General features: G+C 38.8%; 3 protein-coding genes across 6 annotated transcripts in view; all 3 read left to right on the plus strand.

Annotated features, from left to right (window-relative positions):
- Positions 1-3,206: 3,206 nt before the first annotated feature.
- On the plus strand, positions 3,207-16,577 carry LOC121896772 (NACHT, LRR and PYD domains-containing protein 12-like). The gene is made up of 11 exons (XM_042410783.1): positions 3,207-3,289; positions 4,503-4,738; positions 4,873-6,664; positions 8,413-8,577; positions 10,278-10,451; positions 11,112-11,285; positions 11,968-12,141; positions 12,828-13,001; positions 13,674-13,844; positions 15,185-15,358; positions 16,383-16,577. Exons 1-11 carry the CDS (start codon positions 3,222-3,224, stop codon positions 16,399-16,401), a joined length of 3,321 nt encoding a protein of 1,106 aa, XP_042266717.1. The 5' UTR covers positions 3,207-3,221; the 3' UTR covers positions 16,402-16,577.
- Positions 16,578-21,575: 4,998 nt separating this feature from the next.
- On the plus strand, positions 21,576-28,172 carry LOC121896776 (protein NLRC3-like). The gene is made up of 4 exons (XM_042410788.1): positions 21,576-21,726; positions 24,579-24,698; positions 25,897-26,132; positions 26,267-28,172. Exons 1-4 carry the CDS (start codon positions 21,599-21,601, stop codon positions 28,060-28,062), a joined length of 2,280 nt encoding a protein of 759 aa, XP_042266722.1. The 5' UTR covers positions 21,576-21,598; the 3' UTR covers positions 28,063-28,172.
- Positions 28,173-49,632: 21,460 nt separating this feature from the next.
- LOC121896768 (NACHT, LRR and PYD domains-containing protein 12-like) overlaps positions 49,633-72,089 on the plus strand; it is a 57,872-nt gene continuing 35,415 nt past the window's right edge. For 2 of the 4 annotated variants that reach the window (XM_042410770.1, XM_042410771.1), the window contains exons 1-5: positions 49,633-50,049; positions 52,995-53,230; positions 53,368-55,153; positions 59,832-60,005; positions 66,709-66,882. In XM_042410770.1, coding sequence (XP_042266704.1) covers positions 49,922-50,049; positions 52,995-53,230; positions 53,368-55,153; positions 59,832-60,005; positions 66,709-66,882 — 2,498 coding nt within the window. In that variant the 5' untranslated portion in view covers positions 49,633-49,921. Of the gene's footprint in view, positions 50,050-52,994; positions 53,231-53,367; positions 55,154-59,831; positions 60,006-60,772; positions 60,986-66,708; positions 66,883-72,089 lie in introns of those variants that run through there. The other 2 variants (XM_042410772.1, XM_042410773.1) reach the window with 2 other exon arrangements.

The following is a 72,089-nucleotide window of genomic DNA, read 5'->3' on the forward strand; positions in this document are numbered from 1 at the left end:
TCTGAGCTCCACAGATAAGTTCTCTTCCTGTGGGAAACACTGACTTTGTCGTCGGTCCTGAACACAGACTCACGTCTTCTTTCTCTCTCAGACATCACTGAGCTGTTTGGAAGCACAGAAGCTCCTTTTTAAAGCCTTCAGACCTGAGAGCTGCTCGGAGGCTCAGCTGTACGTTTCTTCTTCCTGTGAATGCAATAAACTGTGTTGTGTGGAGTCAATGTGTCCGAAACATCACGTCTGTCGGTTTGCTACATGCGTGTGAAATGTGTAGTTGATTTACATCACAGATGATTGTCTGCGGTCGGCTCTTTAACCAAATCTCATCTGTTAGTTTGAAACGTCACATTTTACAGGAAGGACTGACGAGAATGACGTGTTCCTGCTGAAGCCTTCAATAAACGGAGCAGAACCAATACTTACTAGACTAATAATGTCTCACAAAGCAGACGAGAAGAGTCCATGTGAATGACACCCCCACTTTAATACAAGACACACCCACTTTACTACAAGACACACCCACTTTACTACATGACACCCCCCCTTAATACAAGACACACCCACTTTACTGCATGACACCCCCCCTTTAATACAAGACACACCCACTTTACTGCATGACACCCCCACTTTACTACAAGACAAACCTACTTTACTAAAGACATGCCCACTTTACTAAAAGACACGCCCACTTTACTACACAACATGCCCGCTTTACTGCAAGATATGTCCACTTCACTCCACCACACGCCCACTTTACTACACACACACCCACTTTCTTACTCAAAACACCCACTTCCATACGCCCACTTTTCTACACCACATCCCTACTTTACTACATGACACACCCACTTTACCGGGTGTGGCTCAGGAGGTAGAGCAGGTCATCTACTAATCAGAAGATCGGTGGTTCAATCCCCCAATCCTCCAGTCCACAGACGGAGGTGCCAGTGGACAAGATACTGAACCCCAAATTGCTCCTGATGGCTGCACCATCAGTGTGTGAATGTTGACATGTAGTGTGAAGTGCTTTGAGTGGTCGGAAGACTAGCCACACCCCCTGACCCCTAACCATCTCACTGCTCATGCCTACACTTAATCAAGTGGGTGTGTCGTGTAGTGAAGTGGGTGTGTTGTGTAGTTACTCTGAGTCTGCAGATAGACCTACTTGAAGCAGACAGTTACCATTGAAACCTGCTGCTTAGAAAACGTCAATGAGCTTAATGTTATAAGCGTAAAAGAAAACGTGGGTGTTATTCTACTTTTTTTATTGTCATAAAATCATGTGCAGATCCAAACCAACGTTTTAGATGTTTAGATCTTTTAAAACATCTCACAAATATATCGTTTAATTTTTAAAAAGTCTCAGAAACAGCTGGTCTCTGTAGTTTTTAACAAACAAACAGGAGGAAGTTCCTCATTTGTTTGGGACTATTTTCAGTGGCGGATAAATCCACATTTGGTGCTGTAGTGAGTATTTATGGCAGTTCAATTAATTTGCCACTAGAGGGCAGAAGAACTAAATCTGTTTCCTTCACACTTTGTCACATTTTGCTTTTGCTCAACATGCCACCTCATCCAAGCATAAAAACTTCTATTTTAATACTTTGACTTTTTATGAATGTCCAGTGTTTCCAGTCCTGTTTTTTTTAATGTACAAATTGAAAAAGCATTTAAAAATGCTGGATGGAAACACACCGGTTAACTTGCTGGTGGCACATGAGGAAAGTCTTGATCCAATGTACAGTTTAATTCTGCACCTTAATTGCTTCAGGCAGTATATTATAGTATATTACTATCATAGTATTGTGGTGTGGTAGTGTATATATTCATCACATAGTATCATGTAGTTATTGTTATTTCTTTATTCTTTATATTGTTTATTTTATATTTTTAGTATATTTAGTTATTATATATAATGAATCCTTTAATTGTTTCATTTGTTTTTTACCTGCTTCATTGTTTTATGATATTAATCCTGAAGGGAACATGAACGTGTCAAACTAATTTCACAGCAATCCATCCAATAGTTGCTGAGATATTTCAGTTTGAACCAAAGTGTCGGACAGACGGAGTCGTGCTGCTGGCAGCTAAACATGCAGGAGGGTGTGTTGGTGTGTCAGTAATTTATGATAGTTTGATCTTTGATAGTATGATGATTTGATCTTTGATAACTTATCAGACACCACACACAGCTTTATAAAACTGAACAGGATTTTATAACTCAGTATCAATCATTTTATCATTTTATCTACGATACCTTTTAATACCTGTGAGATTACAAAAGATTGACGGCATCTTGTTAGAAAGTTATCTACCCGGAACATTCACCGGTACATATTTGATTATGACATTGTGTGAAATTATCAGACAGTTGAGTCAGATTTAAAGTTACCTGCCAACCGAAAGCTGCTGTGAGCTGCTCTGCTACTGTGGTTAACAGTCAACTAACATAAATCTTATCAGAAACATCTTCAATAAAATTCTAAGCTCACACTTTGAGCTGTGAGTTAATTAAAGTTCAGAGTAATTTTATATCTTTGTTATTGACTGCTGACCTGCAGTTCAATTCAACACATCACTTCTCTCTCACCACACACACACACACTTCTCTGATAAAGAAGAAAGGAGGAGTAAACAGGTAGGGAGTAAAGGTGAAAGTATTCAGTCAGACTCCATTTTAAAGTCAACAGAGCAGAAGGAGGAAAACAGTCTGAGGCAGGGTGAGTGTTAATATCAGGGCTGCTAATAATGATTACTGTCATTATTGATCAATCTGATGATTATTTTACTGATTAATTGTTTAGTTGATTAAACTGTGTCAGAAAAATATGAAATCACAGTGTTGACGTCTTCAAACGTTGTTTCCTTTGTTCTTTTCCTGGTTTCTGCGTCCTCACAGTGATGTAACGTGACACACTGCTGCAGTTAAAATAGAGAGAAGTCACAGTTAAGAACCACACAGATGTTTATCTGAAGTCTGTTTGTTGGATTGAAAGCAGAGTCAAAGTTTATCTTTGTGATGGCTGGAAAACACACATGGTTGTAGTTAAAGTCATGTAAACTAATAAGAAGCTACTAAGTTGAGAGGAAGGACTGGGTTTATTCTACTGTGTATGTGTGTGTGTGTCTCCAGTGTTACTGGTTTACCTCTCAGACTCCAGAAGATGAAGGATTTGGAGGAAGAGGAGGACGGAGCAGAGTCTCTGATATCCAGCTGTCTGTCTATGAAGAGTGACCGATCTAAAGACGATCCTCTAAACTTCAGTAATGAACCTGGACCCTCAGACACAAAGTAAGAGACTGTTTCTACTGTAAACTGAGCTGAAGATGATTCAGTGAGACGGTTTCATTAAGGTTGTAGTGTAGATATGAAGGAAACACAGTGGAAAGAAATAATGAACTACCTTCCATTCAGCTGTAATCTAGAACAGATCTTCATGTACATGTTAACCAGAGACAGAGACAGGGCTGCTATTGCTATTTGATTTTCCAGTCTAACAATCTAAAGTAGTAGCAGGTAACCCAGGGTGATATTTACTAAGGATTTAGTAACAAGTCACATTGTGTCTCCTTATTTACTAAAGGACTGCACCGGGGTTTTGTGCAGGTAAAATGGAAGAAAATGGAGTGTTTGGTCTCCTGCAATACAGAATGTGTCTTAACGTGTTCCTGTTCAAAGACACAAAATATGGGAGGCAGTAATGGAAATGTATACAAACAGCCTGCTGCAGCTGATTGATCACTGCAGACTGACCACTGCAGCAGAGGAAACTGAGTCTGACATTTAACGTTTGGGAAAAGTCAAATGTGTAAAACTGTTGTATCACACTGACACAGAGGGAGAGAGATTATAGCAGAAACAGTGAGAGAGAGAAACACAAATGAAAAGATGCATTGTGAAGATATTTAGTAGAGCTCTCTGTTCAGCACCACAACACAAGACAAAAGAGCAGCAGTCTGTTATTTTTCACAAGTGGACTTTTCTGTTTTGCTCAGTTGCCTCCTGCTTATTTTTCCTGACTTTTAAAGTCTCATAGTAGCTTAAAGGAGCCCTGTGGAGTTTTCTTGTTAACAGACAAAAGTCGTGTTTACATTGACTTACTGACCAAAACACATTGTGTGAATCCTTGTGGTCTAACAAATGTGTTGAATCCATTTCCCTCCTCATGAAACATTTGCAAAGTCGATTTTTGAAGCTAGCATTTTAAATCCTGCATTGTTTACATCCATGTTTACTAGTTTGCACTCTTCTTCTTCTTCTCTGCCTTTGCTGGCACATTGTTGTGTCTGTCTAATTACTTCTGAACCCTTGTAATTATAGTATATACTATTTTATTTAAATTGAATTTGCTGAAGCTCAGAGCCTGAAGAACAAAAAACTGTGTAACTGTCCAAATACTGACAGTCTGGACTGTTTATGGAGGGAAAGAGCTGCATCAACTTGTGAGCTGTCGGTTGGCCGCCACTAATGTCATGTGTCATAAAGAATGTGTTCATGTCCACAGAGAGAGGAAGAGGAGAGGTGTTTCTGTGGAGGAGCAGCTGTCCTGCTGTTCTTTGTGTCAGGGCGTCCTGAAGGATCCAGTCTCTACCAGCTGTGGACACTGGTTCTGCAGACAGTGCATCATCTCATACTGGGACCAGTCTGCTTCATCAGGAGACTCCTCTTGTCCGCAGTGTGCAGAAAGATCCAGAACAAGACCTGGACTGCAGACAGACAGTCAGACCAGCACTGTACAAAGTAAGACTGAAGATCTGTCTGCTGATGTCATCATCTCTGAAAACAGGACAGGAGTCTACCTCCTCTATCCTACTGAAAATTAACACAGTCAGACATATTTCTTTCTAATTATACCTTTTATTCTTCTCTTTCAGCAGAAAGTGGTCTGCAGGAGGTTTTAGATGAACATAAGATCAATCTGAGGAGGAGATGTGAATGTGTGACTGAAGGAACTGATGAAGCAGGAAGTGAAACCCTCCTCAACAGGATCTACACTGAGCTCTACATCACAGAGGGACAGAGTGAAGACGTTAATACCCAACATGAGGTGAGGCAGCTTGAAGCAGCTTCCAAGATGGAGACCCTCCATGACACTCCAATCAGGTGTCACGACATCTTTAAAGTCTCACCTGACCAACAGAAACACATCAGAGTCGTTCTGACCAACGGCGTCGCTGGCGTTGGAAAAACCTTCTCAGTGCAGAAGTTCACTCTGGACTGGGCAGAGGGCTCGGAAAACCAAGATGTCAGTCTGGTGATTCTGCTTTCGTTCAGGGAGCTGAACTTGATCAAAGATGAGCAGTACAGTCTCCTCATGCTGATCCATGTTTTCCATCCAACATTACAGAAGGTCACAGCAGAGAAGCTCGCTGTCTGGAAAGTTTTGTTCATCTTTGACGGCCTGGATGAAAGCAGACTTTCACTGGATTTCAACAACAGGAAGGTCGTGTCTGATGTCACACAGAAGTCATCAGTCAACGTGCTGTTGACAAACCTCATCGAGGGGAAGCTGCTTTCCTCAGCTCTCGTCTGGATAACTTCCCGACCTGCAGCAGCCAATCAGATCCCTCCTACATGTGTTGACAGGGTAACAGAAGTACGAGGCTTCACTGACGCCCAGAAGGAGGAGTACTTCAGGAGGAGATTCAGTAATAAAAAGCTGTCCAGCAGAATCATCTCACACATCAAGACATCCAGGAGCCTCCACATCATGTGTCTCATCCCAGTCTTCTGCTGGATCACTGCTACAGTTCTGGAGCACATGTTGACTACAGGCCAGAGAGGAGAGCTGCCCAAGACCCTGACTGACATGTACTCACACTTCCTGCTGGTTCAGACAAAGAGGAAGAAGCACAAGTATGATGAAGGACATGAGACGAGTCCACAGGAGCTGACGGAGGCTGACAGGGAACTTCTTCTGAAGCTGGGGAGGCTGGCGTTTGAACAACTGGAGAAAGGAAACATCATGTTCTACCAAGAAGACCTGAAGAAGTGTGGTCTTGATGTCACAGAAGCCTCAGTGTTATCAGGAGTTTGTACAGAGATCTTCAAAAGAAAGAGTGTGATCTTCCAGAAAACAGTCTACTGCTTTGTTCATCTGAGTGCTCAGGAGTTTCTGGCTGCAATCTACATGTACCACTGTTACACCAGCAGGAAAACAGAGGTACTGGAGGACTTCATGGGAAAAAAATACAGGTACTCATTTCTGGATGACTTCCTGAGGAGAGTCATGGAGAAATCTCTAAACAGTAAAAATGGCCACCTGGATCTGTTTGTGGGCTTCCTTCATGGCCTCTCCCTGGAGTCCAACCAGAGTCTCTTAGGAGGCCTGCTGGGTCAGACAGAGAACAGTCCAGAAATCATCCAGAGAGCCATCAACAACCTGAAGGAGATGAACAGTGAGGATATCTCTCCTGACAGAAGCATCAACATCTTCCACTGTCTGATGGAGATGAACGACCGCTCAGTACATCAGGAGATCCAAGAGTTCCTGAAGTCAGATAACAGATCAGAGAAGAAACTCTCTGTGATCCACTGCTCAGCTCTGGCCTACATGCTGCAGATGTCAGAGGAGGTTCTGGATGAGTTGGACCTGGACAAGTATAAAACATCAAAGGAGGGAAAACAGAGACTGATCCCAGCTGTGAGGAACTGCAGAAAGGCTCGGTAAGTCCAGATGTTATTAGTAGGTTTGTTCTTCAAATATAAATAATATTACATTCTTATTATTGTTAAATTAGTGCTGTGTTTGTTTATAGCTGAAATAATATGTCAGTTATATTTAGTCTCAGATGTTCTTGAGCTGTTTCAAATGTTATGATTGCAAATGATGTTGATTTTTCAGTGGGTTGTGTTTATAGCTATTAAGTTAATGAACACAGTTATTCTATTTATTTCTAGTTATTATTGGATTTGACATTTTTTTCTATTTATCTTCCTTTGGGTGACAGAGGCATCATTCAAACCTGGTAAAACAAATAAAGGTCTTTAGAGGTTGTGGTTGAGGTTTTACTACAGCAGCATTTTATCACAACATATATCAGTATTTTACAGTTATCACTGAATGCAGTAAAGTTTTTATTACATGACTAGATTCTGCAAATAATATATAATCAGATATACAGATAATACCTGATTTTACACATGCTTTAGAGTTTAAAATAAGATTTGTATCTTTTCTTTTTCATTTTCTGTATTTATTCTATTTTGTAACAACCCTGTAAACAGTTTTACAGCACTTAAAAACTTGTTTTTGAAACCTGTTGTTTAGATGAAGGATTAGAATAATATTAATTAAGAGTAATTGTTAAATATTATTTAAATTGAGTATGTTGCTGTGACATAGTGTTGACATAGTTAGTAGCACAAGTAGCGAATAGTCATCGGCAAACTGATTCAGTAATGTCAGTTATACAACAATAGCTAAACATTAGCCTCTGTAAACTACTGGTCATATGAGACAATACCCCTGAGTGTGTTGGACCGAGCAATGGTGCCTTTTATTTCTCATGAATTCAACTTTTTATTTTAAAGAGGGAAATTTGTGTTATCAGTGTATATCAGGTTTTACAGCTGTTTTGCTAAGGCTCCTGTAATAGTTAGAATTTTATCATTAAAGAAGCTCATGAAGTCGTTACTACTGAGAACTATAGGAATACATGGATCAATAGAGTTATGACTCTTTGTCAGCCTGGCCAAAGTGCTGGAAAGGAACCTAGGGCTGTTTTTGTTGTCCTCAATTAATGATGATCAATAGACGGCTAGACTAAGTGACATTCTTCTAGTTTGGTGGGGCACCATATCCTTCAAGTTTTCACGATGTTTGCTTTAATTTGCAGGTTTGGGAGTTATACCATGGAGCTAACCTCTTATGTTTTATTATCTTCCTTTTTAAAGGGGTGATGGAGTCGAGTGTTATTCGCAATGAGCCTGCTGCACTATCAACAAGATTATCAATTTGGGAGGGACTAAAATTAGCATAAGAGTCCTCTGTAGTATTGAGACATGGCATTGAATTCAAAACTGATGGAATTGCGTCCTTAAATTTAGCTACAGCACTATCAGATAGACATTTTTGTCTAATGGCGTGTAGTCCAGTAATAGGAATTCAAAAGTTATTGCATAACAGTCTGATAAAATAGGATTTTGTGGAAAAACTATTAAATGTTCAATTTCAATTTCCTGTTGCTCTCTCTCCTCTTGTTTTCTGTTATCTCTCAACTGTTGCTTTGCATTAAAGGAATGAAATGCCAAAGAAAATAAAGAATTTAAAAAGATGAGCTGAACCACTGATGTGAAGAGCAAATATTAATTAAAATAGGGAATGTCAAACTGTTCCATCATCAAATGCATGAAGTAAATATAAAGTGTCCTCTTTCATGATAACATATGTTGTAATTTATGTGTCATTACAGACTTTCTGACTGTGGACTCTCAGAGACTCTCTGTGAAGTTGTGGCCTCGGCTCTGAAGTCCAACCCCTCCCATTTGAGAGAGCTGGATCTGAATACAAACAATTCAGGAATTAAGCTTCTGTCTGCTGGACTGGAGAGTCCAAACTGTAGACTGAAGTCTCTGAGGTCAGTTCACTGACTGTAGCTTTGATAGTTTTTTTTCTATAAATTCAATTAAAATCCTTCACTGAAGTTTCAAATGTTTGGTTCATACATTTTTAGGATTTGTCTGAGCACAAATTTGTAGACTTTAAATGTTTTCAGGAATTCAAAGTCAGATGACCCTGATGTCCAGATGACCTGAGGCCACGAGCGGAAACGTGGTCTAACACTAACGCCAAGGCTACACAGCCTACCTCTACCTGAGCAGTGTGTGTGTGTGTCACTGAACTACTGCATCTCGCAGGTCTGCAGTGACCACACAGAGAGTTTGGCTTTGATAATGGCCATCAATAATAGCATGTTTCATTTCATTTCATTAAAAATTTCATTTATGTTTAGTTTAATCAGAAAAAGATTAAGAAACATGTGCACAATGGTTAAAAATATACAAATAATATGTGAGGTGAAAGCAGCTTTATTTCTGACAGGGGTGGTGGGGTGTGGTTGGGGATACTTCTGTGTCAGCCACATACACTCCTCACATAGGATGGGTTTTAAAAAAAAAAAGATCATAATAATAATTCCGTCAGTTAAACCCCACTGTCACCACTCCAAGTGAAGAAAGTTCCCCAGACGAGCCAAACACACTCTGACAAACAAACCTCCAAACTGTCAGGAAGGAAACTGACAATAAATAAGTAAAGTAACAACACCAAACCGAAGCCCCGGTTAGAACTAATATCACAGAACGCGACAGGAGTCGAGTCCATGAGGATGTGGTTAAGACAGTGAGTGGGTTTATTTACATTCTGAGAGAAGCCAGTTGAGTCTAATAATGAGATAAACACAGTGCTAAGACTATCATTATCGATGTGCACATGAATATTAAAATCACTTACTACATTTACTTTATCTGTACTAAGGACTAAGTTTGATAAAAACTGAGAATTCAGATGAGAATTCAGAGTATGGGCCAGGAGGATGGTACAGTATAACAAATAGAATTGGCTGTGAAGTTTTCCAGGTTGGCTGAGAGAGACTAAGAACAAGGCTTTCGAATGAGTAATTAAACATAGGTCTAGGGTTGATAATTAGGCTTAAGTTGAAGATGGCTGCAACGCCACCTCCTCGGCCTGTGTCTCAAGGAATGTGAGTATTAATATGATCGGGAGAAGTGGATTCATTAAGGCTGACATATCCTTCATGACAGAGCCAGGTTTCAGTAAGACAAAATAGGTCAATAGAATAATCTGTGATTAGATCATTTACTAATACAACTTTAGACGACAGAGATCTAATGAGTCCACATTTAATTCTCCTATTTTATTGTACTTGTGCAGTGTTGGTGTTAATTCTTATTAGATTTTTATTAATGAATCCTCTTCTGTTACTTTTGATTTAATTGATTTAAGTGGCCGGGGGACAGACACAGTTTCTGTGTGATTTTGGGTGGGTAACTGCTCTAATGGAAGTGCAGAGAAGCATGTAGGACTGCAGCTCTGCCTCCTGGTCTCACGTCATGTTGTGGTGACATTTGGATGATGTCTGTAGAAGGCTGATATTATGATGATCCACAATAACGCAATGACAAAGTCACTCTGCTCATTTTAGAGAAAAGTTCATTGATGAGGACATGAGTAATGTTGAACTACACATTTAAAATCTGAACATATATGAATGGATTATAAATGAATTTTAATCTACATCATTTATTCTTTATTCAGATTGATGCACTGCAGTTTGTCAGAGATCAGCTGTGCTTCTCTGGTCTCAGCTCTGAAGTCCAACTCCTCCCATCTGAGAGAGCTGGATTTGAGGGGAAATGAGTTTCAGGATTCAGGATTGAAACTGCTGTGTGATTTTCTGGAGAGTCCACACTGTAGACTGGAGACTTTGAGGTCAGTTCACTGACAGTCTGTTACTATTGTTGATTTTAATTTACGTACATACATAACTTACATCCATGAAGTTAATTTCTTTCCATTTTTTCATTTTTTTACTGTACAGATTTTAGTCTGTAGTTCTAAAAGATGACTGATTGTTAAAGAAACTGTAGAAAATGTCCACTGTTAGTTGTTAAAGTCAATCAATGTTTATAATTTTTGGTACAGAGTCACATCTGTATACAGAAGATCCTCTCAACTAATATCTGTTTTAAATTGATCAAGTTTACTTGATGAAGGAGAAATATTTCTTTATTCTTTAATGTGTTTTAATGAATAATTTCTAATCATTGATATTGATCCTTCAGAACACACACACACGCAAACACACAAACACAGAGGGACACCTATATCAATGCAGGTGTTTGAATTATTTTTTTATTAATCAATGTTGACAGGAATATGTGTCTGAATGATGTGGTGACATTTGGAAGGTGGCTGTAGAAGGCTGAAATTATGATGATCTGCAATAACACAGTACAAAGTCATTCGGTTCATTTTAGAGGAAAGCTCAATGATGAGGACATAGTAATGTTGGACTACACATTTAAAATCTGAACACATCTGATTGGATGATAAATGTATTTTAATCTATATCATTTATTCTTTATTCAGATTGGAAGACTGCAGGTTGTCAAAGATCAGCTGTGCTTCTCTGGCCTCAGCTCTGAAGTCTAACCCCTCTCATCTGAGAGAGCTGAATCTGGGGGGAAATGAGTTGCAGGATTCAGGATTGAAACTGCTATGTGATTTTCTGGAGAGTCCAAACTGTAGCCTGGAGACTCTGAGGTCAGTTCACTGACAGTCTGTTACTATTGTTGATTTTAATTTACGTACATACATAACTTACATCCATGAAGTTCATTTCTTTCCATATTTTCAGTTTTTTACTGTACAGATTTTAGTCTGTAGTTCTAAAAGGTGACTGATTCTTAAAGAAACTGTAGAAAATGTCCACTGTTAGTTGTTAAAGTAAATTAATGTTTATAATTCTTGGTAAAGACTCACATCTGTATACAGAAGATCCTCTCAACTAATGTATGTTTTAAATTGATCAAGTTTACTTGGTGAAGGAGAAATATTTCTTTATTCTTTAATGTGTTTTAATTAATAATTTCTAATCATTGATATTGATCATTCAGAACACATACACACACACACACACACACACACACACACACATACACACAAACAGAGGGACACAGAGATCAATGCAGGTGTTTAAAGTACATTTTACGAATCAGTGTTGACATGAATATGTGTCTGAATGTTGTGGTGATGTTTGGATGATGTCTGTAGAAGGCTGACATGATGATGAACCACAATAACACAATGACAAAGTCATTCTGTTCGTTTTAGAGGAAAGCTCAATGATGAGGACATAGTAATGTTGAACTACACATTTAAAACCTGAACACATCTAATTGGATGATAAATGTATTTTAATCTACATAATTTATTCTTTATTCAGATTGGAAGACTGCAGGTTGTCAGAGATCAGCTGTGCTTCTCTGGCCTCAGCTCTGAAGTCCAACCCCTCCCGTATGAGAGAGCTGAATCTGGGGGGAAACGAGTTGCAAGATTCAGGATTGAAACTGCTATGTGATTTTCTGGAGAGTCCACACTGTAGACTGGAGACTCTGAGGTCAGTTCACTGACAGTCTGTTACTATTGTTGATTTTAATTTACGTACATACATAACTTACATCCATGAAGTTCATTTCTTTCCATATTTTCATTTTTTTACTGTACAGATTTTAGTCTGTAGTTCTAAAAGATGACTGATTGTTAAAGAAACTGTAGAAAATGTCCACTGTTAGTAGTTAAAATCAATTAATGTTTATAATTCTTGGTAAAGAGTCACATCTGTATACAGAAGATCCTCTCAACTAATGTATGTTTTAAATTGATCAAGTTTACTTGGTGAAGGAGAAATATTTCTTTATTATATTCTTTAATGTGTTTTAATGAATGATGTATGAACATTGATATTGATACTTCTGAACACACACACACACACACACACACACACACACACACACACACACAGACCCGGAAGGACGCAGAGATCAATGCAGGTGTTTAAAGTCTTTTTTATGAATCACTGTTGACATGAATATGTGTCTGAATGTTGTGGTGATGTTTGGATGATGTCTGTAGAAGGCCGACATGATGATGATCCACAATAACACAATGACAAAGTCATTCTGTTTGTTTTAGAGGAAAGCTCAATGATGAGGACATAGTAATGTTGAACTACACATTTAAAACCTGAACACATCTGATTGGATTATAATGTATTTTAATCTACATAATTTATTCTTTATTCAGATTGGAAGACTGCAGGTTGTCAGAGATCAGCTGTGCTTCTCTGGCCTCAGCTCTGAAGTCCAACCCCTCCCATATGAGAGAGCTGAATCTGGGGGGAAACGAGTTGCAGGATTCAGGATTGAAACTGCTATGTGATTTTCTGGAGAGTCCAAACTGTAGCCTGGAGACTCTGAGGTCAGTTCACTGACAGTCTGTTACTATTGTTGATTTTAATTTACGTACATACATAACTTACATCCATGAAGTTCATTTCTTTCCATATTTTCATTTTTTTACTGTACAGATTTTAGTCTGTAGTTCTAAAAGGTGACTGATTCTTAAAGAAACTGTAGAAAATGTCCACTGTTAGTTGTTAAAGTAAATTAATGTTTATAATTCTTGGTAAAGAGTCACATCTGTATACAGAAGATCCTCTCAACTAATGTATGTTTTAAATTGATCAAGTTTACTTGGTGAAGGAGCAATATTTCTTTATTATATTTTTTAATGTGTTTTAATGAATAATGTATGAACATTGATATTGATACTTCTGAACACACACACACACACACACACACACACACACACACACACCCAGAAGGACGCAGAGATCAATGCAGGTGTCTTTTTTATGAATCACTGTTGACATGAATATGTGTCTGAATGTTGTGGTGACATTTGGATGATGTCTGTAGAAGGCTGACATTATGATGTTCTAAAATAAAACAATGACAAAGTCACTCTGTTCATTTTAGAGAAAAGCTCAATGATCAGGACATAGTAATACTGAACTACACATTTAAAACCTGAACACATCTGATTGGATTATAAATGTATTTTAATCTTCATTATTTATTCTTTATTCAGATTGACTGGCTGCAGTTTGTCAGGGAACAGCTGCGCTTCTCTGGTCTCAGCTCTGAAGTCCAACCCCTCCCATCTGAGACGGCTGCATCTGGACTTCAACGAGCTTCAGAAATCAGGATTGCTGCTGTGTGGTTTTCTGGAGAGTCCACACTGTAAACTGGAGACTTTGGGGTGAGACACCAATTTTTTTATTCTGTGCTGAGATTAATATGATGTGACATTTGTGGTGACACTAAACTGCAGACATAAAGCTGATATTATGCTGATCCACACCGAGGATCTTAATGGTCTATTTTCTTCTTCAGGTGTTTAGTCCATTGACTGTGTTAGAGCAATGTTGAGCTGCACATTTAAAACCTTGATATACCAAGAAAAATCTACACTGGATAAATCACTCTGAACCTCTGAAACCCTTGATTTCAACATTTAATTTCAAATTCACTTTGAATTTGGTTCTTTAAATTTAAACCAAAAAACGGAATCAGGCAGCAACAAATATAATATCCAGTATTTACTTGTTCCAACACTTTTATGAAGCTGTGCAGTGTTTATACTGACTGAAGTACTTAAACACAAGATGCTGTGATTTTTTTGGTGACACTATTCCATTAAATGTAAATATTGTAGATATGTTGAACGTCCTTTTCCTCCTATTTTCCCAAAATCCATCCTGACATATTTGGTATCTTCTTTAAATGTTGGGATCTTGAGTGGAATCTGAAATAAATTGATGTGGGTTTTTGTTAGTATGATTTTTATCTGACCCTATGTACGTTATTGATTTTGGGTGTTGGACATGTGATATGAACATTCCATAGTCTGCATGTCACCGTAGGTAATATGGTATAGCCCTTCTGGGGGGCCTTTTAGATACAAACAATGGGTCCATGGTCAAGCTTGGAGCCGTTCCCGATGTGGTGTGTTGTGACACATAATATGTTGTGACGTAGCTGTCAATCACTTGATGGATGGCTCCCAACTGAATTAGTGCCCATGGAGAACCTATGTTGTTCATGTGATAAGATACAGATGTGTAACCCTATATAAGCTATACATCGACAGTGGTACGGCGCCCAGACCATCTTTATACATGGAATGGACCTGATGGCCATCGTCTAATAAACGTCTCCAAAATAAGAACTTCGTCAACACTTCCTTTGAACGATATCATCACACATCCTTCCTTTCAGTTTGTTACTTGTGTTTGGCTGCAAAACATGAGTTTGTATAGATGGAGTCACTGGTGGAGCTGCAGACTTTAAGAGGTGAAGTCACTACGTCTTTACTGAAGTAGCAGCATGTTGTCATTAATATTAATTAGAGCTCTTTTTCACTGTTTGTATTTGACAGTTTTTAACCAGCATCCTGTTGGGTTCTGCTGTTTGGAGTTTCCATTTTATAAACTTTTACATTATAAACCTTCTTCAGCTCTGAGCAGATTATGAAACATCGAATGATTTCAAACAGGAAGACTTTGTCTCCTAAAGTGACATTATTTATTCTTTATTCAGATTGAGTTGCTGCAGTTTGTCAGGGATCAGCTGTGCTTCTCTGGCCTCAGCTCTGAAATCCAAACCCTCCCATCTGAGAGAGCTGGATCTGTGGGGAAATGACCTTCAGGACTCACACATGAAGCAGCTGTCTGATCTTCAGGAGAGTCCAGACTGTAAACTGGAGACTCTGAGGTCAGTAGAGAGTTGGAGTCAGTCCGTGCTGGTTTCAGCAGTATTTTATTAAACACAGTTAGTATCGAAGCAAAGATCCAGTATTTCCTGGTGAACCTTCAACATTCTCAGTGGCTGCTTTCCTCAGTGAAGCTGTGAGAGGAGAATGGTGACAGGCTTCAGGATTGGACAGAAATACAGAGAGAGAACAGTCAGCCAATCAGATCAGCCAGAAGCGTGTTGTGATCATGTGCTTGAGTCGATGTGAAGACTATTGTTGTTGTTGTGTTCATGTCTGCAGGAAATAAAGCTGGATTACAGCTGACAGACTTACAAGATATATAGAGACAGTGGTCCTCATCATCAAACTGTCCTACCATCAAATCTGAAAGTGTTTGTTCTCTCATTTCAACACTAAAAAATTGATCAGTTCATCTTTGTCAGAGCTCTAAGATCAGTCTGACTGCAGCCTGCAAATCACTGGCTCTGATTTCACAGAACCATCATTACCTTTTAATAACCATGTGGTCTTTATAAGTCTATATAAGTCCAGGAATTACAGCAGCTGTTTAGCTGAGAGCTCTGACTGATTGTCATGTGATGATTTAACAGCAGGAAAGATCCTCAAATCCCACAGAGACTCTGTAACTTTCAACTTTTCTAACAGTTCACATGTATCAACAGTAAATGCATCAGTAAACTGATGAGTGAATGTCTCTGTTTCTGCAGTAATGATGTGTTCATGACTCTCAGCACTTTATTTCCTCTGTGTACTTGAGTGAAATCTGCAGAGTAAACAGACTTGATAGCAAAAGTCTGTGCAGGTGTGTGAGCTTGGAGCTCAGTGTGTTCACTCCAACACGTTAACACGAGAGCTGAAAGGAAGCAGGCTACGCTGCACAGCTGTTCCACTTCTGGTCTGAACAGGACTGAAGTCCCTGCTGCTCTTTATACTGGATGTGCTGCATCACTGACTGACAGCTGATGAAGTGAGTCTCACTAAACACTGATTTATGACCTCTGTTGTTTCTTCTTCTCTCATCAGATGGGAGGGGATGTTGTGATCTCTGTCAGAGTGTGAGTGAACATCCAGGAGTGTGTGTTGAGAGAGGATCAGTTGGACCCTGATGATCCATCTGGACCGGAGTCTGGATCTGGATTTTGTCATCTTCACTTAAGTCTCTTAACTGACTACAAACTGAACAGTTATCTCTGGATTTTGTTGAATCAGCACTTTACATATTTGTGATACATGAGCTGTTTGATGCAGAAGAGATTAAAAAACAGACTCTGACCCTGGGCCTATATTTATCAAGCGTCTCAGAATCACATTGAGAGTTAACAGTGTGTTAACTCTGTCAGATGACATTTCAGAGTTGCTCTGTGTGTAAATATTAAAGGTATCTAGCTTTTATATGCAAACATATGATGTCACAATGAATAGTTTATATCTCATAACAATATTTAACAAGTCATTTGCATCAGGCTGTAAGTAAACACTGGTCAGCCAATCAGGTGGCTTTAACAATAACTATATAATTTAAACTTGTAGGTGAGATCATGTGATCCAGCTGTGTGATCCAGCTCTATCCAATCACATCCTTTACATCTTGTTTTCTACATTAGTGCAGCATCTTGCATGTATTGTACAACACTGCACACAGTAATAATGATGCAAACAGACTGTGGACACAACTTCATTAAAAACATGAAATGTATCTTCTCCACTGTCCAACTCATCTCCAGCTAAACCTCCTGTTGACTTATGTGTCCTTACAGCTCTTTGAAATATATCTCTGCCATCAGCAGTTTAACACTAATGAATCATTCAATCAATAAAGCCAGGATTTGCATGAATGCAGCTTGTTTTTCTATAAGTTGACACTGAGTGGTGGGAAATGAATTAGTGCTGATTATCAGCACAGATAAATATGGGTCCTGGTCTTTGCTGTCAGGGCTCTGGATCAACCTGTTTGAGGAGCTCAGTCTGATAAGTCATTATCTTCCTTTAAATCACTTCTTCAAACTCATTTTATCCACTGATCTACTGATTATTTTTGTTTTATATGCTGTACATCTTCACTTTTATAGACTTGTGAAGGGAGGGTGGTGGGATGATGATGGTGGGAAACAAAGACCAAATTCTAATAAACATCTGTGGAAATAAATGAACTTGCAGTGTTTTTATCTTGTGTCAAGCTTCAGTTTCATGTATGACATCTATGTATGTTGAATTGTATGTTTTTTTTGTATATGAGACATGTTTGCAACAAGGAAACAACGCCACCAAGTGACGATACAAGAAAACAGCAATCCATACAGACTTAAACCTGCAGTGTGGAACTTCTGTCTCCCCTATCTGGCAGTGAGAGTAAATAGTAGTTACCTGAATGTAACTCCAGTTAAGTACTGTTACAGCTGTAAAATGGTGGATACATTTTTCTGAGCATCACAACCCACAAAATGACTTGTTTCACTATCAGAATTTCATACGTTTCTTCTTCCTGTGAACGCAATAAACTGTGTTGTGTGGAGTCAATGTGTCCGAAACATCACGTCTGTCGGTTTGCTACATGCATGTGAAATGTGTAGTTGATTTACATCACAGATGATTGTCTGCGGTCGGCTCTTTAACCAACGCTCATCTGTTTGTTTGTAACGTCACATTTTACAGGAAGGACTGATGAGAATGACGTGTTCCTGCTGAAGCCTTCAATAAACGGACCAGAAAAAAAAAAGACATGCCCACTTTACTAAAAGATACCCCACTTTACTAAAAGATACCCCCACTTTACTAAAAGATACCCCCACTTTACTAAAAGACATGCCCACTTTACTAAAAGATACCCCCTCTTCACTACAAGACATGCCCACTTTACTAAAAGACATGCCCACGTTACTAAAAGACATGCCCACTTTACTAACAGATACCCCCACCTTACTAAAAGACACTCCCACTTTAATAAAAGATACCCCCGTTTTACTAAAAGACATGCCCACTTTACTAAAAGATACCCCCACTTTATTAAAAGATACCCCCACTTTACTAAAAGATACCCCCACTTTACTAAAAGACATGCCCACTTTACTAAAAGATACCCCCACTTTACTAAAAGATACCCCCACTTTACTAAAAGACATGCCCACTTTACTAAAAGATACCCCCTCTTCACTACAAGACATGCCCACTTTACTAAAAGATACCCCCACTTTACTAAAAGACATGCCCACTTTACTAAAAGACATGCCCACTTTACTAAAAGATACCCCACTTTACTAAAAGATACCCCCACTTTACTAAAAGATACCCCCGCTTTACTAAAAGATACCCCCACTTTACTAAAAGATACCCCCACTTCACTGAAAGATACCCCCACTTTACTAAAAGACATGCCCACTTTACTAAAAGACATGCCCACTTTACTAAAAGATACCCCCACTTTACTAAAAGATACCCCCACTTTACTAAAAGACATGCCCACTTTACTAAAAGACCTGCCCACTTTACTAGATGATGCCCCCGAGATGGTGAACAGCAGCACTGGAGGAAGACTTCTGGTTTAACAGGATAATATTAAAAAACTTTTTAGCCCAAGTAAAGAACTAAAGAACATGCAGCAGAGGGCTTTACAGACTGCAGTGAGTGTGGTTGGAGGTCGATAAGGCTCACAGGATGAACTGAGGCCAGATAACAAACAAATGGAAGACAGGGCTGTTTTCAGCAGGAGAGAACTACTGGCAGATGACTTTCAGCAGACAGAGAGGGAGGTATTGTTCGTATTTTCTTAAAGAAATGCTCAAGATGAGAGGAGAGAGGACGCTTCACAGTGCTTCTGGAGAACCAGACACATGTCGAGGAATTGGAGGAAGACTCCTGGTTTCCAGTGTGGGAGTTTTTTAATCAATCTTTGAATACAGAAAAGGGATTTATTAAAAAGTTGTGTTTTTTTTTTAAGGGGGGGGGGGGGGGGGGGGATTAAGAAATATATGTATTTGTGAATCGGTTAACAGTAATTGACTGTTGTTCATTCAACACATTACCTCTCTCTCTCTCTCTCTCTCTCTCTCTCTCTCTCTCTCTCTCTCACCACACAAACATGTAACTTAAAGTAAAGAAGAAGAAGGGAGGAGCAAACAGGCAGGAAGTAAAAGTGAAAGTATTCAGTCAGACTCAATTTTAAAGTCAACAGAGCAGAAGGAGGAAAACAGTCTGAGGCAGGGTGAGTGTTCATATCAGGGCTGCTAATAATGATTCAAGGTTCAAGGTTAATTTATTGTCATTTGCATGCTTACACATGTAAACGAAATTTGTACTCAGGTTCAGCGGCGTACAATGCAATAAGTCTAAAAATAATCTATAATAATTAGTCCTATACTAAGAATAAATAACACAAATAAGCATATCTAATAAATACTGCAGTGCAATAGATAAAAAAAGCTGCGCAGCATGATAAAAACAGCAGCGTTAGAAAAAGAGCAGCATGTTAAGTTAAGATAACATGGCAGCATGACAGATAGCAGAGCAGAGGCTGAACGGTGAAAGTGTGTCCAATGAGGCGTGGAGTTCACGAGTCTAACAGCCTCTGGGTAGAAGCTGCGTTTGAGCCTCGTTGTTCTGGTCTTGATGCTCCGCTGCCTGTTGACCAGACAAAACAGGACACTTGAAGACGTCACCATGAACTCTAAGAAACTATAACGGACATTTTTAACTGTTTTATGACATTTTATAGACAAAACAATTAACTGATTAATGTAGAAAATAACTGGTAGATTAATCAATAATGAGTATAATTGTTAGTTGCAGCAGGAATTCAATGTAATTTAATCCAGAACCTTCATGTACAGCTGATTATAGGACATTACTATCAGTGTACATTCAGCACAAAGTGTCATCTAGTTATTGTTCTATCTTTAGTCTGTTTATTTTTATATTTTATCCTATTTAGTAAATATATAATTAATCTTTTAGTTGTTTATTTTTTTACCTACCTACCTTGTTTTTATGATACACATCCTGAGGGGATCATGGATGTGTGAAACTAAATTTCACAGCAATCCATCCAATAGTTGTTGAGATATTTCAATAAAGAAGTAAAAAGTCGACCTCATGGTGGCGCTAGAGGAGAAGTCAGAGCATCACCAAAGTCAGTAGGATTCATCCTCTGAGGAACATGAATGTCTGAACAACATTTAATAACAATACATCAAATACTTGTTGAGAAATTTCAGTCTGAACCAAAGCATCGGACTAAGCTGCTGCTGGCAGCTAAACATGCAGGAGGGTGTGCTTTATAACACTGAACAGGATGTTATCCACAATATGTTTGGTAAAAGACTGATGCCATCCTGTTAGAAAGTTATCTACCAGGAACATTTACCTGTACATATTTGATTGTGACATTGTGTTAAATTAGCAGATAGTTGAGTCAGATTCAACTTTACCTGCTAACTGAAAGCTGCTGTGAGCTGCTCTGCTAACAGTGAACATAAATGTTATCAGAAACGTCTTCAATAAAATTCTCTGCTCACACTTTGAGCTGTGAGTTAATTTGTAAAGTTCAGAGTAATTTCAGATGCAATTGTTCATTCAACACATTACCGCTCTCTCCACACACACACACACACACACACACACACACACACACACACACACACACACACACACAGACACACACAAACACACACACACACATACGTGACTTCCAGTAAAGAAGAAGAAGTGAGGAGCAAACAGGTAGGGAGTAAATGTGAAAGTTCAGTCTATTCAGACTCCATTTTAAAGTCAACAGAGCAGAAGGAGGAAAAAAGTCTGAGGCAGGGTGAGTGTTAATATCAGGGCTGCTAATAATGATTACTGTCATTATTGATCAATCTGCTGATTATTTTACTGATTAATTGTTTAGTTGATTAAACTGTGTCAGAAAAATATGAGATCACAGTGTTGATGTCTTCAAACGTTGTTTCCTTTGTTCTTTTCCTGGTTTCTGCGTCCTCACAGTGATGTAACGTGACACACTGCTGCAGTTAAAATAGAGAGAAGTCACAGTTAAGAACCACACAGATGTTTATCTGAAGTCTGTTTGTTGGATTTAAAGTAGAGTCAAAGTTTATCTTTGTGATGGCTGGAAAACACACATGGTTGTAGTTAAAGTCATGTAAACTAATGAGAAGCTACTAAGTTGAGAGGAAGGACTGGGTTTATTATACTGTGTATGTGTGTGTGTCTCCAGTGTTACTGGTTTACCTCTCAGACTCCAGAAGATGAAGGATTTGGAGGAAGAGGAGGACGGAGCAGAGTCTCTGATATCCAGCTGTCTGTCTATGAAGAGTGACCGGTCTAAAGATCCTCCTCTGTTCTTCAGTAATGAACCTGGACCCTCAGACACAAAGTAAGAGACTGTTTCTACTGTAAACTGACCTGAAGATGATTCAGTTTAATGTCATCTGATAACCTACATTACAACACTATTCTATTATAATTCTGTGTTTTTTAATTCAGTCACTAATCTTTTTGTTGTTTGAGTTTTGACTGCATTATTTCTTCATTTACAGCTTTCATTTTGTTTATAGATGCTTGATTTCTGTTCTGAAATGTTTATTAGTTGCTTCAACCAATATTTAATGCAGGTTAAATTACAGAGGACAGATTGTTGTGTTTGTTTTCTAGACATGAACAAGTTAATCTGACAGCCCAGCATCAGGCAGCAGTGCCTTTAGTTTAAAACTATAATATGTAACTATTCTGCATTAAAATGTCTAAAAACAACTAGACCTACGTTCCAACTGTATCTTTAACCAGATGAAGGATTTTGAAGGATCTTAAATTATCAGAGAAAAAAGCTGAGCAAATGTTAGCAGCAGCTCGGCTCACAGCTTTTCCCTGACGTCCTGTGTCCTCTGAATAGCATCAGAGAAACACTGATTTTCTATGTGAAACAGCTTCATTCAGTTTTTACCTGTTTTTTCTGGAGAGGGGGAGACCTCTGCAGATACTTCGGCTGTCCTGTTGTGACACTGAATAGAAGACAGGTCTCAGCAGACAGCAGCAGCTTCTGTGGATCTTGAAGTTAATGTTTTAACAATGGGCATTTGCAGACCAGTTGGACTGCAGCTTTGTTGGTTGGATTGAAGGTGGGCTATGTTGAAAGAGGCAGGTGCTGTTTGGAGCACCGAGCTGGTGGACAGCAGCACTGGAGGAAGACTTCTGGTTTAACAGGATAATATTACAGGACTTTTTAGCCCAAGGAACATGAAAACTAAAGAACATGGAGCAGAAGGCTTTAGAGACTGCAGTGTCTGTGGTTGGAGGTCGATAAAGCTCACAGGACGAACTGAGAGGCCAGATAACTAACAAATAGGAGTCAGGGCTTTGAACTGGCTGTTTTCAGCAGGAGAGAACTACTGGCAGATGACCTTCAGCAGACAGGGAGGGATGTATTGTTGGTATTTTCTTAAAGAAATGCTAAAGTAGAGAGGAGAGATGACGCTTCACAGTGCTTCTAGAGAACCAGACTCATGTTGAGGAATGGGAGGAAGACTCCTGGTATCCAGTGGGGGAGTTTTTAATTCATAGTCATAAATTTGATCAGAACCGTCTTCAATTATATTCTCTGCTCACACTTTGAGCTGTGAGTTACTTTGTAAAGTTCAGAGTAATTTTAGATCTTTGTTATTGACAGATGACCTGCAATTGCTCACCACACACACAAACACACACAGACACACACACACACACGTGACTTCTAGTAAAGAAGTGGAAGGGAGGAGTGTGACGGGTCGTGTCTTTCTGTGGATTTATGGTGGATGTATCCCTGATGTCTATGGTGCAGGAAGAACGGCACAGCCACACAGGACTTGTTCTCATTCTGGCTCTCTTGACTCTGGTGCTGGTACAAAAATCAGCAACACACAGTCACCGTCAATAGTGTGTCATGTAACTGCAAGCGTTCAGGTCTCTCCAGCATGAAAGTACCTTTCTTTGCTGAGGCGCGTACGGTGCGCAGAGAGGAACACTATTTGTGCAGTTACGCTATTATTCCACCAGGTGGCTCTAAAACTATGTACATACAAGACAGGCACATCTATTTTGAAGAAATTCATAATAGGGGTTATTTCTAACCCTGTTACAGGAGTAAACAGGCAGGAAGTAAAAGTGAAAGTATTCAGTCAGACTCCATTTTAAAGTCAACAGAGCAGAAGGAGGAAAACAGTCTGAGGCAGGGTGAGTGTTCATATCAGGGCTGCTAATAATGATTCAAGGTTCAAGGTTAATTTATTGTCATTTGCATGCTTACACATGTAAACGAAATTTGTACTCAGGTTCAGCGGCGTACAATGCAATAAGTCTAAAAATAATCTATAATAATTAGTCCTATACTAAGAATAAATAACACAAATAAGCATATCTAATAAATACTGCAGTGCAATAGATAAAAAAAGCTGCGCAGCATGATAAAAAGAGCAGCGTTAGAAAAAGAGCAGCATGTTAAGTTAAGATAACATGGCAGCATGACAGATAGCAGAGCAGAGGCTGAACGGTGAAAGTGTGTCCAATGAGGCGTGGAGTTCACGAGTCTAACAGCCTCTGGGTAGAAGCTGCGTTTGAGCCTCGTTGTTCTGGTCTTGATGCTCCGCTGCCTGTTGACCAGACAAAACAGGACACTTGAAGACGTCACCATGAACTCTAAGAAACTATAACGGACATTTTTAACTGTTTTATGACATTTTATAGACAAAACAATTAACTGATTAATATAGAAAATAACTGGTAGATTAATCAATAATGAGTATAATTGTTAGTTGCAGCAGGAATTCAATGTAATTTAATCCTGAACCTTCATGTACAGCTGATTATAGGACATTACTATTACTAAAAACAAACCCACACTCTACTACAACCATTTCCATCAGTTATTAGTGAGAGTCTGAAGATCTTCTGCAGCAGGTTTATCCATCTAAATATAAAGTGGCAGCTGATGTGTTTAACAAAGCCGCAGCTCATGAAAATGTCTGTAAATGATACAAACTACATGCAGGCATCAGACTCTACAAACAAACTGAGTTTACAGGAGATAAATTCAGTGTTTACACAGTTACAGTTAAAATGTTTTACTCTCACATCTGTTTTCAGCTGTAGATACAAATAAAAAAAACTAAATAGTGATAATATGACATGTTACATGTGTTTATATCTGCTCTTTACCAGAAGTAATGATGTATGTAAAACATTTGTTGTTTCCAGAGGTCAGCAGCACAGACAGAGAGCAGAGTCTCTGATATCCAGCCGTCTGTCTATGAAGAGTGACCGGTCTAAAGAACATCCTCCACACTTCAGTAATGAACCTGGACCCTCAGACACAAAGTAAGAGACTGTTTCTACTGTAAACTGACCTGAAGATGATTCAGTGAGACGGTTTCATTAAGGTTGTAGTGTAGATATGAAGGAAACACAGTGGAAAGAAATAATGAACTACCTTCCATTCAGCTGTAATCTAGAACAGATCTTCATGTACATGTTAACCAGAGACAGAGACAGGGCTGCTATTGCTATTTGATTTTCCAGTCTAACAATCTAAAGTAGTAGCAGGTAACCCAGGGTGATATTTACTAAGGATTTAGTAACAAGTCACATTGTATCTCTTTATTTACTAAAGGACTGCACCGGGGTTTTGTGCAGGTAAAATGGAAGAAAATGGAGTGTTTGGTCTCCTGCAATACAGAATGTGTTTTAACATGTTCCTGTTCAAAGACACAAAATATGGGAGGAAGTAATGGAAATGTATACAAACAGCCTGCTGCAGCTGATTTATCACTGCAGACTGACCACTGCAGCAGAGGAAACTGAGTCTGACATTTAACATTTGGGAAAAGTCAAATGTGTAAAACTGTTGTATCACACTGACACAGAGGGAGAGAGATTATAGCAGAAACAGTGAGAGAGAGAAACACAAATGAAAATATGCATTATGAAGATATTTAGCAGAGCTCTCTGTTCAGCACCACAACACAAGACAAAAGAGCAGCAGTCTGTTATTTTTCTGTTTTGCTCAGTTGCCTCCTGCTTATTTTTCCTGACTTTTAAAGTCTCATAGTAGCTTAAAGGAGCCCTGTGGAGTTTTCTTGTTAACAGACAAAAGTCATGTTTACATTGACTTACTGACCAAAACACACTGTGTGAATCCTTGTGGTCTAACAAATGTGTTGAATCCATTTCCCTCCTCATGAAACATTTGCAAAGTCGATTTTTGAAGCTAGTATTTTAAATCCTGCATTGTTTACATCCATGTTTACTAGTTTGCACTCTTCTTCTTCTTCTCTGCCTTTGCTGGCACATTGTTGTGTCTGTCTAATTACTTCTGAACCCTTGTAATTATACTATATATTATTTTATTTAAATTGAATGTGCTGAAGCTCAGAGCCTGAAGATCAAAAAACTGTGTAACTGTCCAAATACTGACAGTCTGGACTGTTTATGGAGGGATAGAGCTGCATCAACTTGTGAGCTGTCGGTTGGCCACCACTAATGTCATATGTCATAAAGAATGTATTCATGTCCACAGAGAGAGGAAGAGGAGGGGTGTTTCTGTGGAGGAGCAGCTGTCCTGCTGTTCTTTGTGTCAGGACGTCCTGAAGGATCCAGTCTCTACCAGCTTTATACACAGGCTCTGGAGACGGTTCATCACCTCATACTGGGACCAGTCTGCTCCATCAGGAGACTCCTCCTGTCCCCAGTGTGGAAAAAGATCCAGAACGAGATCTGGACTGCAGACAGACAGTCAGACCAGCACTGTACAAAGTAAGACTGAAGATCTGTCTGCTGGTGTCATCATCTCTGAAAACAGGACAGGAATCTACCTCCTCTATCCTGCTGAAAATTAACACAGTCAGACATATTTCTTTTTAATTATACCTTTTTTTCTTCTCTTTCAGCAGAAAGTGGTCTGCAGGAGGTTTTAGATGAACATAAGATCAGTCTGAGGAGGAGATGTGAATGTGTGACTGAAGGAACTGATGAAGCAGGAAGTGAAACCCCCCTCAACAGGATCTACACTGAGCTCTACATCACAGAGGGACAGAGTGAAGACGTTAATACCCAACATGAGGTGAGGCAGCTTGAAGCAGCTTCCAAGATGGAGACCCTCCATGACACTCCAATCAGGTGTCACGACATCTTTAAAGTCTTACCCGACCAACAGAAACACATCAGAGTTGTTCTGACCAATGGCGTTGCTGGCGTTGGAAAAACCTTCTCAGTGCAGAAGTTCACTCTGGACTGGGCAGAGGGCTCAGAAAACCAAGATGTCAGTCTGGTGATTCTGCTTTCGTTCAGGGAGCTGAACTTGATCAAAGATGAGCAGTACAGTCTCCTCATGCTGATCCATGTTTTCCATCCAACATTACAGAAGGTCACAGCAGAGAAGCTCGCTGTCTGGAAAGTTTTGTTCATCTTTGACGGCCTGGATGAAAGCAGACTTTCACTGGATTTCAAGAACAGGAAGGTCGTGTCTGATGTCACACAGAAGTCATCAGTCAACGTGCTGTTGACAAACCTCATCGAGGGGAAGCTGCTTCCCTCGGCTCTCGTCTGGATAACTTCCCGACCTGCAGCAGCCAATCAGATCCCTCCTACATGTGTTGACAGGGTAACAGAAGTACGGGGCTTCACTGATGCCCAGAAGGAGGAGTACTTCAGGAGGAGATTCAGTGATGAAGAGCTGTCCAGCAGAATCATCTCACACATCAAGACATCCAGGAGCCTCCACATCATGTGTCACATCCCAGTCTTCTGCTGGATCACTGCTACAGTTCTGGAGCACATGTTGACTACAGACCAGAGAGGAGAGCTGCCCATGACCCTGACTGACATGTACTCACACTTCCTGCTGGTTCAGACAAAGAGGAAGAAGCACAAGTATGATGAAGGACATGAGACCAGTCCACAGGAGCTGACGAAGGCTGACAGGGAACTTCTTCTGAAGCTGGGGAGGCTGGCGTTGGAACATCTGGAGAAAGGAAACATCATGTTCTACCAAGAAGACCTGAAGAAGTGTGGTCTTGATGTCACAGAGGCCTCGGTGTTATCAGGAGTTTGTACAGAGATCTTCAAAAGAGAGAGTGTGATCTTCCAGAAAACAGTCTACTGCTTTGTTCATCTGAGCGTTCAGGAGTTTCTGGCTGCACTCTACATGCACCACTGTTACACCAGCAGGAACACAAAGGTACTGGAGGACTTCCTGGGAAAAGACTACAGTTACTCATCTCTGGATGACTTCCTGAAGAGAGCCATGGAGAAATCTCTCAGAAGTAAAAATGGCCACCTGGATCTATTTGTTCGCTTCCTTCATGGCCTCTCTCTGGAGTCCAACCAGAGTCTCTTAGGAGGCCTGCTGGGTCAGACAGAGAACAGTCCAGAAATCATCCAGAGAGCCATCAACAACCTGAAGGAGATGAACAGTGAGGATATCTCTCCTGACAGAAGCATCAACATCTTCCACTGTCTGATGGAGATGAACGACCGCTCAGTACATCAGGAGATCCAAGAGTTCCTGAAGTCAGAGAACAGATCAGAGAAGAAACTCTCTGAGATCCACTGCTCAGCTCTGGCCTACATGCTGCAGATGTCAGAGGAGGTTCTGGATGAGTTGGACCTGTACAAGTACAACACATCATGGGAGGGACGACAGAGACTGATCCCAGCTGTGAGGAACTGCAGAAAGGCTCGGTAAGTCCAGATGTGATTATCAACATTATAAAGCTGCCATCAGTATTACAGTAAAGATTCACACATGCACACTATCAAAGTGTTAAACATGTGTTACAGCTGCTTGTTGCCAAAGTTATAAATGAGTAGTGCTTCACTACAAGGAGTACCTGCAAGCACATTCACATATGTCAAGATATCCTTATCACAAGGAAAACATATTTCTATTCACATCAATGTTTTTATTTTCATAGTGATGAGGATATCTTGACACATTGATTATGTCACTGGTCATTTTGATATAAATATCCTTCATTTCCCTCCTGTGGGTATTTGTCTGAGGAAGACCTGTAATCAGTTGAAATGTTACCAGTAAATTTAAATGGAGCTGTGATTCCAGTGTGTGAGTTCTCCTTGTATCCCAGTTGAATAGATTTTGTATCCAGCACCTATCCCACTGAGGGTTTGTGGATGTGAACACGACGACTCTGACTTATAGTGCTTCACTTCATGTTTTTCAGATGTTCAAATGCTATGAGAGCAAGAAAAACTTATTATTGTTGGTGTGTTTATACCTCACATTAGTAAACACAGTTATTCTGTTTTTTTATAATGATTTTACAGTTTATTGTTCACTTTCTAGTTTTCTTCCTTTGGGTTTAATACAAATCCAGCAAAATATCTTCAGGTTTGAAGTTTTAGTTGAAAATGTTTAAAGAGTCATTATTTCATCACAACAGACAACAGTATTTTCCAGTGGACAGTACCTGCTGTACCTTTCTATAATGTGTCTGTTTATTTTATATACAGACACATACATGTAATATCTGTGATCTGCTGCAGCTACCAGCTTGTATGAAGCCTGAGAGGCGAAACCCAGGGCATAAAAAGTCTACAAAGCTCTTCCTGCTGATAACACTTAATTGCTGTGAGTGCACAGTGATAATTGAAGAGACTCAGTTTGAAGCTGCTCAGGTTTTATGAGCAAGACAATTTCATTTGAACTTTGTGGAGACGCTCTGATATGATGGGTGTTTCTCATGACCTTATTTCATGTCTTCTCTCTCCTCGGGTGACCCGGAAATTGATCTGGAAATTGGTCTCATCATAAAGGATGTTTGAATTTTCTTATTTCTGTTTGGAGGAGAGAGGAGGCTGCCTGAAGGAGGGAGTAAACAGTACACAAGACCATCCTTCATCTTTTATCAAACTGACACAACCCTTTATTGGAAATCTGTAGTGATTAGACGCAGCAACTGATCGGACTGATCTGATATTACATCACTAACATCTCAGTTTTATATCGAGACAAATAACAGAACCAACTCAGGTGTAATATCACTCCCAAGTTTAGATGTTTTGTTTTCTGATTCTCAGTCTATTTAACATTTTGGATTAAAATTTTCACTGTAGGCCTGATGAATAAAGGAAGCATAAAACAACTTTCATCATTCACTAGAAAGAGTATTATTTTTATATTCCTTCTACTAATTTAGCCTGTGTCATGGATGATATAGTTAGGGAGGGAAGGTGAGTCTGCTGTCTGTCAGCAGAAAACACATTTTAATTAAATATCAGTTTGTATGAGGCTGAAAATCCCTGTGCGTCAGGTATGTTGTGAAGAGCAGAGCAGGTGGAGCCAAACACAGGAGACTGCAGGCAACAGGAACTTGAAGAATAAATCTTTATCCAGAGGGGTGTTGCATCAAGCTGGCTAACGGGATAGCCTGGTTTATTTCGATAAGCCTCGATAATTTAAGTGAGAGTTCTTTCCATCACCGCGGCTTATATGAGTCCCAGCTCAGTAACCATGGTAACTTAGTCAGCAGAACTAGCTGCTCCGTGGCAGGTTAACGGTCAAACTTAATTCAGCTGCGTGTCAAAGAATGTCTGACGGACGGAAACAGACTCTCAAAAGACGGTTCCATCAAGAGTCTTTTCACACTCACAACCCTTTTATTTAAAAGCTCAGCATTTATAATTTAAGAAATAAAAGTGTGCCAGCGTTATTTTGAAGTTATTTATTTATTCATTCACTCATTTTGTTCAAGCTGTGAAGACAAAAAGAAAATTAAATAAAGTCCAAACCATGACCTTCTGCTGTGTTTAAATGTATACAGTATTAACTGCTTATAGTGATCACAGTTACAGTGATTAACTGTTTATATGGATCAAAAAGCTCTGAGACAGAATCATTCATATACAACATTTATGCTGTTTAAATAAGTCACCTATAGAAATCAAGTAGTCCACCTACAGTGTTCATTTTGGGTCTCTTCATACATGACAACATGTGGAAAAACATTTTAAACCACGTAAATGTATTTTTGTACTTTACTCCCATGACAAGCGGCTGCTGCTGCATGAACACTGACATCATGACAGAGACAGAAAGTCATTTTCTCTCAGTGACAAACGTTGTCTACTCGAAGCGTATGACAATAAAAGGGGGGGAAGAAATTTAAGTGAAATTCACTGCTCTCTTCGCCTGTTCTGCCGCCGGGGAAAATAAGAAACTTGTCATTGGCAAAAGTCAGAACCTGCTGCTTCAAAAATGCTCACAATGCATTTGAAACAGCTGTACTGTATCACGAAACAGTCAATAAAATTCAGTAACTTTATATTCATGTAGGCTAATAAATATACACATGTCAATTAGATGGTTTTCTGCATGACAAATAAAGAAAAAGAAAAGGTTATGATATTATAGTGATATTTGACCCGGACAGACGTGATCACTCTAAGCGGTTTCCACTTATTTATATCCTTCTCCAGTTTCTTTATCTCCAACAATACAAACTAAACTGAAGAGGGGATGAGGTGCAGGTGGAGCAGGAGAACAGGAAAGAAGCTGATTGGCTGGTGAAGACACAGGGAGCAGGGCAGGACTAACGAGGCTGATGCAGGGCAGGTGTGGAGGGAAAGTGAGGAGGGAAAAGCAGGCTGGGGAGGAGTACATGAACACAGGAAGGAAACACAGAGCAAACAGAAAACTAAAAATCCCCAAAACACAATGAGACAGATGATGTTCCTATAAAATAAAATTCAGTAGTGTCTCAGATTACATTTTCCTCATAACAATTCCTTAAACTAAACACATGCTCCTATATAACAGCAGTGAGAAAGGTGAAACTGTCTCCTGATAGTTTGTGTGTAGGGAGATGGGCGGGAAGCGTAGATGAGGGGAATGAGGTGATTGCAGTGATAGCAGGGCAGATGGGAGTGGCATAGTGCATCTAATGTTGAACACAAACTATATACAGACATCACTACTGTGGTGAAATAAGATGCTCATAAAAACTGGCAACTCATCGTATGAATGAGTAAAATTACATGAGCAAAAGGACTGGATAACAGAAGTGTAACACATAAATGATGATGGATAAATACAACCTAAGAGAGTGATGTATAGATGAAGAGTAACTAAGCCAACACTAAACAAGCCGCTCAATAACCAGCACTGTACATGACTAGATAGTCACATAAAGCAGTGAGGAAGAAAGTTGGTGTGAGTGAGACGTGAACTTAGTAGAGCCAGACTCACTCAGAGCTGAGGGGAAGATACATAGAGCCAGACTGTGACAAGGTAGAAAGTAAACATTGATGTCAGATATATTTACATATTTCCTCTTTCCTTAAAACATATAAACTACAAGTTTAAATTATTCCTACAAATTATGAGACATTCTCATCATAATATGAATTATTAAATAATGAATTTACAAACAGAATATTAATGAATGCAGATGCAAATAAGAAATATATTTTAGAAAAAGTTGCTGCCAGTAGAAATGTGTATTCAGTGTCTGAGTAGTTACAAACTGTTTGATTGATCTGTTCACAATATAACATGCAGATGTTTGTCAAACAGTTTATTTCAGGAGAAACATGCAGAGATATTTCACGTTGTCTTTTGTCATGTTGGAGGACATCACTACATCACTGTGCTGGCAGTGGTAACTGTACGCCATTATTCATTTTTTAGACAGTACATCACATTTAAAGTCCAGCACATGAAAAGACACTGAAGAGCTGTTAACACCTGTAGACTGACAGCTGACGTCACTTCAGATGACGCCTGAAAGGAAAGGACGTCCAAAAACATGTTTCCTTGATTCTTCTTCCCTCACATCTTTTCCTGCATCTCTCCCTTGTATCTTAGGCGGGAGGGACTAAGACACAAGGATACGACTCAAGTGAGCAAAGCAAGGAGACATTTAAGACAAATAAGAAGCAATCACTGTGGACTTTATAGAAGCATAAATGCAACTCCATTTTCTTTGCCTTTGTCTGCAAGATGAAACCAAAACAGAGAATCCCATTAAAAAGTCTGCAGTACAGCAGCAGAGAGAGTGAGGAGACTTACTGAATAACTCAACTTTGATTTGAAGGCTAAATCACAACATGACACATTTACATTACTTTCATTTTCAGACGCTTTTGTCCAAAGTGACTTACATTTTTTTACATACACGTACAATTTTGGATTGAGTGTGTTGCTCAAAGACACTTGGACATGTGGACAGAAGGAGCTCAAGTTTCAAACCACCAACCTTGTGATTAATGGCCGACCAGCTCTGCCAACAGATATAACTGAGCTATTCATCACATCTTAGTTTGTTTAGTGACCAAAATGCCTAGAATCTATATTTATTATTAAAGTGTATATTGTATGTATGTTATCTGCATTATAGACTTGCTGTATGTGGACCCTCAGAGACTCACTTTGAAGTTGTGGCTTCAGCTCTGAAGTCCAACCCCTCCCATCTCAGAGAGCTGAACCTGGGCTGGAACAAGCTGTCTGACTCAGCAGTGAAGCATCTGTCTGCTGGACTGGAGAGTCCAAACTGTAGACTGGAGACTCTGATGTAAGTTCACTGACTGTCTGTTACTATTGTTGATCATAATGTTTAACAACTGAACCTAATTCATGTACATACATAACTTACATCCATGAAGTTATTTTTTTCCCATATTTTCATTTTTTACGGTACAAAGTTTAGTCTGTAGTTATAAAAGATGACTGATTCTTAAAGAAACTGTAGAAAATGTCCACTGTTAGTTGTTAAAGTCAATTAATGTTTATAATTTTTAGTTAAGAGTCACATCTGTAAACAGAAGATCCTCTCAACTAATATCTGTTTTAAATGGTTTAAAAGGTTTATTTGATGAAGGAGAAATATTTCTTTATAATACTCTTTAATGTGTTTTAATGAATAATGTCTGATGATTGATATTGATCGTTCAGAACACACACACACACACACACACACACACACACACACACACACACACACACACACACAGGGACACAGAGATCAATGCAGGTGACCTCAGAGTCTTCAGTCCACACTGTAGACTGGAGACTCTGAGGTCAGACACCATTTCTTACTGCTGTGCTGAGATTAATATGATGTGACAGTTGTGGTGACACTAAACTGCAGACATAAAGCTGATATTATGCTGATCCACACTGAGGATCTTAATGGGAAAGTCTATTTTCTTCTTCAGTGGTTTAGTCCATTGACTGTGTCAGAGCAATGTTGAGCTGCACATTTAAAACCGTCATATAACAAGAAAAATCTGCACTGGATAATTCACTCTGAACCATTGAAACTTTTTTTGTCTTTTATATTTGACAGTTTTTAACCTGCATCCTGTTGGGTTCAGGTGTTTGGAGTTTCGGTCTTCTAAACTTTAGAGCTGGACAAAAAATAAATAAAATAGTTGAGATTAATTGCAATTCTTATTTGATCAATAATCAGTTCTTGAAATCCAGAGAAAACTTTGCATTTTCACCTTTACTCAGTGAACATGTGTACATGTGCACTGTGTTGTGTGTATGCAGTGGTTACTTATTGTAAATGGTTCAGTTAGAACTGTGTGATGTGTAAAATGTCTACTTTGTGGAAATGGAGTTATTACAATGTGCACAAAAATCTGATTTCAAGTTTAAAAGTAAGGTAGATGCTAGCTGCTATATTAGCTGCCCTGAGTCATGACAGTCCCATAGAAGGACGGCGGAAGGAAGATTGAGGTGGACGAGCCTGAAAGAGGCAGCGGGAAGAAATCAGGAAGAAAACAGAAGAAAGAAGAAGAAATTTGAAATTACAGTTTTAGAGCCATTTGTATCTATGACTGTGTTAAGGTCATTCCCTGGTTGCCACAGTGGGTGGCGTATTGGACAGCAGCATATGGAAATGCATATGTAGAAGAAGAGGCAATTACTCCTCAGGTGTGCTACTTACCGGGAGAAGCACACAGTTTTTTGACCGCTGTTTAGAGGCTAATCTTTAAGCCTTTTTGTTTGTTTTCATGCAAGTTATAGATATAAGTGTATGCATAGCAAATGCTTTATTGGTGCACAGTGATAAATAAACACATCTTAAGCGCAAGTCCGAAGATGTTTGATTTAGTACATGGAGCCGCCGCATAACGACGCGTCAATTACATGTCTTGGTAGCAGCCCCTCACTGTGGCTTAGGTTTTTTTTGTTTTGTCGAAATCAAGTCACTACAGTGATGATCGAGAGAAAGAAAGAGAAATCCATGTGAACACCTCACGCATACTTTAGACCAGGTGTACACATGTTTTTCCTAAGAGATCTGAGGCTGATGTGATGAGGTGGAGATGAAATATAAGCTGAGAGACGGAATCTTTTAGTAAAACATTGTTTGTTTAGGTTGATAACCAGCTGCACTGATTGTGTGTGTCTTTGGGTTCTTTTGGGGTGTTAACACAGATATTTGTAGATAAAATGTCAATCAAAGGCGCATTTATTCATTTAACATTGATTAATTACTTTTGTGTTTAATTTTGTCATTCCTTTAATTTCCATAGGAGCCAACATTTTATTTTGCTCTTATTATTCTTTTTTATTTTATCCTTAGTTGTAGCACACCTTGTAAAGTCGGTTTAGATATGAGCTACAAACTACAACATTGATTCCATTTCTGAGACATTACTGCTGACGATGGTTTACAGTCCATGTGATGAATTAATGATATGGATGGTATAAAGAGCTGCACAGCCGTGTGTAATGGTGGCGCGTAATGACAGCTATTCTGACTGTTGGAGAAACTCGCCGCTGCAACACAGTGAAACTGCACTTCTTCTTTCCTGTTTGTTTCATTGACAGCTGTACAGACTGATGAGGCAGGTGACCAGTTGATATGAAAACGGCTGGTTCAGGGTGTGTCTTCATCCATTTATGGTTAATTGTGGGAGTGGAAATGAGGCTCATGCATGTGTGCCCAGTTCCTCAACGACTGAGATTTATAAAACAGAACCATGCGTATGCACGGCTTTATAAATCTGATGAAAAGAATGCATCTGCATGTTTGTGGCTTTATGCGTACACACAGTTTTAGTCATGAATCTACACAGAGTTTTATGCATCTGGCCCCTGGTGTGTTGCATTTTGAATCAGAAATCCTGCCTGACAAAGTATTCTTAGATCATATCAGTTACCCAGTAAGGCTGTTTGTTCCCAAACACATTCAGTGCAGACGTTGTTGGAAATGTGGACTCAGCTGGCTTGTGTGTAGACATGATTTGGGGATATGTGGTTAATGTGGAGATGAGACGTGCAGCAGCAGAAACTGTGAAAAAGAACCCCAGTGTAATCAGTGTGGGGGGAGACATGAGGCAAGCAGACAGTCCAAAGAGAAAGAAAGAGATGGAAGTCATGAGGATCAGGTCCAAGAGAAGGCTGAGCCATGAGGAAGCAGCTAGGAATGAAAAGATTCAAGAAGTGAAGGAGAACTAATCAGGTAGGAAGCATGATGAATATTGTTTTTGTGAGGACAAGATGAAGTTCTGAGCATTTCTGTCCATGGTGATTAACTGTGCCGCTGAGGCAGAAAGGAAATCTGAGAGAATAGAGATTATTACTGGAGAGGAAGTGCAGAGGCTGTTGAGAGGCTTTCAGACTCTCTCAGAGCCTTGATTGAGAAGTTATATTAGAGAATGGGATGAGGGTGGGAATATATATATTAGTTTTATTTTATATATAATCATTTAGATTAAATAGGAGAACTGAGTCTTATTTTCAATCCAGTAGAAGGCAGTAATGTAACTGATAGTCTATGTGTTGCATTATGGGATAGCATTTATGTTTTTTAAATGTGCATAATGATGAAGCTCTTGCAAGTGATGCAGGTCTTTTATTATTCTTGCTCAACTGTTTTGCACATGTAGGCCTAAAAAATATAGCTGTGTCATGTTTGAGTCTTTTTGCATTTTTACTTGTGTTTGGCTGCACAACATGAGTTTGTATAGATGGAGTCACTGGTGGAGCTGTAGAGTTTAAGAGGTGAAGTCACTACGTCTTTATTGAAGTAGCAGCATGTTGTCATTAATATTAATGAGAGCTCTTTTTCACTGTTTGTATTTGACAGTTTTTAACCTGCATCCTGTTGGGTTCAGCTGTTTGGAGTTTCCATTTTATAAACTTCTACATTCTATCAATCAATCAGTCAAACTTTATTTATATAGCACCTTTCAAACAAATAAAATGCAATTCAAAGTGCTGCACAAACGACTGACAAAACGTAAAATGGATTTAGAGACTAATGAACACCAAAGCAATTAAAAAAGCAAAAAAGGTTCAATAAATAAGACAACAATAAAGAATGGGTAGTTAAGATAACAAAATATAAATAATAAAAGATAATACAAGCAATAAAAATAACAAAAAGTTGTCAAATACTACACATTATAAATAGATTAGTAAAATAGTAAAATGTTAATAAAGAATTTTAAAAAATAATTGATAATGATCAACAGTAAAATGTTGATAAACAAAATAGAATAAAATAAATAATGATGATAAATAAAATAAATATAAATAATAAAACCATAAAATGATAAAACACTACATAAAAGCCAGACTAAACAGATTTTAGTTTTTAGTTTATGTTTAAAAATATGTATATTTTCAGCTCCTCTCAGATCCTCTGAAGGCTGTTCCAGCAGCTTCTAAACCTTCTTCACATCTGAACAGATTATGAAACATTGAATGATTTAAAAAAGGAACTTTGTTTTCCAAAGTGACGTCATTTATTCTTTATTCAGATTGTGGCACTGCAGTTTGTCAAAGATCAGCTGTGATTCTCTGGCCTCAGCTCTGAAGTCCAACCCCTCATCCCATCTGACATGGCTGGATCTGAGAGGAAACATCCTGCGGAGCGAAGACATGAAGCAGCTGTCTGATCTTCAGGAGAGTCCAGACTGTAGGCTGAAGTTTCTGATGTGAGTAGAGAGTTGGAGTCAGTCCGTGCTGGTTTCAGCAGTATTGTATTAAACACAGTTAGTATCAAAGCAAAGATCCAGTATTTCCTGTTGAACCTTCAACCTTCTCAGTGGCTGCTTTCCTCAGTGAAGCTGTGAGAGGAGAATGGTGACTGGCTTCAGGATTGGACAGAAAGACAGAGAGAGAGAGAACAGTCAGCCAATCAGATCAGCCAGAAGCTTGTTGTGATCATGTGTTTGAGTTGATGTCAAGACGACTGTTGTTGTTGTGTTCATGTCTGCAGGAAATAAAGCTGGATTACAGCTGACAGTCTTACAAGATGTATAGAGACAGTGGTCCTCATCATCAAACTGTCCTACCATCAAATCTGATCTGAAAGTGTTTGTTCTCTCATTTCAACACTAAAGAATTGATCAGTTCATCTTTGTCAGAGCTCTAAGATCAGTCTGACTGCAGCCTGCAAATCACTGGCTCTGATTTCACACAAGCATCATTACATTTAGTAACCATGTGGTCTTTACACAGACCAGAACCTCTGCTGAAGTCCAGGAATCACAGCAGCTGTTTAGCTGAGAGCTCTGACTGATTGTCATGTGATGATTTAACAGTAGGAAAGATCTTCAAATCCCACAGAGACTCTGTAACTTTCAACTTTTCTAACAGTTCAGATGTATCAACAGTAAATCCATCAGTAAACTGATGAGTGAATGTCTCTGTTTCTGCAGTAATGATGTGTTCATGACTCTCAGCACTTTATTTCCTCTGTGTACTTGAGTGAAATCTGCAGAATAAACAGACTTGATAGCAAAAGTCTGTGCAGGTGTGTGAGCTTGGAGCTCAGTGTGTTCACTCCAACACGTTAACATGAGAGCTGAAAGGAAGCAGGCTACGCTGCACAGCTGTTCCACTTCTGGTCTGAACAGGACTGAAGTCCCTGCCGCTCTTTATACTGGATGTGCTGCATCACTGACTGACAGCTGATGAAGTGAGTCTCACTAAACACTGATTTATGACCTCTGTTGTTTCTTCTTCTCTCATCAGATGGGATGATCTCAGAGTGTGAGTGAACATCCAGGAGTGTGTGTTGAGAGAGGATCAGCTGGATCCTGATGATCCATCTGGACCGGAGTCTGGATCTGGATTTTGTCATCTTCACTTAAGTCTCTTAACTGACTACAAACTGAACAGTTATCTCTGGATTTTGTTGAATCAGCACTTTACAGATGTGTTATACATGAGCTGTTTGATGCAGAAAAGATTAAAAACAGGTGTTATAAGTCAGACTCTGACCCTGGGCCCATATTTATCAAGCGTCTCAGAATCACACTGAGAGTTAACGAGGACTAAAACTAATTAATGAAGCAGAAGAGAATTTACTGTGACTGTCAGCAGGAGAAGGATTACTCCTGGGAGAGAGTGAGACGTCGCTGTTTTACCACAGTCAGAGCAGCAAAGTAGAAATAATGATGACATGTTGTAGTTTTCTCACAGTCTCAGCTGGAAATATGAAACAGTGGTAATTTGGTATATTATGTGTATAGGCAGGTAACCAGGCAGGTAACTTACCAAGGTTATGGAACAAAACTATGATGCCAAAATTCATTATAAGATGATATTTACAAAGTGTAAAGAAAGCCTGAGAAATAAATGTAGCCTATATGTTAATGAAGATAACAGGTAATTAGACTCAGCTGTGTGAAATGATCTTGGTTCAGCCACATGGTTTCACAGCCTGTAATAGTGCTGCATCTTGCACATATTGCACAGACACATGTTGCAAACCGTCTCCATGAAGAACATCTTCTCTTCCACTGTCCAATTCCTCTTTCAACTACACCCCAAGTTAACTTGTGTTCTCTACATGAAGGTAAATACAGCGTAACAATAGAAACATATATTGTTCAGGTGCATCCTCCTCTCTCAAATATCAGGCTGTAGCTCTGCTGTTATTTGAAGAAGCCTCATTAAAAAATAAGCCTATAAAATATTTGAGTTGTTGTAATGAAGTTGAGATATCCTTCATTATGCAGCTGACATGATTGTGTGTAAATCAAAGTTTTAGTGGGCTGTAACTGAGGACCCTCGTCATGCTCATTATCTTTACGACGTGCATTAAGCCAGATCAAAGTTTGATTCATGACTTCCATCATTGTCGCTTCTGACAGAATCGTCACTGTTGCACAGCTGCATTTTTCCCGTTACCATAAAGTGTAACATTGTGAGGACGTTCTGTATTTATTTAAATGATGTTCTGTAGAAACATCATGTGTTCTCCTCTGCATCACACACAAAGTCAATCTCACTAATGATTCTGTTTTAGTCCAAACAATCTTTTAATAAGCTCAGTGTCATCAAGCGTTCCCAAAACATCTCTCCTCTCAGGGAATATCTCTGCCTGAACTCCATCTCCTGCAGCTCCTAAATATTGGCAGATATAGGAATCATTTACCAAGTTTGGAAAGTTGATAAATGGCTTTTTCTCCTAAAAGTAGAAGCAGAGATGCATCATTCTGATCATTTTTGGCCAGTTAGGAGTGATTTCCTGCTCTGAGACGCTTGATAAATACGGGCCCAGATGTGACAGATGTGACAGATTGGATGTCCACAAATTTCATTCAGTTAAATTGTGAAAGAATTTATCATTGGTCCAGAAAACCTGCATGCAAGTCAAATCATTGTAGGAGAACCAGTTGATCTTTGTTTTTTCTGCAATCTCCAAAATAGCCCAAAGAAGGCCTGGGCTCAATCAACAATAACTTCTAACCTCTAAAGACATGGATGTATATTCAACTTCATCTGGAAATGCCCTCAGGTAAACTGAGAACCCTTTCTTCACATTTAAATGTCAGTTTTGACTCCTCACAGAACCATCTCCTCACCCCAAACTCTCCTCAAACTGTGGGACAATCCCAAATGGAAATTATGACACTAATGATGCTACATGCTTTACCAACCCAAGTCTCAGAGGATACCGGATTAAAGGACCCTTTCCTTGGACAAATGCAGAGAGACTGTTTATCATAGTGAAACCTCATCCATTTGTTTGATGAGTTTGGACAACTCTACCTACATTTTATGTTCTCTTTTCACCTTCTAATCTCATACACACACACACACACACACACACACACACACACACACACACACACACACACATCCCAAAGCACATCCTCCCCTGTTGCTTTCACCCTGGTGTGACTTCAGATAAAGATAGTCCAGACCTGTCGTAAATTCAGTTAAGACTTTCTGTGTTCCTTAAAACCAGAAGTTTGATTCAGTGTTTCTTAAGTATATAATCATCTTATAATCTATATATTATTGGTCACAAAGTAATTCCTGTTAAACCAGTCCAACTCGATCTTTCTGTGATAAAGTATAGCTGAGATAGAAATATCTAACTTTAATTGTTCCATAGTAATGGAACCACAGTGTCATCTAGTGGACAACTTTCAATGAGGTTGAATGTTAAAGACAGACCTCTCCCAGTGTATGATGCATAATGTTTTATTATTGTAATATATATTAAATTACCATTAAACTCTATATAATTCAGTAGGAATGTGATATGTATGAAAGATACTTTGATAAGCAAAGAAGTAACACTAGTAGTTATAAAGTATGTTAGCTAGTATGAAAAGTAATTTGTTAAATAACTATAGTATGTTTTAATTAAGCTGCATTGATGATTGTTAACTTTGTGTGTTAATGGATGTATAGCCAACAAAGACTACATTCTGTTTTAACCTAATCAAAGGATTAAATTCAGGTATTGTGATGGTGATTACATTATAGATGTGTGTCTCTGAACATTTGAGTAACGTATCGTACATTTGCAATTTAGGGTTAAATCTGGATGATCATGGTGAGATAGTTGAATGGTTGAAATGTAATCAACTCAGGGAAGATCACGTGTTTTCTTTTGCGCGGGAGAACATCTATCTCCACCCACACAGGCCCATCTTAGCGCCATCTCCAAGGAGACGTACGTTGCGTCCTGAAGACTTCCGCCATTTTAATTTTCTCCACACTTTTTCTTTTGTATCACGTGATCTTCTAAGTTAACTTTTTTCCCCTTTAAGGCACGTGCAGTATTGTTACTTCAGTAAAACAAATTTTATGTTGAAATTCTTTCACGCGTTTTATTTTGAAGTATAGTTTCGTTCGGCCGGCGAGATTATTATTGGAGTTATTTAGTAAGAAAGTCATTCAGTCAGAGACTTCAATTAAAACGATCCGCTCTCTATGGATCAATACCTCTTCAAGGTTTCAAGACCTTTATCCGTCTTTGTAACGGTGAACCCTGTGGTGATCTGGAGAATCACCTGAAGAAGCTGTAACGACATCACTTCTCCTTAAACACTCCCGCAACGCTCACGAGAGGAAACTCACCACGCAAAGTAGGCTGAACAACGCTACTCCTGCTCTCCATCTCCTTCATGATTAAGAGTTGGTGTCGTTTAAATTGAACTCTCTGGTTAATTCCTTAAAGAAGTTTAGTGAAGAATTAGTTCTCCGCTAATTACGCTTTCATTAACATTTCACCATCACTCATCCATAACTTCATATATGCCATTTAGAACATTTATTCTGGTTGATTATTCATTTATCTGTTTGCATTGAAATCTCATTTATTTACTGTTCATTATTTAGTTCAATAAATATATCTTTATCAGCATGTCGTTGTCTGTGGCTTCAATTTAAGCAGAGAATTAGATCACTGCATCGTAACACACTACATCAGACGTGAGACTGATAAGTTGTTTCTGTGTTTCTTCCCGGCACAGTTAAATTAGACTAATAATGGGAAGTGGTGCCCCTTTTCAAACAAGGATTTTGTATTAATAAAGATGATGTTCCTACATCATATCTTGGTTCTGTGGTGAAAAACTTTGTATTTTTGATTCCAGTCTAAGTTTTGATGATCATATCAGCAGCTCGTCCAGTCCTGTTTTCACCATTAAAACATATTCAAATAATATCTATAAAACCAGCACAGAACACTGCTGCTGTCAGACTTTGACCTAAAAGCAGGAAAACAGATCATATTACTCCATTTCTATCATCACTTCACTGGTTACCTGTTTATTTTAGGATTGATTGTAAGGATTTGATTGATTACTTTTAAAGGCTCTTCATGGCTCCAGATGACATTTCAGAGTTGCTCTGTGTGTAAATATTAAAGGTATCTAGCTTTTATATGCAAACATATGATGTCACGATGAATAGTTTATATCTCATAACAATATTTAACAAGTCATTTGCATCAGGCTGTAAGTAAACACTGGAGCTCTATTAAGAGAAAGGATGTAACCAGCCCTGTTGCAAGACATTTCAATGAAAAGCAACATCACATCTCATCTCTATTTTTCACAGGCATAGAAGTGATGAAGTCCAGTCCAAGAGGTGGCAATGTCAGTTTTCTTAGTCATTCTCATTTTGGATTTTCAATTTCCAAAGTTTATCTCTCAATTAATGAGTTTTTCTTAATGTTTTCTTAATACCTCTTAGTTATGTGGTTTTGTAGTGTTTTTTTTATGATGTATTATTTCTTATTATTTTCATCATTTTATATTGTTGTATAATGTATCTTTCTGCTCTATCTATACACAGCACTTTACAAAGCTTTTTATCTTTACTATTATTATTATTATTATTATTATTATTATTATTATTATTATTATTATTATTGTTGTTGTTGTTGTTGTCCTAATAAGTGTTTTTAATGTACGCCATATCTAATAGGCACATTTTTGGATTAACACAGTTCTGCTGAGAGACACTTTAGTTTTTCTCTGAGATGCAAAAACGATTGTCGAGGCTCAAATCAAATCTAGTCTTGTAATATTTATGTAAAATGTCATTTGTAATAATTCACCATGTTTATTTTTTTTATTGACTCACAAAAGTACAAAGAGAAAGACAGAAAATAGAGAATTCTGACAGTTAATGAAGAAACAACTGAGTCCTACCATCTCTAACGCTCCCAAAACAATGTGAAAATCTGAAGCAAGCCTTTACCCTCAAACAATAACAGTCATAAACCTTATTAATGTCCTTCAATTCTCACTGTACTTACATCTTACAGCACAGGCAGCATGCAGTGTTCATACTGTAGAGCAGCACTGACAGAAGAAGAAGACAACAACTATTCAATTCATTCAAATAAAGAGAAAACAGTCAAATCAAATGAAAAGGTTGGATTGATTTGTATTGTGACATTAAGGACTTTTCCACTGGTGCTCATGTTTCATGGATTCTGTCTCATTATTTTACAGTCTAAAAGCTTCCTTTTCTAACTTCATCATCTGTAGCTTCAGTCATCCATTCTTTCTGAGTTGGCATATTTCAAACAATACAGTTATTGATGATGACCTTCTTAGTGAGCGTACATAGAGAAAGATCTTTTTACCACATTTCTTTAGTGACAAACTACAACATCCTGCTTTCTGTCACAGATGTAATAATCAAACAAACTTCTTCTTCTGCTGCAACAAAAAGACGCATCAAAAGTAGATTTTCTTTCAAAAAGTCAAAACAAAAACTGATCAATCTCACATAGATAAAAGCTTTTTTACTTCTTCTTTTTTAATATATTTTATCATCCAGTTTTATATACAATACCAGCCAAAACCTTGGACACACCTTCCCATTCACTTCAATGAGAAAGTCTGTCCTGTATATTTTTATTATATTTTATTTTTAGCTATTTATTTTAACTTTTTTAAATAATAAATTACTTTCATCTTTTCAAACACAGTTTTCAAACGTAGAATTATTTCACTTGATTTCTAATTTTTATATTTTTCTTGATTTGTTTTGTTGTTTTTTTGAGCAACTTGATTTTAAATAGTTGTTTTGTAAGAAGGAAAAAGCTGATGGGACCCAAATAAAAAAGAGAGAATAAATGCTTCTTAGCCCCTCCCACAGGAAACAAACTATCAACATGTTGTTGTTTTTGTTTTGTTTTGTTTTGTTTTTGTTTTAATACACTGTTTCCCAAAGTCCAAGATGACGTCATCAAATGTCTTGTTTTGTCCACAACTCAAAGATATTCAGTTTACTGTCATAGAGACTAAAGAAAGCAGAAAATATTCACATTTAAGAAGCTGCAATCAGAGAATTTGGAACAGAAATATGTCTTTGAATGTTTGTGATGTTCTATATGTCCAAAAGTATGTGGACAGCTGAAAATTGCTGTAAGGTCCTTCCCCAAACTGTCAGCACAAGGTTTATTGTGTAAAATATCACTGTATGCTGTAGCTTTAAGATTTTCCTTCATTGAGACTAAGTGGCTTCAACCAAACCAGGAAACAAAAGGACACTAAAGTATGAGGCTCCCAACCAGGGAGTCAGGACCCCCACAAAGAGTCACAAGATCAATCCATAGAAAATCATCAAAAACATATTTCTGCTGCACAAACACAAAAGGTTGACTTTTCTCCATGCTGGCAGACGTGGCTTAGAGGATGAACCCTAATAACTTTAGTGATCCTCTGACTGTCCATCATGTATCATCAGCTCAGCATTTAATTTGTCAATACTTTGCTTTATGAGCAAATACCTTCAGAAGGAATGACGTTCCCATCAGCCTCAGAACATGTTAACATGCTGCACTAAGATGGTGAAGACGCTAAACATTATACCTGCTGTATATCAGCATGTTAGCATTGTCATTACACATATATTTGTTAGCATGCTGACATCATTTTATGTCTCCAGGACTCAGAAAACAATATAATCTGATCTGAACTGCTCACAACCAACAGACAGATGCAGCCTGTGATGCAGAGTCACAAGTAGACAATTTTAGGGGAAAGGAACCACTCAGCTGTCCCTTTACTTTTGGCCATATACTTCATAATCAAAGCACAAAGGGCCACTTACTAGCATGGAAGCTTTCAAGCAGATCTCATGGCCTTCATTCAGTGAATAGAGCTGTTGTGTCTGTGATATTTGACCTTTAGTTTAGTTTAGTTTCATCTTTGTGCTTAGATCAGATTTTCTCCATCAAATATTGTTTCTGAAGCTCATGAATGAACATCCACAGTCAGTTGATCATTTTTGATTTCATCTCAGATTATTTCACTTGTTAAGTACTAAACCCAGTTTGGACTTTGATGTTTTTTTGGTGAAAGCTTCATATTATTGATGTGAAGTTTTGTGAACTGTGGTTGTGTTGAAGGAAGCTGCTCTGTTAAGTCCAGTGTTGATATTCAAGCATCTGATCACAGAAACACGTTGATGGAAGACTGAGAATCTTAGTAGTGTTTAGTTTTGGACTCTTATTCCTTGACAGTGGACATCTCTGAGCATGTTGTAGCCTGATGTTAAGTGTCTCTGTAGCTGCTGCTCATGTTGATAGAAAATACAATCTACATGGTGCAGCGTTAAACCAATGATACACGTATGTTTAGATTCATCTGTCATGGTATTTAATAATAATATTCAGAGTGAAGTTGTATTTTCTTCACTGAGCGTCAGTCTGTCCAACCTTTACTCTGCAGATCTGTTCACATCAGCATGAAAACATATTTTTATTATTAATATTAGGATATTTTTGCCCTTATTGTAGCTGTAATGAACACTGTCATTCAAAACATAAATGAGGTAGATATGAGATGATATGATCCATCTGGAGTGTTGTAGAAAATCATTTGAACTGTGAGATGAAGCGGACAGAAAGTGGAGTTTCAGCACTGGACTGTCAGACTGTAGATGCTGTTTTTCTGTTTTCTGTTTGTCCAGCAGCAGTTCTGTTTCCTCTCTGCTGACGTGGAGCTGGACTCAAACTGACTCAGGAGGGAACCAGTAGCATCTCATGGTGCTCAAAACACAGCGAGCAGTCCTAATCTGAGCAAATACTACCCGGGATTAATGATGTAGAAGTCTGTCTGTGTGTGAGACAATTCCAGCTCAGCCTGGAGGTCTTCATGGGTCCAATAAAACAGACCTGCCTGTGTTCATACATGAAGTTTAAACAAACAAACCTGTGAAGACCTGAAGCTCAGCCGTCTGTTTCATGTTGATTTTCCTCCTTATTTTGTATCAGTGTACAATCAAGAGTCTGAATGTTTGCTGTAAAACTCCCAAAAAACAAAGCAAATGTGCTCACAGAGGTGGACTGATGACTGAAGCAGATTTTCTTTATTTTAACTTTATACTCATTTCAAAGACATTTTCAGCTTCATTTTTAGGACATTTTACAGACAGAAATGGGGGAAAGTGTTAAGATGGTTTGGTTGGCATGCAGTCAATATACTGAGATTCATATGTAGTTCTTCATTTGAATAATAATAAAATCAATGAGTTTTCAGTGTGTAGTTTTGTGTCAGTGGATATATCAGCATATCAGGTTGTTTATTTAATTACACCCTCCTCTCTGTGAAATGTCCTGAAAATTACACCTTAAATATCTGCTAATTAACTGTTAAATAAAGCCTCAGCTAGATTTTTAATGAGGATAAAACATATTTATTCACATTTAGCCAGCTGTAATTATTAATGAAGTATGTTGTGCTTTAGTACTTTGATAGATTTAGTGGAAGTTTGACTTAACATAGTAGATAGTTGATGAACTAGTGTAGCTGGTGAGCAGCTAATTACCAGCAGTGGAAGAAATACTCAGATCCTTTACTGCAGTAAAAGTCATGTGTTGTATTTGAAAAGCTTGTTATATTATCCATTGTGTCAAATCTTCATCTGAAAAGTAACTAAAGCTGTCAAATAAATGTAGTGGAGTAGAAAGTACAATATTTCCCTCTGAAATGTAGTGGAGTGGAAGTATAAAAGTCCATCATGTCATTCAGTAAAGAGTTATTGAAAATGATTCATGGCTGCAACTAAGAATTATTTTTAGTATTGATTAATCCCAAATGTCTGTTCTCAGCATCCAAAGTGATTCTTCAAACTCAGTTTTTACTGAAGAAAATGAATCCCAGTTTAAAGGCTCTACTGCTGACAGGGAATATTTTGATTTTCAACACTTTACTGTGACACTGAAAACTAGTTTGATCTGGTTAATCAGTCGACCTCCAGCTGTTCATCTGAGCTGGAACTGATCTGCTGTAGCTGTTTCATTATCAGCAATTAAAAACATTTTCACATCTTCTGTGATTATTGATGATTGTTCTCAACATCACACACACACACACACACTCACAGAGCTGCAGTCAGGACAAACCTGTTTCTCTGAGAAGAAAAAATAAACTTGTATCATCAGGACTTTCTCACACACAGCAGAGTCTCTGCCAAACACTAGTGAGTACAGCTGATAATATTTACTGTAGTTATGGGACAAATGAAGCTTTCTGAAGCAGTGAATCAATATGAAGCAGTTGTATTGAAAATGCTTCAGTTTCAAAGCATTTGATGGTCAAAATGGCGACATCTGCTGGACAACTTTGACATTGCTTTTATATGTAAGAATTCAGGGCAAGACGTCATGAAACAGACAAAATATAAGTAAACTCACCGCTGTCATCTGTCATATTTTATTCAATAAAGCTTATTTAGCAAAAACTGTCTCAGTGTCTGATGTACAAATATATGGAGATAATTAGTCATTTGGTAATAATGTTTATAGTAAGCTCTTACTACTTTTATTAACTCCGAGTTCCCGCCTCCTCTCACATCAACTCCGTGGGATCTGCGGACGAGCAGAGATACCAGAGCGGGTAGAGAGTTCCCCACTGCGGGCCGAACACTCCTGTCTTCAGTTACAGTCCTCCCCGTCGGCCTCTCTGGGAGGATACTCGCGGTTTTCTGGGCGACAGCTGACCAACTGCTGACCCAGACCCGAGGCTGCTTTTCAATACGCTAATTGCAACAGTCACTTCATGACAGAAAGCATCAACAGCAGCTGATCATAGCCTATTTATTTATAAAATAAAGATGACTGAATCAACAAAACATTCTACTATTTTTCTTCATGAGCCAAAAGGCTTCTCCTCTTCTCCGTTTCAGTGCGTCTCAGTTCCTTCAGAAAAACATGACTCTGCGTCTCCTATAAAACCATCCTGAACCTGAAAAGCACGTCAGACTTTCACAAACTAAATAAGCAACATTTTATTTAAACATATTCTGCAGGCTGCAGCTGTTTCTATTGTTCCTTTATGTCGGTTCTGTTCTTTCAGTAATTAACAGATTTAAATTGTCTATTTGTGTCTTATTCTGTGACAGCCAGATGATGATGATGATGATGATGATGATGATGATGATGATTCATTGGAGCAGTTATCAGCTGTTTTTAAGTAACAGTGCAAAGTGTTCATTAATTTTGTATGAATTTTAATCACAAACTTTAAACTTTAAACTGTTACTTAGTCATTTCTATTGCTGACTTATTCATAATTGACATTTAAAGCTAAGTGAGTTATAACAACTTGTCGTCTCCTCAAAATGACGCCGTTTGATAAATTAAATTCCTCCATCCTCGCTGGGAGGAGCTAAGGCTCGAGGAAGAGGCGCAAAAGACGGAAGCGAGGAGACACGTCAGCGTAATGAAAAGCACCCCGAGTGAACCGGACACTGGCTGCTGCATGTAGTCCCATGGTAACTCCAGGGTCGCTGGCTGGTGGCTGTCTGTCGTGTCGAACCGCTCCGGACTCTGTCTCAGGGTTCTTTCTCCGAACCGGGCCGTCTGCTCGTGTGTTCCGCGTCCTCCGGTTCCTCAGCTTGTCGCTCATTCTGCAATTAGTGGGATGACTGGAGATGTGTCTCTCCCTGTATCATTACTGCCCAGTTCATCATGCAAAATAATCAATACTTAAAACACACATAAACACATTCAAAACACACCAAATGATCAAGAATAAAAAAGTTACACAGCAAAACAAGTAAAAGCGTCAAACAACAACATGCAAAGTGAAATAACATCATACAAATAAAAACATGCAAAAGGCATTTCTGACCCTGTTACATTAGACTCAGAGTTTGTTCAACCTGCTTTCTGGAATAAACCCTCAGAAAATAACTGTTTTTAGTACAATGAGGAAGTCACACACACACACACACACACACACACAAACACACACACACACACACACACACACACACACACACACACACACACACACACACACACGACTTCCAGTGCAGAGAAAGAAGGGAGGAACCCTGAAAGTGAAAGTATTCAGTCAGACTCCATTTTAAAGTCAACAGAGCAGAAGGAGGAAAACAGTCTGAGGCAGGGTGAGTGTTAATATCAGAGCTGCTAATATTGATTACTGTCATTATTGATCAATCTGCTGATTATTTTACTGATTAATTGTTTAGTTGATTAAACTGTGTCAGAAAAATATGACATCACAGTGTTGATGTCTTCAAACATTGTTTCCTTTGTTCTTTTCCTGGTTTCTGCGTCCTCACAGTGATGTAACGTGACACACTGCTGCAGTTAAAATAGAGAGAAGTCACAGTTAAGAACCACACAGCTGTTTATCTGAAGTCTGTTTGTTGGATTTAAAGCAGAGTCAAAGTTTATCTTTGTGATGGCTGGAAAACACACATGGTTGTAGTTAAAGTCATGTAAACTAATAAGAAGCTACTAAGTTGAGAGGAAGGACTGGGTTTATTATACTGTGTATGTGTGTGTGTCTCCAGTGTTACTGGTTTACCTCTCAGACTCCAGAAGATGAAGGATTCGGAGGAAGAGGAGGACGGAGCAGAGTCTCTGATATCCAGCTGTCTGTCTATGAAGAGTGACTGGTCTAAAGATCCTCCTCCAGACATCAGTAATGAACCTGGACCCTCAGACACAAAGTAAGAGACTGTTTCTACTGTAAACTGACCTGAAGATGATTCAGTTTAATGTCATCTGATAACCTACATTACAACACTATTCTATTATAATTCTGTGTTTTTTAATTCAGTCACTAATCTTTTTGTTGTTTGAGTTTTGACTGCATTATTTCTTCATTTACAGCTTTCATTTTGTTTATAGATGCTTGATTTCTGTTCTGAAATGTTTATTAGTTGCTTCCACCAATATTTAATGCAGGTTAAATTACAGAGGACAGATTGTTGTTTGTTTTCTAGACATGAACAAGTTAATCTGACAGCCCAGCATCAGGCAGCAGTGCCTTTAGTTTAAAACTATAATATGTAACTATTCTGCATTAAAATGTCTAAAAACAACTAGACCTACGTTATATGTTTTGTTGAGTTGTGTACTTACATTAAACCAAATGGTTCCAACAATTTTCAAACCCAGAGAAATTTGTAATTTTAATCAAGGTAAAGGTCTGTTTCATTTGGTCGCCTGTCAATGGCGTCATACCTCCTCTACCAAAGAGTTTACACACACAAGATACATGCGTCAGCGTTGTGTTTGTCCTCTACAGTGGCATCTACCAAACAATATACACCTACAAGATAATACATAGGCGTTGTGGTACCCGCCAGAAACTGTCATAAATCGACTCCTACTCTGTCTTAAGCCACATTTTATGATAAACTTTTTAGATCTTGGTCGTTTTTAACTGTATCTTTTAACCAGATGAAGGATTTTGAAAGACCTTAAATTATCAGAGAAACAAGTTGAGCAAAAGTTAGCAGCAGCTCGGCTAGCAGCCCCTCCCTGACATGCTGTGTCCGCCGTACAGCATCGGAGAAACACTAATTTTTAACGTGAAACTGCTTTATTCAGTGTTTTAACCAGTTTTAATCACCGGGTCTGTTTGTTCTGGAGAGGAGGAGACCTCTTCCGATAATTCAGCTCATGCTAAAAATCTGCTGAACGTCTGGATCTTAAGTTATTAGAGAAACAAGCTGAGAAAATGTTAGCAGCAGCTCAGCTAACAGCCCCTCCCTGATGTCCTGTGTCCACCAAACAACGTCGGAGAAACACTGATTTTTAAAGTGAAACTGCTTCATTCAGTGTTTTTACCTGTTTTAATCAGTGGGTCTGTTTGTTCTGGAGAGGGGGAGACCTCTGCGAATAATTCAGCTCCCAGTAAAGACATCCTGAATGATGAACACTGGAGTTATCCTAACCCTGAGAAGCTGGTTGTTTAACAACGAAGACAACAACTCCCATGATCCCTTGCTGCTTCACACCGTCATCACACTCCATCTATTGTTATTGTTTTGATTGAGACCCCTAGTGGCTGAAATTACATGTTGTGTGTTTAACTGTTATAAATAAACTGTTATATAAAAATCATTTTTTGTCATTTGGCATTTTCACAGCTCACATGTCAGACTTTGTGTTCTTAAACATGTAGATGTTTAAAAACTCTTCACGCAAATATATCCAGCTGTAGATAAATGTTTAGAACATGAAGAAGGAGAGATGAACATAACTATCTGTTGTTATTATTGAATCATGACCCTGAGCAATGTTTCATGTTAAACCTGCTCTTTACAAGAACTAATGATATGTGTAAAACAATTGTTGTTTCCACAGACAGAGAGCAGAGTCTCTGATATCCAGCTGTCTGTCTATGAAGAGTAACCGGTCTAAAGAACGTCCTCCAGACTTCAGTAATGAACCTGGACCCTCAGACACAAAGTAAGAGACTGTTTCTACTGTAAACTGACCTGAAGATGATTCAGTGAGACGGTTTCATTAAGGTTGTAGTGTAGATATGAAGGAAACACAGTGGGAAGAAATAATGAACTACCTTCCATTCAGCTGTAATCTAGAACAGATCTTCATGTACATGTTAACCAGAGACAGAGACAGGGCTGCTATTGCTATTTGATTTTCCAGTCTAACAATCTAAAGTAGTAGCAGGTAACCCAGGGTGATATTTACTAAGGATTTAGTAACAAGTCACATTGTGTCTCCTTATTTACTAAAGGACTGCACCGGGGTTTTGTGCAGGTAAAATGGAAGAAAATGGAGTGTTTGGTCTCCTGCAATACAGAATGTGTCTTAACGTGTTCCTGTTCAAAGACACAAAATATGGGAGGAAGTAATGGAAATGTATACAAACAGCCTGCTGCAGCTGATTTATCACTGCAGACTGACCACTGCAGCAGAGGAAACTGAGTCTGACATTTAACGTTTGGGAAAAGTCAAATGTGTAAAACTGTTGTATCACACTGACACAGAGGGAGAGAGATTATAGCAGAAACAGTGAGAGAGAGAAACACAAATGAAAAGATGCATTATGAAGATATTTAGCAGAGCTCTCTGTTCACCACCACAACACAAGACAAAAGAGCAGCAGTCTGTTATTTTTCTGTTTTGCTCAGTTGCCTCCTGCTTATTTTTCCTGACTTTTAATGTCTCATAGTAGCTTAAAGGAGCCCTGTGGAGTTTTCTTGTTAACAGACAAAAGTCATGTTTACATTGACTTACTGACCAAAACACATTGTGTGAATCCTTGTGGTCTAACAAATGTGTTGAATCCATTTCCCTCCTCATGAAACATTTGCAAAGTTGATTTTTGAAGCTAGTATTTTAAATCCTGCATTGTTTACATCCATGTTTACTAGTTTGCACTCTTCTTCTTCTCTGCCTTTGCTGGCACATTGTTGTGTCTGTCTAATTACTTCTGAACCCTTGTAAATATAGTATATATTATTTTATTTAAATTGAATGTGCTGAAGCTCAGAGCCTGAAGATCAAAAAAATGTGTAACTGTACAAATACTGACAGTCTGGACTGTTTATGGAGGGAAAGAGCTGCATCAACTTGTGAGCTGTCGGTTGGCCACCACTAATGTCATGTGTCATAAAGAATGTGTTCATGTCCACAGAGAGAGGAAGAGGAGGGGTGTTTCTGTGGAGGAGCAGCTGTCCTGCTGTTCTTTGTGTCAGGACGTCCTGAAGGATCCAGTCTCTACCAGCTGTGGACACTGGTTCTGCAGACAGTGCATCACCTCATACTGGGACCAGTCTGCTTCATCAGGAGACTCCTCCTGTCCCCAGTGTGCAGAAAGATCCAGAACAAGAACTGGACTGCAGACAGACAGTCAGACCAGCACTGTACAAAGTAAGACTGAAGATCTGTCTGCTGATGTCATCATCTCTGAAAACAGGACAGGAATCTACCTCCTCTATCCTACTGAAAATTAACACAGTCAGACATATTTCTTCTTAATTATACCTTTTTTTCTTCTCTTTCAGCAGAAAGTGGTCTGCAGGAGGTTTTAGATGAACATAAGATCAGTCTGAGGAGGAGATGTGAATGTGTGACTGAAGGAACTGATGAAGCAGGAAGTGAAACCCTCCTCAACAGGATCTACACTGAGCTCTACATCACAGAGGGACAGAGTGAAGACGTTAATACCCAACATGAGGTGAGGCAGCTTGAAGCAGCTTCCAAGATGGACACCCTCCATGACACTCCAATCAGGTGTCACGACATCTTTAAAGTCTTACCTGACCAACAGAAACACATCAGAGTCGTTCTGACCAACGGCGTCGCTGGCGTTGGAAAAACCTTCTCAGTGCAGAAGTTCACTCTGGACTGGGCAGAGGGCTCGGAAAACCAAGACGTCAGTCTGGTGATTCTGCTTTCGTTCAGGGAGCTGAACTTGATCAAAGATGAGCAGTACAGTCTCCTCATGCTGATCCATGATTTCCATCCAACATTACAGAAGGTCACAGCAGAGAAGCTCGCTGTCTGGAAAGTTTTGTTCATCTTTGACGGCCTGGATGAAAGCAGACTTTCACTGGATTTCAATAACAGTAACATCGTGTCTGATGTCACACAGAAGTCATCAGTCAACGTGCTGTTGACAAACCTTATCGAGGGGAAGCTGCTTCCCTCGGCTCTCGTCTGGATAACTTCCCGACCTGCAGCAGCCAATCAGATCCCTCCTACATGTGTTGACAGGGTAACAGAAGTACAAGGCTTCACTGACGCCCAGAAGGAGGAGTACTTCAGGAGGAGATTCAGTGATGAAGAGCTGTCCAGCAGAATCATCTCACACATCAAGACATCCAGGAGCCTCCACATCATGTGTCTCATCCCAGTCTTCTGCTGGATCACTGCTACAATTCTGGAGCACATGTTGACTACAGACCAGAGAGGAGAGCTGCCCAAGACCCTGACTGACATGTACTCACACTTCCTGCTGGTTCAGACAAAGAGGAAGAAGCACAAGTATGATGAAGGACATGGGACGAGTCCACAGAAGCTGACGAAGGCTGACAGGATACTTCTTCTGAAGCTGGGGAGGCTGGCGTTGGAACATCTGGAGAAAGGAAACATCATGTTCTACCAAGAAGACCTGAAGAAGTGTGGTCTTGATGTCACAGAGGCCTCGGTGTTATCAGGAGTTTGTACAGAGATCTTCAAAAGAGAGAGTGTGATCTTCCAGAAAACAGTCTACTGCTTTGTTCATCTGAGCGTTCAGGAGTTTCTGGCTGCAGTCTACATGTACCACTGTTACACCAACAGGAACACAGAGGTACTGGAGGACTTCCTGGGAAAATACAGTGACTCATCTCTGGATGACTTCCTGATGAGAGCCATGAAGAAATCTCTCATAAGTGAAAATGGCCACCTGGATCTGTTTGTGCGCTTCCTTCATGGCCTCTCTCTGAAGTCCAACCAGAGTCTCTTAGGAGGCCTGCTGGGTCAGACAGAGAACAGTCCACAAATCATCCAGAGAGCCATCAACAACCTGAAGACGATGAACAGTGAGGATATCTCTCCTGACAGAAGCATCAACATCTTCCACTGTCTGATGGAGATGAACGACCGCTCAGTACATCAGGAGATCCAAGAGTTCCTGAAGTCAGAGAACGGATCAGAGAAGAAACTCTCTGAGATCCACTGCTCAGCTCTGGCCTACATGCTGCAGATGTCAGAGGAGGTTCTGGATGAGTTGGACCTGATGAAGTACAACACATCACGGGAGGGACGATGGAGACTGATCCCAGCTGTGAGGAACTGCAGAAAGGCTCGGTAAGTCCAGATGTGATTATCAACATTATAAAGCTGCCATCAGTATTACAGTAAAGATTCACACATGCACACTATCAAAGTGTTAAACATGTGTTACACCTGCTTGTTGCCAAAGTTATACATGAGTAGTGCTTCACTACAAGGAGTACCTGCAAGCACATTCACATGTGTCAAGATATCCTTATCACAAGGAAAACATATTTCTATTCACATTAATGTTTTTATTTTCATAGTGATGAGGATATCTTGACACATTGATTATGTCACCGGTCATTTTGATATAAATATCCTTCATTTCCCTCCTGTGGGTGTTTGTCTGAGGAAGACCTGTAATCAGTTGAAATGTTACCAGTAAATTTAAATGGAGCTGTGATTCCAGTGTGTGAGTTCTCCTTGTATCCCAGTTGAATAGATTTTGTATCCAGCACCTATCCCACTGAGGGTTTGTGGATGTGAACACGACGACTCTGACTTATAGTGCTTCACTTCAAATGTTCTTCAGATGTTCAAATGCTATGAGAGCAAGAAAAACTTATTATTGTTGGTGTGTTTATACCTCACATTAGTAAACACAGTTATTCTGTTTATTTATAATGATTTTACAGTTTATTGTTCACCTTCTAGTTTTCTTCCTTTGGGTTTAATACAAATCCAGCAAAATATCTTCAGGTTTGAAGTTTTAGTTGAAAATGTTTAAAGAGTCATTATTTCATCACAACAGACAACAGTATTTTCCAGTGGACAGAACCTGCTGTACCTTTCTATAATGTGTCTGTTTATTTTATATACAGACACATACATGTAATATCTGTGATCTGCTGCAGCTACCAGCTTGTATGAAGCCTGAGAGGCGAAACCCAGGGCATAAAAAGTCTACAAAGCTCTTCCTGCTGATAAGACTTAATTGCTGTGAGTGCACGGTGATAATTGAAGAGACTCAGTTTGAAGCTGCTCAGGTTTTATGAGCAAGACAATTTCATTTGAACTTTGTGGAGACACTCTGATATGATGGGTGCTTCTCATGACCTTATTTCATGTCTTCTCTCTCCTCGGGTGACCCGGAAATTGATCTGGAAATTGGTCTCATCATGAAGGATGTTTGAATTTGCTTATTTCTGTTTGGAGGAGAGTGGAGGCTGCCTGAAGGAGGGAGTAAACAGTACACAAGATCATCCTTCATCTTTTATCAAACTGACACAACCCTTTATTGGAAATCTGTAGTGATTAGATGCAGCAGCTGATCGGACTGATCTGATATTACATCACCAACATCTCAGTTTTATATCAAGACAAATAACAGAACCAACTCAGGTGTAATATCACTCCCAAGTTTAGATTTGATTTGTTTTCTGATTCTCAGTCTATCTAACATTTTGGATTAAAATTTTCACTGTAGGTCTGATTAATAAAGGAAGCATAAAACAACTTTCAATATTCACTAGAGAGTGTATTATTTTTAATTTTAATTTATTTTTTTAATTTAGCCTGTGTCATGGATGATATAGTCAGGGAGGGAAGGTGAGTCTGCTGTCTGTCAGCAGAAAACACATTTTAATTAAATATCAGTTTCTATGAGGCTGAAAATCCCTGTGTGTCAGGTATGTTGTGAAGAGCAGAGCAGGTGGACCCAAACACAGGAGACTGCAGGCAACAGGAACTTGAAGAATAAATCTTTATCCAGAGGGATGTTCCATCAAGCTGGCTAACGGGATAGCCTGGTTTATTTCGATAAGCCTCGATAATTTAAGTGAGAGTTCGTTCCATCGCCGCGGCTTATATGAGTCCCAGCTCAGTAACCATGGTAACTTAGTCAGCAGAACTAGCTGCTCCGTGGCAGGTTAATGGTCAAACTTAATTCAGCTGCGTGTCAAAGAATGTCTGACGGACGGAAACAGACTCTCAAAAGACGGTTCCATCAAGTGTCTTTTCACACTCACAACCCTTTTATTTAAAAGCTCAGCATTTATAATTTAAGAAATAAAAGTGTGCCAGCGTTATTTTGAAGTTATTTATTTATTCATTCACTCATTTTGTTCAAGCTGTGAAGACAAAAAGAAAATTAAATAAAGTCCAAACCATGACCTTCTGCTGTGTTTAAATGTATACAGTATTAACTGCTTATAGTGATCACAGTTACAGTGATCAGCTGTTTATATGGATCAAAAAGCTCTGAGACAGAATCATTCATATACAACATTTATGCTGTTTAAATAAGTCGCCTATAGAAATCAAGTAGTCCACCTACAGTGATCATTTTGTGTCTCTTCATACATGACAACATGTGGAAAAACATTTTAAACCACGTAAATCTATTTTTGTACTTTACTCCCATGATAAGCGGCTGCTGCTGCGTGAACACTGACATCATGACAGAGACAGAAAGTCATTTTCTCTCAGTGACAAACGTTGTCTACTTGAAGCTTATGACAATAAAAGGGGGGGAAGAAATTTAAGTGAAATTCACTGCTCTCTTCGCCTGTTCTGCCGCCGGGGAAAATAAGAAACTTGTCATTGGCAAAAGTCAGAACCTGCTGCTTCAAAAATGCTCACAATGCGTTTGAAACAGCTGTACTGTATCATGAAACAGTCAATAAAATTCAGTAACTTTATATTCATGTAGGCTAATAAATATACACATGTCAATTAGATGGTTTTCTGCATGACAAATAAAGAAAAAGAAAAGGTTATGATATTATAGTGATATTTGACCCGGACAGACGTGATCACTCTAAAAGGTTTCCACTTATTTATATCCTTCTCCAGTTTCTTTATCTCCAACAATACAAACTAAACTGAAGAGGGGATGAGGTGCAGGTGGAGCAGGAGAACAGGAAAGAAGCTGATTGGCTGGTGAAGACACAGGGAGCATGGCAGGACTAAAGAGGGTGATGCAGGGCAGGTGTGGAGGGAAAGTGAGGAGGGAAAAGCAGGCTGGGGAGGAGTACATGAACACAGGAAGGAAACACAGAGCAAACAGAAAAATAAAAATCCCCAAAACACAATGAGACAGATGATGTTCCTATAAAATAAAATGCAGTAGTGTCTCAGATTACATTTTCCTCATAACAATTCCTTAAACTAAACACATGCTCCTATATAACAGCAGTGAGAAAGGTGAAACTGTCGCCTGATAGTTTGTGTGTAGGGAGATGGGCGGGAAGCTCAGGTGAGGGGAATGAGGTGATTGCAGTGATAGCAGGGCAGATGGGAGTGGCATAGTGCATCTAATGTTGAACACAAACTATATACAGACATCACTACTGTGGTGAAATAAGATGCTCATAAAAACTGGCAACTCATCGTATGAATGAGTAAAATTACATGAGCAAAAGGACTGGATAACAGAAGTGTAACACATAAATGATGATGGATAAATACAACCTAAGAGAGTGATGTCTAGATGAAGAGTAACTAAGCCAACACTAAACAAGCCACTCCATAACCAGCACTGTACATGACTAGATAGTCACATAAAGCAGTGAGGAAGAAAGTTGGTGTGAGTGAGACGTGAACTTAGTAGAGCCAGACTCACTCAGAGCTGAGAGGAAGATACATAGAGCCAGACTGTGACAAGGTAGAAAGTAAACATTGATGTCAGAGATATTTACATATTTCCTCTTTCCTTAAAACATATAAACTACAAGTTTAAATTATTCCTACAAATTATGAGACATTCTCATCATAACATGAATTATTAAATAATGAATTTACAAACAGAATATCAATGAATGCAGATGCAAATAACAAATATATATTAGAAAAAGTTTCTGCCAGTAGAAATGTGTATTCAGTGTCTGAGCAGTTACAAACTGTTTCATGGATCTGTTCACAATATAACATGCAGATGTTTGTCAAACAGTTTATTTCAGGAGAAACATGCAGAGATATTTCACGTTGTCTTTTGTCATGTTGGAGGACATCACTACATCACTGTGCTGGCAGTGGTAACTGTACGCCATTATTCATTTTTTAGACAGTACATCACATTTAAACTCCAGCACATCAAAAGACACTGAAGAGCTGTTAACACCTGTAGACTGACAGCTGATGTCACTTCAGATTACACCTGAAAGGAAAGGATGTCCAAAAACATGTTTCCTTGATTCTTCTTCCCTCACATCTTTTCCTGCATCTCTCCCTTGTATCTTAGGTGGGAGGGACTAAGACACAAGGATACGACTCAAGTGAGCAAAGCAAGGAGACATTTAAGACAAATAAGAAGCAATCACTGTGGACTTTATAGAAGCATAAATGCAACTCCATTTTCTTTGCCTTTGTCTGCAAGATGAAACCAAAACAGAGAATCCCATTAAAAAGTCTGCAGTACAGCAGCAGAGAGAGTGAGGAGAGTTACTGAATAACTCAACTTTGATTTGAAGGGTAAATCACAACATGACACATTTACATTACTTTCATTTTCAGATGCTTTTGTCCAAAGTGACATTTTTTTACATACACGTACAATTTTGGATTGAGTGTGTTGCTCAAAGACACTTGGACATGTGGACAGAAGGAGCTCAAGTTTCAAACCACCAACCTTCTGATTAATGGCCGACCAGCTCTGCCAACAGAGATAACTGAGCTATTCATCACATCTTAGTTTGTTTAGTGATCAAAATGCCTAGAATCTATATTTATTATTAAAGTGTATATTGTATGTATGTTATCTGCATTACAGACTTGATGGATGTGAACTCTCAGAGACTCACTGTGAAGTTGTGGCTTCAGCTCTGAAGTCCAACCCCTCCCATCTCAGAGAGCTGAATCTGAGCTTGAACCGTCTGTCTGACTCAGCAGTGGAGCATCTGTCTGCTGGACTGGAGAGTCCAAACTGTAGACTGGAGACTCTGATGTAAGTTCACTGACTGTCTGTTACTATTGTTGATCTTAATGTTTAACAACTGAACCTAATTTATGTACATACATAACTTACATCCATGAAGTTATTTTTTTCCCCATATTTTCATTTTTTACAGTACAAAGTTTAGTCTGTAGTTATAAAAGATGACTGATTCTTAAAGAAACTGTAGAAAATGTCCACTGTTTGTTTTTAAAGTCATGTAATGTTTATAATTTTTGGTAAAGAGTCACATCTGTATACAGAAGATCCTCTCAACTAATATTTGTTTTAAATGGATCAAGTTTCCTTGATGAAGGAGAAATATTTCTTTATTATGTTCTTTAATGTGTTTTAATGAATAATGTCTGATCATTGATATTGATCCTTCAGAACACACACACACACACTCACACACACACACAAACACACACACACGCACACACAGGGACACAGAGATCAATACAGGTGACCTCAGAGTCTTCAGTCCACACTGTAGACTGGAGACTCTGAGGTCAGACACCATTTCTTACTGCTGTGCTGAGATTAATATGATGTGACAGTTGTGGTGACACTAAACTGCAGACATAAAGCTGATATTATGCTGATCCACACTGAGGATCTTAATGGGAAAGTCTATTTTCTTCTTCAGTGGTTTAGTCCATTGACTGTGTCAGAGCAATGTTGAGCTGCACATTTAAAACCTTCATATAACAAGAAAAATCTGCACTGGATAATTCACTCTGAACCACTGAAACTTTTTTGTCTTTTATATTTAACAGTTTTTAACCTGCATCCTGTTGGGTTCAGGTGTTTGGAGTTTCCGTCTTCTAAACTTTAGAGCTGGACAAAAAATAAATAAAATAGTTGTGATTAATTGCAATTCTTATTTGATCAATAATCGGTTCTTGAAATCCAGAGAAAACTTTGCATTTGCACCTTTACTCAGTGAACATGTGTACATGTGTTGTGTGTATGCAGTGGTTACTTATTGTAAATGGTTTCAGTTAGAACTGCGTGACGTGTAAAATGTCTACTTTGTGGAAATCAAGTTATTACAATGTGCACAAAAATCTGATTTCAAGTTTGAAAGTAAGGTAGATGCTAGCTGCTATATTAGCTGCCCTGAGTCATGACAGTCCCATAGAAGGACGGCGGAAGGAAGATTGAGGTGGACGAGCTTGAAAGAGGCAGCAGGAAGAAATCAGGAGGAAAACAGAAGAAAGAAGAAGAAATTTGAAGTTACAGTGATGATAGAGAGAAAGAAAGAGAAATCCACTTGGCTGGAACAAAACTGACTGGGAACAAGGACAGATTTGGAGTTCTGTTGAACAAACATGAAGTCGCCAGTTGGATTAAGGACAAACTTGGTGATGTCAACTTAATTGATGTTAAAAGAAATGGATTGATCATTGTTGGATGTGTTTCACAGACACAGCTGAAGAAGTTGTTGGAAATATGAGTTAGATGGTTAGCAGGTGTCATGTTTCCCACTTCATAGAAGAGTTCCAGTAAGTTGTTGACAGTCATTGAATGATCAGGATGAGTGACGGAGAAAGGTTTGAAACAAGACCAGGGGCCAGATGCATAAATGATACATACACACAAAAACCAGGCACACGCCATTTCCCGCACATAAACTGGTATTTATAAAGACAGAATGTACAGTGAGAATGTGAACACCTCACGCAGACTTTAGACCAGGCGTACACATGTTTTTTCTTAGAGATTGTTGTATCAAATTGTTGCAGAAAAAGGTACCAGAGCAAAAAAACTCTCTCTTGAAAATAAAAAGGGAGTCAGAGGTCCAAGCAGCAAAGTGTTCTTTAATGCCGGCAAAAAAGGGGAGCAATCAGCACTTTTACAAAGAACCAAATCGCTCTGAAGGTTTTTCTTTGGGGCATTGTTTTTATGTCCTTGGGTCGGCATAGGTCACACCTTATCATCCACCCTCCCTAATTTTTGACCAATTATTATGTTACTTTTATCTCCGTCACTCGTTGTTGGTCAAAACTCTTCAAAACAGGTTTTGAGCTGTTTGAGGATATGTACTGGCACATTCAATTCTACCTGATTATATCCAATTTTTATATAAGTATTGGGAATCATTTTACACCATTATTGCCAAGTTGTCTTCTGGCCTTTTATTTTTTTATAAGTTATTCTAGTCATTTTACACCCTTATTTCTTGATCTCCTCCAGAGAGTATTTTTTTAAGAGGTGAAGACTTTAATGCAGACCCAAGCAAAGTCACATGTAATACAAACACACTCAAATTTCTCCAGTGTATGATTATGATTCTTCTACCGTGCCTCTATACGTACATTGTGATTAAATATGGTTCATGAGGTTATACCTACACCAATACAAATTGTATCACACTAGCCCTTATTGCTTATAAACTTATAAAATCAATATGCATAGCTTAATATTGTCTTTAAGCACACCAATGACTTTTAATGAAAGTACACCACAAGATCTGAGGCTGATGTGATGAGGTGGAGGTGAAATATAAGCTGAGAGACGGAATCTTTTAGTAAAACGATGTTTGTTTAGGTTGATAACCAGCTTCACTGATTGTGTGTGTCTTTGGGTTCTTTTGGGGTGTTTACACAGATATTTGTAAAATGTCAATCAAAGGCGCATTTATTAAGTTAACATTGATTAATTACTTCTGTGTTTAATTTTGTCATTCCTTTAATTTCCATAGGAGCCATCATTTTATTTTGCTCTTATTATTCTTTTTATTTTATCCTTAGTTGTGGCACACCTTGTAAAGTCGGTTTAGATATGAGCTACAAACTACAACATTGATTCCATTTCTGAGATATTACTGCTGACGATGGTTTACAGTCCATGTGATGAATTAATGATATGGATGGTATAAAGAGCTGCACAGCCGTGTGTAATGGTGGCGCGTAATGACAGCTATTCTGGCTGTTGATGAAACTCGCCAGTGCAACACAATTTAGTGAAACTGCACTTCTTCTTTCCTGTTTGTTTCATTGACAGCTGTACAGACTGATGAGGCAGGTGACCAATTGATATGAAAACAGCTGGTTCAGGGTGTGTCTTCATCCATTTATGGTTAATTGTGGGAGCGGAAATGAGGCTTGCGCACGTGAGCTCAGTTCCTCAATGATTGAGATTCATAAAACAGAACCATGCGTACGCACGGCTTTATAAATCTGATGAAAAGAATGCGTCTGCATGTTTGTGGCTTTATGCGTTCACACAGTTTTAGTCATGAATCTACACAGAGTTTTATGCATCTGGCCCCTGGTGTGTTGCATTTTGAATGAGAAATCCTGCCTGACAAAGTATTCTGAGATCATATCAGTTACCCAGTAAGGCTGTTTGTTCCCAAACACATTCAGTGCAGACGTTGTTGGAAATGTGGACACAGCTGGCTTGTGTGTAGACATGATTTGGGGATATGTGGTTAATGTGGAGATGAGACGTGCAGCAGCAGAAACTGTGAAAAAGATCCCCAGTGTAATCAGTGTGGGGGGAGACATGAGGCAAGCAGACAGATCAGTGACTGTGGTTATATTATCACTAGACTGGATAATATCAGATGTATAATTAAAATGATGGTGTAGGCAACTTAAGAGAACCAACTTACCAACATTACCATACTATTTGACATATTTTCTCTTTCACAAAATGTCCATTTACAAGCATCGCTGAAAGTTAAAAATTAAGTTGCAGTTGGAGATAAAGAAACTGGAGAAGGATATAAATAAGTGGAAACCGCTTAGAGTGATCACGTCTGTCCGGGTCAAATATCACTATAATATCATAACCTTTTCTTTTTCTTTATTTGTCATGCAGAAAACCATCTAATTGACATGTGTATATTTATTAGCCTACATGAATATAAAGTTACTGAATTTTATTGACTGTTTCATGATACAGTACAGCTGTTTCAAATGCATTGTGAGCATTTTTGAAGCAGCAGGTTCTGACTTTTGCCAATGACAAGTTTCCTATTTTCCCCGGCGGCAGAACAGGTGAAGAGAGCAGTGAATTTCACTTAAATTTCTTCCCCCCTTTTATTGTCATAAGCTTCGAGGAGACAACGTTTGTCATTGAGAGAAAATGACTTTCTGTCTCTGTCATGATGTCAGTGTTCACGCAGCAGCAGCCGCTTATCATGGGAGTAAAGTACAAAAATAGATTTACGTGGTTTAAAATGTTTTTCCACATGTTGTCATGTATGAAGAGACCCAAAATGATCACTGTAGGTGGACTACTTGATTTCTATAGGTGACTTGTTTAAACAGCATAAATGTTGTATATGAATGATTCTGTCTCAGAGCTTTTTGATCCATATAAACAGCTGATCACTGTAACTGTGATCACTATAAGCAGTTAATACTGTATACATTTAAACACAGCAGAAGGTCATGGTTTGGACTTTATTTCATTTTCTTTTTGTCTTCACAGCTTGAACAAAATGAGTGAATGAATAAATAAATAACTTCAAAATAACACTGGCACACTTTTATTTCTTAAATTATAAATGCTGAGCTTTTAAATAAAAGGGTTGCGAGTGTGAAAAGACACTTGATGGAACCGTCTTTTGAGAGTCTGTTTCCGTCCGTCAGACATTCTTTGACACGCAGCTGAATTAAGTTTGACCGTTAACCTGCCACGGAGCAGCTAGTTCTGCTGACTAAGTTACCATGGTTACTGAGCTGGGACTCATATAAGCCGCGGTGATGGAACGAACTCTCACTTAAATTATCGAGGCTTATCGAAATAAACCAGGCTATCCCGTTAGCCAGCTTGATGGAACATCCCCCAGGATTTAAATAAAACTAAACTGAAGAGGGGATGAGGTGCAGGTGGAGCAGGAGAACAGGAAAGAAGCTGATTGGCTGGTGAAGACACAGGGAGCAGGGCAGGACTAACGAGGCTGATGCAGGGCAGGTGTGGAGGGAAAGTGAGGAGGGAAAAGCAGGCTGGGGAGGAGTACATGAACACAGGAAGGAAACACAGAGCAAATAGAAAACTAAAAACACAAAAAACACAATGAGACAGATGATGTTCCTATAAAATAAAATGCAGTAGTGTCTCAGATTACATTTTCCTCATAACAATTCCTTAAACTAAACACATGCTCCTATATAACAGCAGTGAGAAAGGTGAAACTGTCTCCTGATAGTTTGTGTGTAGGGAGATGGGCGGGAAGCTCAGGTGAGGGGAATGAGGTGATTGCAGTGATAGCAGGGCAGATGGGAGTGGCATAGTGCATCTAATGTTGAACACAAACTATATATAGACATCACTACTGTGGTGAAATAAGATGCTCATAAAAACTGGCAACTCATCGTATGAATGAGTAAAATTACATGAGCAAAAGGACTGGATAACAGAAGTGTAACACATAAATGATGATGGATAAATACAACCTAAGAGAGTGATGTCTAGATGAAGAGTAACTAAGCCAACACTAAACAAGCCGCTCCATAACCAGCACTGTACATGACTAGATAGTCACATAAAGCAGTGAGGAAGAAAGTTGGTGTGAGTGAGACGTGAACTTAGTAGAGCCAGACTCACTCAGAGCTGAGAGGAAGATACATAGAGCCAGACTGTGACAAGGTAGAAAGTAAATATTGATGTAAGATATGTTTACATATTTCCTCTTTCCTTAAAACATATAAACTACAAGCTTAAATTATTCCTACAAATTATGAGACATTCTCATCATAACATGAATTATTAAATAATGAATTTACAAACAGAATATCAATGAATGCAGATGCAAATAACAAATATATTTTAGAAAAAGTTGCTGCCAGTAGAAATGTGTATTCAGTGTCTGAGCAGTTACAAACTGTTTGATGGATCTGTTCACAATATAACATGCAGATGTTTGTCAAACAGTTTATTTCAGGAGAAACATGCAGAGATATTTCATGTTGTCTTTTGTCATGTTGGAGGACATCACTACATCACTGTGCTGGCAGTGGTAACTGTACGCCATTATTCATTTTTTAGACAGTACATCACATTTAAACTCCAGCACATCAAAAGACACTGAAGAGCTGTTAACACCTGTAGACTGACAGCTGACGTTACTTCAGATGACGCCTGAAAGGAAAGGACGTCCAGAAACATGTTTCCTTGATTCTTCTTCCCTCACATCTTTTCCTGCATCTCTCCCTTGTATCTTAGGTGGGAGGGACTAAGACACAAGGATACGACTCAAGTGAGCAAAGCAAGGAGACATTTAAGACAAATAAGAAGCAATCACTGAGGACTTTATAGAAGCATAAATGCAACTCCATTTTCTTTGCCTTTGTCTGCAAGATGAAACCAAAACAGAGAATCCCATTAAAAAGTCTGCAGTACAGCAGCAGAGAGAGTGAGGAGAGTTACTGAATAACTCAACTTTGATTTGAAGGGTAAATCACAACATGACACATTTACATTACTTTCATTTTCAGACGCTTTTGTCCAAAGTGACTCACACTTTTTTACATACACGTACAATTTTGGATTGAGTGTGTTGCTCGAAGACACTTGGACATGTGGACAGAAGGAGCTCAAGTTTCAAACCACCAACCTTGTGATTAATGGCTGACCAGCTCTGCCAACAGATATAACTGAGCTATTCATCACATCTTAGTTTGTTTAGTGATCAAAATGCCCAGAATCTATATTTATTATTAAAGTGTATATTGTATGTATGTTATCTGCATTACAGACTTGCTGAATGTGGACTCTCAGAGACTCACTGTGAAGTTGTGGCTTCAGCTCTGAAGTCCAACCCCTCCCATCTCAGAGAGCTGAATCTGGGCCGGAACATTCTGTCTGTCTCAGCAGTGAAGCATCTGTCTGCTGGACTGGAGAGTCCAAACTGTAGACTGGAGACTCTGATGTAAGTTCACTGACTGTCTGTTACTATTGTTGATCTTAATGTTTAACAACTGAACCTAATTTATGTACATACATAACTTACATCCATGAAGTTATTTTTTTCCCATATTTTCATTTTTTACTGTACAAAGTTTAGTCTGTAGTTATAAAAGATGACTGATTCTTAAAGAAACTGTAGAAAATGTCCACTGTTGTTGTTAAAATCAATTATTTTTTGGTAAAGAGTCACATCTGTATACAGAAGATCCTCTCAACTAATATTTGTTTTAAATGGATCAAGTTTCCTTGATGAAGGAGAAATATTTCTTTATTATGTTCTTTAATGTGTTTTAATGAATAATGTCTGATCATTGATATTGATCCTTCAGAACACACACACACACACACGCACACACGCACACAAACACACACACAGGGACACAGAGATCAATGCAGGTGACCTCAGAGTCTTCAGTCCACACTGTAGACTGGAGACTCTGAGGTCAGACACCATTTCTTACTGCTGTGCTGAGATTAATATGATGTGACAGTTGTGGTGTCACTAAACTGCAGACATAAAGCTGATATTATGCTGATCCACACTGAGGATCTTAATGGGAAAGTCTATTTTCTTCTTCAGTGGTTTAGTCCATTGACTGTGTCAGAGCAATGTTGAGCTGCACATTTAAAACCTTCATATAACAAGAAACATCTGCACTGGATAATTCACTCTGAACCACTGAAACTTTTTTTGTCTTTAATATTTGACAGTTTTTAACCTGCATCCTGTTGGGTTCAGGTGTTTGGAGTTTCTGTCTTCTAAACTTTAGGGCTGGACAAAAAATAAATAAAATAGTTGTGATCAATTGCAGTTCTTATTTGAATGATCAATAATCGATTCTTGAAATCCAGAGAAAACTTTGCATTTGCACCTTTACTCAGTGAACATGTGTACATGTGCACTGTGTTGTATGTGTGCAGTGGTTACTTATTGTAAATGGTTCAGTTAGAACTGCGTGACGTGTAAAATGTCTACTTTGTGGAAATTGAGTTATTACAATGTGCACAAAAATCTTATTTCAAGTTTGAAAGTAAGGTAGATGCTAGCTGCTATATTAGCTGCCCTGAGTCATGACAGTCCCATAGAAGGACGGCGGAAGGAAGATTGAGGTGGACGAGCTTGAAAGAGGCAGCGAGAAGAAATCAGGAAGAAAACAGAAGAAAGAAGAAGAAATTTGAAGTTACAATGATGATAGAGAGAAAGAAAGAGAAATCCACTTGGCTGGAACAAAACTGACTGGGAACAAGGACAGATTTGGAGTTCTGTTGAACAAACATGAAGTCGCCAGTTGGATTAAGGACAAACTTGGTGATGTCAACTTAATTGATGTTAAAAGAAATGGATTGATCATTGTTGGATGTGTTTCACAGACACAGCTGAAGAAGTTGTTGGAAATATGAGTTAGATGGTTAGCAGGTGTCATGTTTCACACTTCATAGAAGAGTTCCAGTAAGTTGTTGACAGTCATTGAATGATCAGGATGAGTGACGGAGAAAGGTTTGAAACAAGACCAGGGGCCAGATGGATAAACGATACGTATGCACAAAAACCAGGCACACGCCATTTCCCACACATAAACTGGTATTTATAAAGACAGAATGTGCGGTGAGAATGTGAACACCTCACGCATACTTTAGACCAGGCGTACACATGTTTTTCCTAAGAGATCTGAGACTGATGTGATGAGGTGGAGATGAAATATAAGCTGAGAGACGGAATCTTTTAGTAAAACATTGTTTGTTCAGGTTGATAACCAGCTGCACTGATTGTGTGTGTCTTTGGGTTCTTTTGGGGTGTTTACACAGGTATTTGTAAAATGCCAATCAAAGGCGCATTTATTAATTTAACATTGATTAATTATTTTTGTGTTTAATTTTGTCATTCCTTTAATTTCCATAGGAGCCAACATTTTATTTTTCTCTTATTATTGTTTTTATTTTATCCTTAGTTGTGGCACACCTTGTAAAGTCGGTTTAGATATGAGCTACAAACTACAACATTGATTCCATTTCTGAGATATTACTGCTGACGATGGTTTACAGTCCATGTGATGAATTAATGATATGGATGGTATAAAGAGCGGCACAGCCTCGTGTAATGGTGGCGCGTAATGACAGCTATTCTGACTGTTGGAGAAACTCGCCGGTGCAACACAATTTAGTGAAACTGCACTTCTTCTTTCCCGTTTGTTTCATTGACAGCTGTACAGACTGATGAGGCAGGTGACCAATTGATATGAAAACGGCTGGTTCAGGGTGTGTCTTCATCCATTTATGGTTAATTGTGGGAGTGGAAATGAGGCTCGTGCACGTGCGCCCAGTTCCTCAATGATTGAGATTTATAAAACAGAACCATGCGTACGCATGGCTTTATAAATCTGATGAAAAGAATGCGTCTGCATGTTTGTGGCTTTATGCGTACACACAGTTTTAGTCATGAATCTACAGAGTGTTATGCATCTGGCCCCTGGTGTGTTGCATTTTGAATGAGAAATCCTGCCTGACAAAGTATTCTTAGATCATATCAGTTACCCAGTAAGGCTGTTTGTTCCCAAACACATTCAGTGCAGACGTTGTTGGAAATGTGGATACAGCTGGCTTGTGTGTAGACATGATTTGGGGATATGTGGTTAATGTGGAGATGAGACGTGCAGCAGCAGAAACTGTGAAAAAGAACCCAAGTGTAATCAGTGTGGGGGGAGACATGAGGCAAGCAGACAGATCAGTGACTGTGGTTATATTATCACTAGACTGGATAATATCAGATGTATAATTAAAATGATGGTGTAGGCAACTTAAGAGAACCAACTCACCAACATTACCATACTATTTGACATATTTTCTCTTTCACAAAATGTCCATTTACAAGCATCACTGAAAGTTAAAAATTAAGTTGCAGTTGGAGATAAAGAAACTGGAGAAGGATATAAATAAGTGGAAACCGCTTAGAGTGATCACGTCTGTCCGGGTCAAATATCACTATAATATCATAACCTTTTCTTTTTCTTTTTCTCATGCAGAAAACCATCTAATTGACATGTGTATATTTATTAGCCTACATGAATATAAAGTTACTGAATTTTATTGACTGTGTCATGATACAGTACAGCTGTTTCAAATGCATTGTGAGCATTTTTAAAGCAGCAGGTTCTGACTTTTGCCAATGACAAGTTTCTTATTTTCCCCGGCGGCAGAACAGGTGAAGAGAGCAGTGAATTTCACTTAAATTTCTTCCCCCCTTTTATTGTCATAAGCTTCGAGGAGACGACGTTTGTCATTGAGAGAAAATGACTTCCTGTCTCTGTCATGATGTCAGTGTTCACGCAGCAGCAGCCGCTTATCATGGGAGTAAAGTACAAAAATAGATTTACGTGGTTTAAAATGTTTTTCCACATGTTGTCATGTATGAAGAGACCCAAAATGATCACTGTAGGTGGACTACTTGATTTCTATAGGTCACTTATTTAAACAGCATAAATGTTGTATATGAATGATTCTGTCTCAGAGCTTTTTGATCCATATAAACAGTTGATCACTGTAACTGTGATCACTATAAGCAGTTAATACTGTATACATTTAAACACAGCAGAAGGTCATGGTTTGGACTTTATTTCATTTTCTTTTTGTCTTCACAGCTTGAACAAAATGAGTGAATGAATAAATAAATAACTTCAAAATAACGCTGGCACACTTTTATTTCTTAAATTATAAATGCTGAGCTTTTAAATAAAAGGGTTGTGAGTGTGAAAAGACTCTTGATGGAACCGTCTTTTGAGAGTCTGTTTCCGTCCGTCAGACATTCTTTGACACGCAGCTGAATTAAGTTTGACCTTTAACCTGCCACAGAGCAGCTAGTTCTGCTGACTAAGTTACCATGGTTACTGAGCTGGGACTCATATAAGCCGCGGTGATGGAACGAACTCTCACTTAAATTATCGAGGCTTATTGAAATAAACCAGGTTATCCCGTTAGCCAGCTTGATGGAACATCCCTCAGGACTTAAATAAAACTAAACTGAAGAGGGGATGAGGTGCAGGTGGAGCAGGAGAACAGGAAAGAAGCTGATTGGCTGGTGAAGACACAGGGAGCAGGGCAGGACTAACGAGGCTGATGCAGGGCAGGTGTGGAGGGAAAGTGAGGAGGGAAAAGCAGGCTGGGGAGGAGTACATGAACACAGGAAGGAAACACAGAGCAAACAGAAAACTAAAAACACAAAAAACACAATGAGACAGATGATGTTCCTATAAAATAAAATGCAGTAGTGTCTCAGATTACATTTTCCTCATAACAATTCCTTAAACTAAACACATGCTCCTATATAACAGCAGTGAGAGAGGTGAAACTGTCTCCTGATAGTTTGTGTGTAGGGAGATGGGCGGGAAGCTCAGGTGAGGGGAATGAGGTGATTGCAGTGATAGCAGGGCAGATGGGAGTGGCATAGTGCATCTAATGTTGAACACAAACTATATACAGACATCACTACTGTGGTGAAATAAGATGCTCATAAAAACTGGCAACTCATCGTATGAATGAGTAAAATTACATGAGCAAAAGGACTGGATAACAGAAGTGTAACACATAAATGATGATGGATAAATACAACCTAAGAGAGTGATGTCTAGATGAAGAGTAACTAAGCCAACACTAAACAAGCCGCTCCATAACCAGCACTGTACATGACTAGATAGTCACATAAAGCAGTGAGGAAGAAAGTTGGTGTGAGTGAGACGTGAACTTAGTAGAGCCAGACTCACTCAGAGCTGAGAGGAAGATACATAGAGCCAGACTGTGACAAGGTAGAAAGTAAACATTGATGTCAGATATATTTACATATTTCCTCTTTCCTTAAAACATATAAACTACAAGTTTAAATTATTCCTACAAATTATGAGACATTCTCATCATAACATGAATTATTAAATAATGAATTTACAAACAGAATATCAATGAATGCAGATGTAAATAACAAATATATATTAGAAAAAGTTTCTGCCAGTAGAAATGTGTATTCAGTGTCTGAGCAGTTACAAACTGTTTGATGGATCTGTTCACAATATAACATGCAGATGTTTGTCAAACAGTTTATTTCAGGAGAAACATGCAGAGATATTTCACGTTGTCTTTTGTCATGTTGGAGGACATCACTACATCACTGTGCTGGCAGTGGTA

The sequence above is a fragment of the Thunnus maccoyii genome, chromosome 5 (genome assembly GCF_910596095.1).
Source record: "Thunnus maccoyii chromosome 5, fThuMac1.1, whole genome shotgun sequence".
NCBI lineage: Eukaryota > Metazoa > Chordata > Actinopteri > Scombriformes > Scombridae > Thunnus > Thunnus maccoyii.

Bases quoted from the DNA above. Each gene is read 5' to 3' on its own strand.
- LOC121896772 (XM_042410783.1), top strand. From the start codon at position 3,222: ATGAAGAGTGACCGATCTAAAGACGATCCTCTAAACTTCAGTAATGAA. The intron at 8,578-10,277 runs GTCAGTTCACTG...TTCTTTATTCAG, and splicing joins TGTAGACTGAAGTCTCTGAG to ATTGATGCACTGCAGTTTGT. The intron at 13,002-13,673 runs GTCAGTTCACTG...TTCTTTATTCAG, and splicing joins TGTAGCCTGGAGACTCTGAG to ATTGACTGGCTGCAGTTTGT.
- LOC121896776 (XM_042410788.1), top strand. From the start codon at position 21,599: ATGAAGGATTTGGAGGAAGAGGAGGACGGAGCAGAGTCTCTGATATCC. The intron at 24,699-25,896 runs GTAAGAGACTGT...TCATGTCCACAG, and splicing joins CCTGGACCCTCAGACACAAA to AGAGAGGAAGAGGAGGGGTG. The intron at 26,133-26,266 runs GTAAGACTGAAG...CTTCTCTTTCAG, and splicing joins TCAGACCAGCACTGTACAAA to CAGAAAGTGGTCTGCAGGAG.